Below are 72089 nucleotides of genomic sequence, written 5' to 3' on the forward strand. Positions count from 1 at the left end.
AGCCAACATCTCTTTCTCCTTAGCCAGAACATCTCTTTCTCCAGCTAGTTCCAGTCGCTCCTTGCCCCATTTATCCTGTTCTGTGCACCAAAGAGAGACTTTGGATCTCATGTCTTCCTGAGTGAGGTCCAGTTGTTTATGGACTTCCCCGTTCCTTTTTATCAAAGTCTCCTTTTCTTTTGCTAGTGCCTGTCTCTCCATCCCCCATTTCTCCTTCTCTGTACACCAAAGAGTAGCTTGGGTTTTCAGATCTTCCTGGATGAGGTCTAGTTGATTTTGGAGTTGCTCACTCTTAGTAGCCAAAGACTCTTTCTCCTTAGCCAGAACATCTCTTTCTCCAGCTAGTTCCAGTCGCTCCTTGCCCCATTTATCCTGTTCTGTGCACCAAAGAGAGACTTTGGATCTCATGTCTTCCTGAGTGAGGTCCAGTTGTTTATGGACTTCCCCGTTCCTTTTTATCAAAGTCTCCTTTTCTTTTGCTAGTGCCTGTATCTCCATCCCCCATTTCTCCTTCTCTGTACACCAAAGAGTAGCTTGGGTTTTCAGATCTTCCTGGATGAGGTCTAGTTGATTTTGGAGTTGCTCACTCTTAGTAGCCAAAGACTCTTTCTCCTTAGCCAGAACATCTCTTTCTTCAGCTAGTTCCAGTCGCTCCTTGCCCCATTTATCCTGTTCTGTGCACCAAAGAGAGACTTTGGATCTCATGTCTTCCTGAGTGAGGTCCAGTTGTTTATGGACTTCCCCGTTCCTTTTTATCAAAGTCTCCTTTTCTTTTGCTAGTGCCTGTCTCTCCTTCCCGAATTTCTCTTGCTCCTTGCACCAAAAAGTATCTTTGGTGTTCAGTTCTTCCTGGATGAGATCCAGTTTTTCTTCAAGATGCCCATTCATCTCAGCTAGAACAGCCCTTTCTCCAGCTATTGACTGTAGATCCTTCAGCCATGTCTTTCGCTCTGTGCCGGTGGTGATGTCCTGGGTGAGGTTTAGTTCATTTTGGAGATGCTCATTCTTCTTAGTCAACACCTCCTTTTCTCTAAGTAGTACCTGTCTCTCCTTCCTCCATTTCTCCTGTTCTGTGCACAAAATGGTATCTTTGGTTCTCAGTTCCTCTTGGATGAGGTCCAGTTGATTTTGGAGTTTCCCATTCTTCTCAGCCAGAGACTCATTTTCTTCAGCTAGTTGATACTTTTCCTTCTCCCATTTCTTCTGTTCTATACTCCATAGAGTATATTTGGTTACAATTTCTTCCTGGATCAGGTCCACTTGCTTTTGGAGTTTCCCATTCTTCTCAGCATAAGAGTCCCTTTCTTGAGCTAATTCAAGTCTCTGAGTCGCCCATTTCTCTGCCTCCTTGCACCAAAAAGTATCTTTGGTTGTCAGTTCTCTCTGAATGAGGTCTAGTTGGATCTGGAGTTCTGGAGTGGCTATGTCGTTAACCAGTCCCTGTCTCTCCTTCTCGAGTTTCTCCCGCCAAAGAGTATTGTTGTTTCTCCCTTCTTCCTGGATGAGGTGCATTTCATTTTGGAGTTTCTCATTCTCTTCAGCCATAGACTGATTTGCTTGAGCTAATTCAAGTCTCTCATTCCCCCATTTCTCTACCTCTGTGCACCAACGAGCAACTTTGGTTGTCAGTTCTTTCTGAATGCGATCAAGTTGGTTCTGCAGTTCCACATTCTTCTCAGTCAAAGACTCCTTTTCTCCAGCTAGTCCTTGTGTCTCCTTCCTCAAATCATCTAGCTCCGTGAACCAGAGAGACTCTTTGGTTCTCATATCTTCCTGGATGAGGTCCAGCTGCTGAGCCAAAGCCTGGTTTACTCCCGCTAGTTCCTGTATCTCATTACTCAATTTATCCTGCTCCATGCACCAAAGAGTATGTTTGGTTTTCAGTTCTCCCTGAGCGGCCTCAAGTTTATTCTCGAGTTGTCCATTGCTCTCAGCCAAAGCCACCTTTTCCCCAGCTAGACACTGTAGTTCTTTTGCCCATTTCTCTTGCTGTGTGCCCAATCCAGTGTCATTGGTTTCTCGTACATCCTGAACAAATTTCAAGTCATTCTTGAGATTCTGATTAATCTCAACTAGTCGATGTTTTTCCTTCTCCCAAAGAATACATTTGTTTTTAATTTCGTCTTGGGTGAGGTCTAGTTGGTTCTGCAGGTGCCTCATCTTCTCAGTCAAAGCTTCCTTTTCTCCAACTAGTTTCAGTCTCTCCTTTCCCCATGTATTCTGCTTGTTTTTCAGTTCTTCCTCTGTGATGTCTAGTTGGTTCTGAAGTTTCCCATTCTTCTCAGCTAAACACACTTTTTCTCCAACCAGTGCCTGTCTCTCCTTTCCCCATTTCTCCTGCTCCAAGCACCATGTTCTCAGTTCTTCTTCTGTGATTTGTAGTTGATTCTGAAGTTTCTCATTCTTCCCAGCCAAAGCCTCCTTATCCCCAGCTAGACCCTGCCTCTCCTTAACCCATTTTAACTGTTCTGTGCACCGAATTGTATCTTTGGTTTTCAGTTCCTTGTGGATGAACTCCAGTTGATTTTGGAGTTTCTCATTCTTCTCAGCCAGACACTCCTTTTCTCCTGCTAGACGCTGTAGATCTCTTGCCCATTTCTCTTGCTCTGTGCCCAAACCAGTGTCGTTGGTTGCTCGTACATCATTGATACATTTCAAGTCATTCTTGATATTCTGATTAATCTCAACTAGTCGATGTTTTTCCTTCTCCCAAAGAGTACATTTGTTTTTCATTTCTTCTTGGGAGAGGTCCAGTTGGTTCTGCAGATGCCTCATCTCCTCAGTCAAAGCCTGCTTTTCTCCAGCTAGTTTTAGTCTCTCCTTCCCCCATTTATCCTGCTTGTTTTTCAGTTCTTCCTCTGTGATGTCTAGTTGGTTCTGAAGTTTCCCATTCTTCTCAGCTAAACACACTTTTTCTCCAACCAGTGCCTGTCTCTCCTTTCCCCATTTCTCCTGCTCCAAGCACCATGTTCTCAGTTCTTCTTCTGTGATTTGTAGTTGATTCTGAAGTTTCCCATTCTTCTCAGCTAAACACACCTTTTCTCCAAACAGTGCCTGTCTCTCCTTCCCCCATTTCTCCTGCTCCAAGCACCATGTTCTCAGTTCTTCTTCTGTGATTTGTAGTTGATTCTGAAGTTTCCCATTCTTCTCAGCTAAACACACCTTTTCTCCAAACAGTGCCTGTCTCTCCTTTCCCCATTTCTCCTGCTCAAAGCACCAAAGACTGTATTTTGTTTTCAGTTCTTCTTCTATGATTTGTACTTGGTCCAGAAGTTTCACATTGTTCTCAGTTAAAGCCTCATTCTCTTCAACTAGTCCTCGTCTCTCTGTTCCCCATTTCTCCTCGTCCTTGTACCAAAGAGAGCATTTTATTCTCAATTCTTCTTCCATTAGCTCAAGTTGGTTCCCAAGTTTCCCGTTCCTCTCAGACACAGCCTCATTGTCTTCAATGAGTCCCTGTCTTTCCTTCCCCAATTTTTCCTGTTCCATACACCAAAGAGAGTGGATTATGTCCAATTCGTTTTGGAGTTGCGCGTTCTTCTCAGCCAGACCCAACTTCTCTCCAGCTAGTCCCTGTAGATGCTTCTCCCACTTCTCTTGGTCCATATCTCTTGCATCTTCTGAAGGAGGACTTCCAGTGCCTAGTACTGCCTGGATGAGGTCCACTAGGTTCCGGAGATGACTATTTTTCTGATTTAAAGCCTCATTGTTTTCTACTAATTCCTGTCTCTCCTTACCCAATTTCTCCTGCTCCTTACACCAAGCACTTTCTTTGTTTCTCAGTTCTTTCTGGGTGAGGTCCAATTTGGTCTGGAGTTCCCCATTCTTGTCAGCCAATGACTCCCTTTCTAAAACGAGTCTCTGTTTCTCCTCCTTCCATTTTGCCTCTTCTGTGCACCAAAGAGTATCTTTGGTTCTCGTTTCTTCTTGGCTGTGGGCCAGTTGTTTCTTCAGTTCCTCATTCTTCTCAGCCAAAGCCTCCTTTTCTTGAAGAAGTCCCTGTCTATCTGTCTCCCATTTTCCCTGTTCTGTGCGCCTAAGTGTGTCTTTGGTTCTCAGTTCTTCCTTGGTGAAGTCCAGATGGTTTTGGAGTTTCTCATTAATCTCAGCCAAAGCCTCTTTTTTTACAACAAGTCCCTGTCTCTCATCTTGGGTGACGTCCAGTTGGCTCTGGAGTTGCTGGATTTTCTCAGACAAGGCCTCTTTTTCTCCAGCTAGTCTCTGTGTCTCCTCTCCCCATATTTCCTGTTTGGTTCTCAGTTCCCCTTGGATGAGGTCGAGTTGATTTTGGAGTTTACAATTCTTCTCAGCCAGAGACTCCTTTTTTCCAACAAGTTGCTGGCATTTTTTTCGTACCGTTTCCAAAGCATTATCGTTGGTCTCAAATATTTCCTGAATTTGGTCCAATTCATATTTGAGACCCACATTCCTCTCAGCTAAAGCCTTATTTTCTTCAGCTAGTTCATGTTTCTGCTTTGCCCATTTCTCCTGTTCCATGTGTGAAATACTATCTTTGTTTCTGAGTTCTTCCAGCTGTTTCAGGAGTTGGCTATTACTCTTAGACAAAGCCTTCTTTTCCCCATCTATTTCCTGTCTCTCCTTTTCCAATTTCTCTACATCCATGCAAAGATGCTCTTTGGTCCTCAGTTCTTCCTGGGTGAGGTCCAGTTGCTTCTGGAGTTGCAGATTGTTATCAGCCAAAAACTCTTTATCCCTGATTACTTCTTGTATCTCCTTCCACCATTTCTCCTTCTCTGTACACCAAATAGAGTATTTTGTTCTCATGTCTTCCAGTGTAAGGTCCAATTGGTCCTGGAGTTGCCCTTTCTCCTTTGTCAAAGCCTCCTTTTCTCCAACTAGTCCCTGTCTCTCCTTCCACCATTTCTCTTGCTCTGTCTTCAGTTCTTCCTGGACGAGTTCCAGGTGACTTTTAAGTTGCCCATATTTCTGAGTCAGTGTCTCCTTTTCTAAAGCTAGTTCCTGTTTATCTTTATTTGTGAGGTCCAGATGGTTTTGAAGTTGCCGTTTCTTTTTAGTCAAATCGTCCCTTTCTAATGCTAGTGCCCGTGTTTGGCTTTCCCATTTCTCCTCCTCAGTGTCCAGCCGAGTTAAGAGTTTCTCATTCATCTCAGCTAGTGTATGTAGATCCTTTGCCCATTTCTCTCGCTCTGTGCCGGAAGCAGTGTCTGTGTTGTCTGGTACTTCCTTGATGCGGTTCAGTTCAATTCGGATATTCTCATTCTTCTGAGTCAATGCCTCCATTTTTCTAGCTAGTACCTGTCTCTCCTGCCTCCATTTCTCCTGCTCCATACACAAAATAGTATCTTTGGATGATAGTTCTTCCTGGACAAGTTCTAGTTCAATTTGAATTTCTCTATTCTTGTTTCCCAATCCCTCCCTTTCTGCAACTAGTCCCTGAAGATCCTTCAACAGTTTATCTTGCTCTGTCCACCAAAGATCATATTTGGTTCTCAGTTCTTCCTGGATGTGGTCCAATTGATTTTGGAGTTGTCCATTCTTCTCAACCAAAGACTCTTTTTCTTGAGTTAATTCAAGTCTCTCATTCCACCATTTCTCCTGCTCCATAAGCCAAAGAGTATCTTTGTTTTTCAGTTCTTCCTGGATGAGGCCCAGTTGGTTCTTTAGTTGTCCATTCTTCTCAGCCAGATCCTCATTTTCTCCAACTAGCCCCAGTCTCTCCTTCCCCCATTTATCCTGCTCTGTGTGCCAAAGAATGTATTTTGTTTCCATTTCTTTACCGCTGCAGTCTAGTTGATTTTGGAGGTTCTCATTTTTGTTAGCCAAAGCCTCATTTTCTTCAATAAGTCTATGTCTCTCCTTTCCAATCTTTTCCTGTTCAGTGCAAAGATAATCCTGGATTAGGCCCAGTTCTTTTTGGAGTTGCAAATTCTTCTCAACCAGAACCAACTTCTCTTTAGCCAATTCATGTAGATCCTTCTCCAATTTCTCTTGCTCAATTTCTCTTGCTTCCTCCGAAGGATGTTTTGTGTCTAGTATTTTCTGGATACTTTCCAATTGGCTCTGGAGATGCTTATTGTTCTCAGTTAGTTCTTGTATTTTCTTACCCCATTCCTCCTGCTCCATACACAACATACCTTCTTTGTTTTTCAATTCTATCTGGGTGAAATCCACTTGTTTCTGTAGATTCAAATTCTTCTCAGTCAAAGCCTCAATTTCTAAAGCTAGTTCCTGTCTCTCCATCCCCCATTTCTCCTGCTCTACCAGTTTTCCCTGAGCAAGCTCCAGTTTGTTCTGGACTTGTCGATTCCTCTCAACCAAAGCCTCAGTGTCTCTCTTCTCTTGCTCTGTGTCCAAAGCAGCATCTTTGGCTAGTACATTCTTGATATCTTCCAACTGATTATTGAGAACCTCCTTTTCTCTAATAAGTTGGTCTTTTTCCTTCTCCCATTTATCCTGCTCCATGCACCAAAAAGTATCTATAGTTTTCAGTTCTTCCTGGGTGAGGTCCAGTTGTTTCTGGTGATGGCTATTATTCTCAGCCAAAGCCTTGTTTTGTCTATCAATTTCCTGTCTCTCCTTTCTCAATTTCTCTACCTCCAGTTTCTCGAACTTAGCCAAAGATTCCTTTTCTCCTATTTGTCCCTGTATTTCCATCCCCAATTTCCCCTTCTCCGTTCTCAGTTCTTCAAGGCTGAGTTCCAATTGACGTTGGAGTTGCTCATATTTCTGTGAAAGAATCTCCTTTTCCCCAAATAGTTTGTGTAGATTATTTGCCCATTTCTCTTGCTCACTGCACAAAGAAGGATCTTTGGTGTCTAGTACACCCTGGATGAGGTTAAGATGGTCTTGAAATCGCCCCATTTTCTCTAACAAAACCTTCTTTTCTCCAGATAGTTTATGTAGATCATCCGCCGATTTATGTTGCTTTGTGCATGGAGGATCTTTGGTGTCCAGTACATTCTGTATATTACAAAGCTTCTCGGTCAAAGCCTCCATTTCTACAATTTGTTCCTGTCTTTCGTTCACCAGTTTCTCCTTCTCCATGCTCCAAATAGTATTTTTGGTTGTCAGTTCTTCCATGTTCAGGTACAGTTGTTCTTGCAGTTTCCCATTTGTCTCTGTCAAAGCCTCATTTCCTTCTGTTAGTCTCTGTCTCTCCTTCTCCCATTTCTCTTGATCTATGAACCAAAGAGTATCTTTCCTCCTCAGTTCTTCCTGAGAGAGGTCAAGATGTTTCTGGAATTTCTCTGCTAAAGCCTCCTTTTCTCGTACTAGTCCCTCTCTCTCCTTTCCCCATTTCTCCTCTTCGGTGCGCCAAAGTTGATCTTTGGTTCTCAGATCTTCATGGACAAGTTTGAGTTGCCCATATTTCTGTGCCAGATCTTCTTTTTCTCCAAATAGTTTCTGTAGATCACTTGCCCATTTATTTTGCTCTGTGTACGAAGGATCTTTGGTGTGCAGTACATTCGACATGAGCTTCGCTTGTTTCTGTAGATTTGAATTATTCTCAGTCAAAGCTTCCATTTCTATAGCTAGTTCCTGTCTCTCCTTTGCCCATTTCTCCTGTTCCATTAACCAAAGAGTGTCATTGGTATTCAGTTCTTGGATCAGGTCCAGTTGTTTCTGGAGTTGCCCTGCCAAAGCCTCCTTTTCTCCAACTAGTCCCTGTCTCTCCTTAGCCCATTTCTCCTGCTCCGTGCACCAAAGACTAGTCTTGGTTATCAGCTCTTCCTTTCTGAGATCCAGTTGTTTCTGGAGTTCCATCTTCTTCTTAGCCAAAGTCTCTTTTTCCCCAGCTACTTCGTTCATCTCCTTCTCCCATTTATCTACCTTTTTAGTTTTCAGTTCTTGCATGAAGGCCAGTTGGTTCTCCATTTGCTCATTCTTCTCAATGAGTGACTCCTTTTCATCAATTAATTCCTTCCTCTCCTTCTCCCATTTCTCTACCTCAATGCACCAAAATGTTGCCTTGGTTGCCAGCTCTTCCTTGGTGAGCTCAATTTCTTTATGGAGTGTTCCATTGACCTTAGCCAAAGTGTCCCTTTCCCCAGCTACCTTGTTTCTCTCCTTCTCCAATTTATCTGCCTCCATGCACCGAGTATCTTTAATTTTCAGCTCTTCTTGGAGTTTACCATTCGTCTCAGCCAAATCCTTATTTTCATCAACTAATACCTGTCTTTCCTTCCCCCATTGTTCCTGCTCTGTGCAAAGATTATTTTCGGTCCTCAATTGTTCCTGGATGAGTTCCAGTTCATTCTGGAGTTGCCTGTTCTTCACAGCCAGTTCATTTCTCTCATTCTCCCATTTCTCATGCTCCATGTCTTTAGTTCTCAGTTCTTCCCGAGTTCGGTCCAATTCGTTCCGGAGTTGCCAAATCTCCTTTTCTCCATGCAGTTCCTTCTCCCACTCCTCCTGCTCTGTGTACCTAAGATTACCCTCGGTTCCTACTACTTTCTGGATTTGGTCCAGTCGTTTCTCATTCTCCTTAGCCAAAGCCTCCTTGTGGTCCAGTTGATTCCTTAATTCCCTATTACTTGCAACTAAAGACTCATTTTTTGCAGCTAATTCCTGCCTGTCTTTGCGCCATATCTCGTGCTCTGTGAACCTATGAGTATCTTTTGTTCTCAGTTCTTCCTGGATGATGACCAGACGGTCCTGGAGTTGCCCATTCTTCTCAGCCAAATTCTGCTTTTCTCCTGATAGTTCCTTTCTCTCCATGTCCCATTTCTCCTTATTAATGCACCAACGTTTATCTATGGTTCTCATTTCGTCATGGGTGTGGTCCAGTTGACCCCTTAATTCCCTATCCCTTTCAACCAACAACTTCTTTTCTTGAACTAATTCCTGCCTGTCTTTCCCCCATTTCTCCTTCTCCGTGCACCAAAGAGCATCTTTTGTTCTGAGCTCTGTCTGGATATAGATTAGTTGATTTTGGAGTTGACCATTTTTCTCAGCCAGGGCCACATTTTCTCCAGCGAGTCCCTGTAGATCCTTTGCCCATTTCTTTTGCACTGTGCTTGAAGGAGCATCTTTTTCGCCTAGTACGTTTTCGATGAGGTACAGTTGGGTCTCGAGATGTTCAATCTTCTCAGCCAAAGCCTCCTTTTTTACAGCTAGTTCCTCTATTTCCTTCAACAATTTCTCCTTCTCCTCTGACCATTTCGTCTGCTCTGTGCACCAAAATATGTCTTTGCTTTTCAGTTCTTCATGGCTGTGGTGTAGTTTATTTTGTAGTTCCACATTTTCCCCATTAAAAACTACATTTTCTCCAGCTAGTCTCTGTAGTTCCTTCGCCAATTTCTCTTGCTCTGTGCACGAAGAAGGATCTTTGGTGCCTTTGTTTCTCAGTTCTAATTCAGACCTCTCTTTCACCCATTTATCTTGGTCCGTTATCATTTGGCTCTGGAGTTGCTCATTCTTCTTAGTCAAAACCTCTCTTTCTCCAGAAAATTCCTGTCTTTCATTCTGCCATTTATCCTTCTCTGTGGACCAAAGCACATGGTTGGTTCTCAGTTCTTTCTGGATGAGGTTCAATTGGTCCTGGAGTATCTCATTCTTCTTAGCCAAATCTTCCTTTTGTTGAGCTTGATCCTGGCTCTTATTTCCCGATATACAATCCTTGTTCAGTTGGTTCTGGAGGGTTTTTTCAGCTAGTTCCCTTTGCTCTTCCCCCCATTTCTTCAGTTCCAGGCAAAGAGAAACTTTGGTTTTCAGTTCTTCCTGGAGACACTCATTTGTCTCTGCCAAATATTTATTTTTTCCAGCTATGTCCTGCCTCTCCTTCTCCCATTTCCCCTTCTCCATGCTCCATGTTCTCACTTCTTCCTGGATCAAGTCCAGTTTCTGAACCAAAACCTCATTTTCTCCACCTAGTTCCTGTCTCTCCTTATGCCATTTATCTTGCTCAATTAACCAAATACTGTCTTTGGTTCTCAGTCCTTCCTGGGCGATGTACAGTTGGTTATGGAGTTGCTCATTTTTTCCAGCTATGTCTCGCCGCTCCTTCTCCCATTTATGTACTTCTATGGACCAAAGCGAATCCTTTGCTCTCAGTCCTTCCCGGGTGAGTTCCAGTTTGTTCTGGAGTTTCGGATTCTTAAACAAAGGCTCCTTTTCCCCAGGTACTTCCTTTCTGTCCTTTCCCCATTTTCCCTTCTCCATGCTCCATTTTCTCACTTCTTCGTGGATCAGGTCCAGTTGCTGAACCAAAACCTCCTTTTCCTCACCTAGATCTTGTCTTTCCTTACACCATTTCTCTTGCTCAGTTAACCAAATAGTATGTTTGGTTCTCAGTTCTTCCTGGGTGAGGTCCAGTTGGTTCTGGAGTTTTCCATTTATCTCAGCTAAAGATACCTTTTCTCCAGCAAGTTCCTGCCTCTCGCTACACAATTTCTCTTGCTCAACTAACCAATGAGTATGTTTTGATCGCAAATCTTCATTTGCTCTAGATAGTTCTTTTCTCTCCTTCACCCATATCTCCTGCTCTTTGAACCAAAGAGTTTCTTTGGTGCTCAGTTCTTTCTGGATAAGACTCAGTTGGTTCTGGAGTTGCCCATTCTTCTCACCGAAAGCTTGCATTTCTATAGCTAGTTGTCGTAGCTCTTTTCCCAATCGCTCCTCTTCTGAAAACCAAAGAGTATCTTTGGTTATCCGTTCTTCTTGGATACGGTCCAGTTGGTTCTGGAGTTGTCCATTATTCTCAGCCAAAGCCTTCATTTCTTCAGCTAGTTGCTGTAGCTTCTTCCCCCATTTTCCCTCTTCAATTAATCTAAGAGCATCTTTTTCCTGGGAGAGGTCCAGTTGGTTGAGTTTGGCATTCTTCTTAGCCAATATCTCCTTTTCTCCAATTAGTTTCTGTTTCTCGTTGTCCCATTTATCCTGCTCTGTGCGCCAAAAAGTACTGTTGGTACTTAGTTCTTGCTGGAGGAGATCCAGTTGATCCTGGAGTTGCATATTCTTCTCAACCAAATCCTCCTTTTCTCTAGATAGATCCTTTCTCTCCTTTCCCCACATGTCCTGCTCTCTGGACATAGTTTCTTTGGTTTTCAGTTCTTCCTGGATCTGGATAAGGTGCAGTTGGTTCTGGAGTTGTCTATTCTTCTCAGTCAAAGCCTCCCTTTCTACAGATATTCTCTGTAGTGCCTTTCCCAATTTCTTCTCTTCCAGTAACCAAAGATTACCTTTGGTTGTAAGTTCTTCATGGGTGAGGTAGAATTGGTCCTGGAGTTTTTCATGCTTCTCACCCAGAGCCTCCTTTTCTCTAGCTAGTTCTTGTCTCTCCTCCCTCCATTTCTCTTCCTCTGTGCACCAAAGCGCATCTTTGCTTTTCCGTTTGTTCTGGAATTGTTCATTATTCTTAACCAAGGCCTCATTTTCTCCAAGTAGTCCTTCTCTCTGCTTCTCCCATTTCTCCTTCTCTGTGAACCAAAGACTCTCTTTGGTTGTCATTTCGTCTTGGAATTGGCCCAGCTGGTACTGCAGTAGCCCATTCTCTCTGATGAGTGTGTCTTTTTGCGATCGGTCACTGATCATCTCTACTTGTAACTCCTGATACATTTGTTCCCTGATTCTCCCCTGGTCTTCCAACTGCTCACATTTCTCCTTCCAGGCATTGTCTTTCTCAGACAGGTCCTTCTTGCAGACATCTATCTTAATCCTTAAATTCTTTAATTCATAATCTATTTGTTTGCAATTTGACATAGACTTCTTTACAAGTTCTGTGATTGGTATGCCTCTCATATTGCCTGAAATTTGTATCTGGCTCTTCTTGCTTTGCCTTTTGTCAAATAGGCCTATTTGACAAAAAACATTATCTGTCATCGCCCTGCTAATCTTCTTATCCAATGCCTCCCTTTCTTCAGCAAATTGTTCCTTTTTCTTCTTCCCCAATTTCTCATCGATCATCCTCATGTGTTTCACCGGATACTCATCTTCCATACTTTTCCATAATTTGTCCAACTTTGTCCATTCCTCTTTCCAGTCTTTATCTTTTTCAGAGAGGCTCCTTTTACAGTCCTCTATCTGAATGGAGAGACCCTCTTTAAGTGTGGTGATCTCTTTTGCCAACTCCTCCAACAGCTTTTGGACAGGTCCTGTTTTTTTGTTGTTCTCTTTCATTGTGCTCTCCTCTACGTTTTCAATTTTATTCACAGCTGTCGTGAATACGTTGTTCAGTCCCATCATCTCTTCAATCAGTTGCCTTTTCTCCTCATGCCAGTTCTGCTGCTGTCGAAAAATCTTTTTTCTGAGGCGGTCCAATTCCTGTTTCATCAAGAAGCAATTTGATCTTGATGCCATTTCATGGTCCGAGTGGCTGTTCCCAAGCCTATCATCTTCTGGCTCTCTCATCTTGACTCTCTTATCGTCTACAGGGTGAAATGGTCAAACAGAAATATTGTTGAGTTCATCAGGTACAAATAACTCTGCCAAGTTTTATGCATAAATGTTATATGTATGTATGACATAACAGATGCAGCACAATGTGTTGGCCAAATATGGACTTTGTGCTGTCGTTTTCCAATATGGTTAGAGGATTGTGAGAATTACTCAAAAACTGAAATTAACAGTCATTCGTCGTCAAAGGACCTCTGACCTTTAGATATCCCAATAAGTCAATTATATGATTTGCTCGACAGGGATGTAGTGGGGTTTCTGATTACATACATGTAGGCTATATATACAGACATCTCCTTTAATTCCCCTCGACACTGAAACATATCCTAATTATGTCACCATCAACATCAGTATATACCTCCGAGCATACACACATTCGTATAAGCACGACCACAGTAGCCTACTTGCGTGCTCTGCTTGTGCAAGTAATTAAAAAAAAGGCCAGGGAGGAGGGCTTGTACAGTACAGTACAGTACAGTACAGTACAGTATACTTGGTGGAAGAAGTACTAAGATATTACTTAAGTAAAAGTAAAAGTAACCAATAAGAAAATGACTTAAGTAAAAGTATAAAAGTAGCTCTCATTAAATGTACTTAAGTATCAAAAGTATACCTGGTTTTAAAATGTACTTAAGTACTAAAAGTAAAAAAGTGGCTTTATTTCAACACTCAAAACTGGCCATTTATTATCAATGGCATTTAATGTTTGTGTTGGGACAATTAATGACGTAAAACTGGCCATTCATTATCAATGGCGTTCAATGTGTGTGTTAGCACAATGTTTGTGTTTACATACATGCACCCTCAGGGTGCATGCATGGCTCACACAAAATATGTTTCATAGTCAACAGTCCACAGTAATTTAGGGCTCGTTGAATGGGGAGAGCCATTGCAAAACAGACATTATAATTAGCCCTTCACTAATTAAGCCCCACCCACTCCACTCTGCGAGGGCAAGCTGTCCTTCTGTCACCCATTGTTGCATGTTAAATGATTTATCCATAAAAATAATCGATCATTTCAGTAGCAAGAACTTGAAAATGTCTTCTAAATCTAGTCAACAAAGCCTGCAGTAGGGCTAAACACTGGACAAATGTGGATGACATTATTGAGGGAGAAAGTTGAAACCGCTATCAACTTTAACGACCAGCGAGACGGGCGCTTCTGTCCAGCTTTTTCACCTTTTTCATGTGAACGAATGAGTTAGGCGATATAAACTTTATGCGGAAAATGCGGGATTGTGAAATCAAGCAAGCCTGCATATTTTGCACTGAAATATGTGTAGCGAGTAACGAAAGGTGTCCAATTTTAATGTAGCGGATTAAAAGTATGATTTTTTTCCTTGTAAAGAAAAAGTAAAAGTACAGAAAAAGTAAAATACTCAATAAAAGTACACATTCTCAAAACTTGTACAGACCCAGGGACAGACCCAGGGACACACATAGAGCTGTCTATTGGCCATATTCAGACTGCAGCCATCGTGCCAGCAAGGTTGATACCTAGGTGCTACTTCCCATATAGACGAATTCAGAGAGGGGTGCGATGGGCACGGACATTACTGAGGTGTAATCCATGGAGCAGGTGCTCCGTAGGCCAGGTGTAGCTAATCAGTGCTGCTGCACTTAATGGTACACCTCAGTAATGGCCACACCCAGGCCATCTTAAATACATCCCTTTATAAATCTATATTTTAAAACAGCTGTCATGCTGCACACAATTTACTACAATTTAAATTGCTGATATTTGCGACACTCATGTGGCCACCACCTTCACTTAATGCAGCCCGCAGGTTAATATCAACTGGCGGCCTAGGAGACACATTTGGCCCTGACCTTCACTTAATGCAGGGGTCTGCAACAGTCTTAATGTGACCCACAGGTTAATACTGGTGGCCACATGTGTCCGCCACCTTCACTTAATGCGGCCCGCAGGTTAATATCTGAATACTGATATATTATTGATTTCAGCTGTTACAATTCCAAACATGTCCAATTTATTTGCATTTAAGTTCATAAAGTTAACATATAAATGTATTTCAAATTAAATAAAAATGTAACTTTTCAGGATTCCAATTCAGAAATACCGGTAGCTAAAAATAGCTCAAAACATGTCGCAGTTTGAGCTTTGTTTGAGTTGACTATATGCATTGTGGCCCTCTGGAGTGAGTGTGACATGGGCGCGTTCGTAAATAGCGCACTGAGCCCACTGTGCAATGCAAACTAATAGGCGAGTGCGCTCCGGTGCGGTATTTCCGAACGTGCCCGACCGGGAATGTGGTCAGTTTGTTGATTGTGGTGGGCGGTGACGTCACAGTGTGCCTTATTTACGAACGACCACAGCTGTGACGCATTCACACCATAGAGTATTAAAAGGATAGAGACTAAACTAGCGCGAAGCTCCGCCCCCTCCACTATTCATGTCAGTGGAAGTTGCTCAGTGGCGTTTTGAAGCACCCGGAAGGCTGCCGGAAGTACCGTCTTTTCGCTGATTCAGCATTTCACTTCCGCATTTGGACACCAAATTTTGGTGTCCAAATGCGGAAGTGCACCCAGAGTGCACCTGGGCTTTACATTGGGCGCTCGGTTGCACGGGGTTTCCTCGTCAAGAATCCACGGGTCCGCCTGCAGTCCTTCCTCTTACCACTAGGGACCAGCGCTTCAACATTGGAGTGCCTAGCTGGCCCCTTGATTCACACCGCCGACACCGGACAACCCCAGCTTCAGGGTAGGGTTGCTCCGTACGGGCACTGAGTCGGCACACTCGGTGCGCAGCGCACTGGATTTTCGAACGACAATGCACCGAGTGCACTGAATAAACGACAAGAGAGCACACCAGTGCGTTCAGGGCGCATTTCCGAACCCACCCATAGTGGCCCTCTCCATCATCAAAGTTGCCAACCACTGCCCTCACACAAGACACAACAGAATAATTTTAATAATATGCCACATGCAGTTGAATGCAAGTTGCAAATATACAATCAATACACTTGTGGCCAACTTCCCCCAGGTGAAATGGTTTGCAGTTGATTGCAGTTGGTTGATTGAATTGATGGCAATAGCGCAGTAAAGATGAATCTAATATGATGTGTGTAGTTCTTTAACCTCTTAATTTTGATTTCAAAGTGCACCAGATTGAAGGATTTTCATCTCAAATTTACAATTTCTTTCTGGGTGCTGACCCCCCCCCCCCCCCCCCCCCCCCCCCCTTGTGGCAGTGCATGCTCACAGAAAATAATCTTGCTTAGGGCCACCTAAATATTAGAACCGGCACTGCCTCCAGGCTGCATGAACCGCGCTCGGGCGCTCAGTTTTCTGCCCCCTCAATGTCGTAACTCTGTCTAGGCTCTATACTCTAAGCTCTGGACTGGTGGTGTGGTGTGACTGACTTCCGCCTTCAAGAAAGTACTAGTGCAGGTCAGGCAGCCAGGCAGGCAGGGGTTGAGGGGAAGCTGCTTGCTTGTTTCAGTTCCAGGATCCAAACATGGACAGTCAGGGACGGAAAGTAGTGGTTTGTGACAATGGAACAGGGGTAAGTTTAACAACCGACTGCATTGCTACGATATATCTCACAGAGCCCGCTTCTTTTTGGGGATAATCAGTATCACACAAACAGGAAGTATTGTCGTTAGCAAGCCCGGCTAACCGCCGTTAGCATCGACTGACCGGGTTTAGTTAAAAGGAATGTGTGTGTCAGCTGTAGGGCTGTCACGATTATGACATCTTGCCTGACGATTGTCACTGAATACATTGCGATGAACTATCTATTTGTGTTTCTGTTGAACATTGGAGTACATTATGAATACAAAATACATTTCTATTTAGCTTTTAGGCTTTGAAGTTGGACAGGGCACATACGACAAATAACCTAAATATACAAAGACATGACTGACATAATTATTTAACTGTATTAAAAAAACAATGGTGGCAGTGGCACTCACTCAATTCAACGGGCTTTATTGGCATGAGAAAACATATGCTTACATAATTGCCAAAGAAAAAAGTGGAACAATCAAAGCAAAATGTATGTACAATTGAAAATCAGAATCTCCAATAAATCCATTTCTATTTGCCACAATCACTCGATGCAGTGATCTGCAGGAATACACACGAAGATTAGTCTTTAGGGTGGTTGTGTTCCATTTGATATCCTATCACAGCAGCTCACGAATCTTGCTGCTGTTTGCACATTCCACTTTTCATGACACACACACACACACACACACACACACAATAATCATAGCATGCAGCCCTAATAACATACAAGTGTAAGGTGCTGTACTAGCTGTTGTCTGTCTCATATGTCATTCTTCTCAATCACTTTGCCAGCTAGTTATTCTTATTGACAATACTACGAATTGGCTAACACGTGTGTGTGTGTGTGTGTGTGTGTGTGTGTGTGTGTGTGTGTGTGTGTGTGTGTGTGTGTGTGTGTGTGTGTGTGTCGTCAGCAGGCATTATAAACGATGACTTATCCTCAGACTGGCCTTGTGTTTGACTATAACATTTCAAGGGAATTAATTAAGTAATTGTCTGGACTATATTGCCTGATGCCTAAGTTAAGTTCTTAAAAGGATCCCTGGCTAATAAGACAAATATGCCTTAAAACATTATACTTGCCCTCTGTAATTTTAGTTATAGAGGGAAAGTATAATGTGTTGGCATATTTGTCTTATTAGCCAGGGATCCTTTTAACATTAAATAAAACCAATAAACAAAGTATATAAAACCAAGTTGAATTAGACATGGTGAAGTAAGTAAACAGTCTTTTACTTGTCAGTGAGGAAGTCAGAAACTATTCTTCCATGTAAGGAACGTTGCCACCTCTGCTGCAAGAGATTACAAGGTATTAGGCTTTGGTTAGCTGTTTGAATGTTGAAGATCTGCTTTTCCCCCCCATTATATTTGCATTAGTGTTTTCTCTATTCATTCACTGAGTTGTATGTGGTACATCTCCAAACAAGGAGCTCTGCTAATGTCAAATGAAAGTTCCCTGAAAGAACATTTAGAATGTTTCTTATAATTGATGTAGTCTTTGCAGTTAGATTAAAAGTGTACAGTGTACAAGTGTTTACATGCACAGAGACAGGAGGAAGCTGTGGGCACTGAGGGGAAACATTATGCAAGTTTCAAACATTTAGTTGATGCAGCATCCCACTCAACTGCCCGCCCAGTACACTCAACACTCTTAGAATAAATATTTTCGTCAAGAATATGAATGCAAGTAGAGATTTCCCAGCATGGGCGTGCTGTGCTCTGTATTGAAGCTTTTGTTATAAGTTACCCATTACTGATCATCTTCGTGGTGCCTTGTTGTGGCACATAAGGCCTTCACAGAGTGCTTGCACTTTTCATGGTCAGCTGCTGCAGTCCTCACTTCTGAAGGCATAAGTGAAGGCTCAGAACAATGTCAGTGTGGTAATTTTTGAGTGGTGCAACCACTCCAAGGAACAGCTTTGTCCGTGTTCACCTATGTGTTCACCTATGTGACTATGAGCATCATATAATGAGTACCAGTAGAGAGAGAGATTTATTTTATTATTGACTGTTCTCTCATATAAACTATAAAGTTAGTTTATATGAAATATTCCTAAATGCGTATCTGCCTGCTGAAATATGACATCAGAGGGGCGGGCGTTGATAAGAGTTGACTTTTTGGGTTATTTGTATATTTACCGTGGGCACACAGCAACACTATTTAACCGTGGCAGTGGCTCAGGGGTGGCCAATTGGAGAACTGCAAGGTTCCTAGTTTGATCCCAGGCTCCCCCAGAGTTGGTGTCGAAGTGTCCTTGAGCAAGACTTTGAACTCCTAATTGCTCCCGATGTGCAGGTTGTTGCTGGTGAATGTAATGATGTAGTGTAATGTAAAGCACCTTGGATAAAAGCGCTATCTCTAATTATTTTGAGGGATGTACAAATTTGTCCAAACTTGCCTTGTCCATTGACCTAGGGATGAGAGTGTAATGTTTTTTTCTTTTTAATCTGTAATGTCCCGGAGTGTAGTGTTGTCGTGCAAGGGATCCCAAACCTTTCAGGCCACGGCCCCCCAAAATGAGCATATGTGGAGTGGGGACCCTTCACCCTGACGAGCACAATATTTTGATGCGTGATAGCAATAGGATGTTGCTGTTTCGTTTTTGATACCTATTATAGTATGGTGAGAAGTGGTGCTGTGACCCATTATTTGCTGTTTATATTGCCTACTGTACGAGTGTACAGTGTCTTGTCTTGTGACCTAATCTGTTGACGTTCTTTTTTTTCTTAACCTATTTCTGTAGATTTTCCTTGGTTTTAATATATATTATTTAATATATAATATTTTAATTTTCTCGCATGCAGATGAATGTTGGATATCTGCATGCAACCCTAAATTATTATAATTATTTTAATCAACAGAATGTTTGTGGTATTCTAGTGTTACTTACGTTACGTCATATTTTGTCAATTCCTAGTTTGTCAAGTGTGGCTATGCAGGCTCCAACTTCCCAGAGCACATCTTCCCTGCATTGGTTGGCAGGCCAATCATTCGCTCCACAGCCAAAGTTGGCAACATCGAAATCAAGGTAAGCCTACCTATCCTTCTTCATTTATTTGATATATTTTGTAGCGAAAAGGCCTTGTGCACATCTACAAGGACAGGTGCGTCGGAGCCGGCAACCAAATGTGAATCTACCTGCACTCGCACCTCATTGAATATGAATAACTAAAGTCTGTCACAGTGTCACTCCACAATTCCATTTGAGTGGAAGTGATGTGTTCAATTGTAAGCTGTTCTTAATTATGCCTATTACATGCCTATTAATCTGCCCTCCTGCACTCATCTCTCACCCTACAAAAATCTATAGAATAACAGGAAAATGGTAAGTGACAACATGTTTGTGTTTAAAATGTTGGTGTGTGCATACACAAGAGGAATGATTTTGCTTCTCAAAGAGAACACGTGTTGTGTAAATTGTCTTGTGTCAACGTAATCTGCCTTTTTCTTAACATATTCTAACATTTGGGTACGGTGTAGCAATTACTTCTTTAGTCTTTAGCTGCCCACACCTTTTGAGTTGAGTATTAGTATATTTTCTTTTGCAGGGATTAATTTGTGATCTCGTAATTATCGGATAGGCTCTGACTGGAATCATTAACCCATTAAGGCCCAGGCTACACGTATATGGATCTTTTGCTAAAAAAAAATGTGCGTTTAGGCCTTTCAGCCACACGCAAACAGCGTTTTCGGCCACTCAAACGGAGGTTTTTGGAAACGGATAAATAAGTGAATATTTTCGAACATACCGGTATCCGGATCTGTGTAGTCATGCGAAACAGAGTTTTTGAGAAACAATTATGTCACAGCTTATTAGCGCATTTTTACTATAATTAGGTGAGAAATGCAGCTTGTTCCTGCATGGAAACTACACGGACTATCTATCCAATTGTTCATGTTTATGTATCACTGTTAACAACTTTAAAACTTATATGTTGCATCAACTGCAGCGAGCAAAGGCTCTGCTCTGCTGCATCCAATAATAAATATATCAGCCTACTCGTCCAGTGCGGACTGGTGATTTAATTTGTATTGGTGCAGAGTGCGAAGCTTGAACAATATATAGGTGTGCAGCATAGCCATGTGAAACTATGGTCATGGGGGGAGAGAGATGGGCTGCAGAGAGAGAGAGAGAGAGAGAGAGGTGTGAATGGTGAGAAGAAAGTATACAGTGGGTCGCTGTGTGCATATGGCTCTCTCCTGTTGCGCCTGCATGCCGACAGTGTGCGCGTGTGAACTTTTATTAGCCGACATTATAACGTGACATTTATTATACACCTCGAAAATATAGCCACTCTACAAGCTCACAAGTGGTTGTGGACACTTCTATAGGTCTGACTCTGCTATTTTCTGTGCCAGAGCAATGGTAAAGTGTCAATAATTTATAGCCTACAATTGAAACCTGCTACTGCAGTGATTTTATCCTGTGTTCAATGCGTTTCTGCGTTTGTGTGTGGACTCGGATATCTCTGTCGTATGGTCAGGAATCTTTTTCTAAAACGGAGGAAGAAAATATCAGTTTAGCAAAAGATCCATATACGTGTAGCCTGGGCCTAAGATAGACTGGATTTCACTTTCATGCTGAAGTCCGTTATTCAATAACCCAATATACTGAAACTGAACCAGTTACAACCAATGGCCTAATGAGAAGAAGGGGTAGGGTACAAAATAATTGCGTACTCTAATCTCCCTCCTTTGCACATGTGCAAAATAGAAATACAGTATGTTTCCGTTTGGTACACATTTGTAGTTTTGCATCTCAGAGTTTGGTTTCTCTATAACAATTTATGCTAGATGCAGATGTGTTAATAATGCATCATTATTATTGACTAATTTCAGTCAGAAAATATAACATGATACTTTTGACTTTTAAACAACTCTTGCCTCTGTGGTATGGCATGGAATTTGTCTTGTTTCTGCTTTTAATGAGTGTTGTTAATGTTCACTCTGTTAGATCTTAATCAACTAAAGTTTATTTGTATAGCCTTTAATCACTGTTTACGAGTTTAAACAGGCTTTACAGGCCCAAAGTTAACACAACTTCCCTTGTCCCCAGGAAAAACATTTAGGGTGAAATTATAAATGAAAGAAAAGTAAGAAACCTCAGGAGGGATCACAAAAGGAGTCTCTCCTTTCCAGAAAAATTCAAAGGAATTGTTTTTTTTTACATTTTTGACGATGGGTTCTCAAATTGTCCTGACTAGTCTGAGCAGGTATCTGAGTGAAGTGCAAAATTAAGAAACCGTAGCATCAGGACAGATTCTGAGGTGGCTCCACGTCTGACGATCTCTTGATCTTATTACCAGGACCTGATGGTCGGGGATGAGGCCAGCGAGCTGCGCTCCATGCTAGAGGTGAACTACCCCATGGAGAACGGCATTGTCAGGAACTGGGATGACATGAAGCACTTGTGGGACTACACCTTCGGTCCTGGGAAACTCAACATCGAGTCACCCAACTGTAAGATCCTGCTCACTGAGCCACCCATGAACCCCACCAAAAACAGGGAAAAGATCATTGAGGTTTGTGTTAATATTTATGTTATAACTTTAATTTGACATGGTCTGGATGAATAGTGGAGATGGATGTCAATTGAGGTATAAGTTTGTTTTTGCTTAAACATTAAAAATGCCATTGACATGGACAGAGTTTAATGTTTGTTTTGTCTGATAATTACGTCATAAAAAAAAAAAATATATATATATATATATATAGCGCCCCTCACTTCACACGGCCGTCATTCTTTTCAACAGAAACACCTTTTAAGGCACTTACCATCTCTTACGCCATACAGGGTGTCTGACTGTAAGACAAAAGATAAGAGGATTGATGACTCAACACGATATGCTTTAACATCCGCTTCCACTTTCTATGCATTGTAGTTCACAGCATACTGAACTCTGCATGGAACTGTTTACCCAGAAAAATGATTCCACTCACGACACACGTTGTTTTTGGCTGCCACTCAGAAAGTAGCAAGAAATCATATTATGTGAACTATCAAGCGTGACTCGCTTCCCAGCCTAGCGTAGCTTTCTTGTATGAATGATGGCCTGATACTACCTTTTTATAGGGTCTAGAAGATCATGAAACCTATAATCAGGTAGTCTTTTAGAGCTTATGTCTATTAAGGAGATATAGGAGATATATCTATCTACAAATGCATCATGTCTCTGTCTGTGTGTACGGCTGGAATGCACGTAACTCGAGAACCGTTCACCCCACTTACTTCGACACACACATTGCGTCAATGGAATAATTGACGCAGAGAGACAGATACAGTAATGTCCATATATGGGCATAAAATAGTAATGTATATGATTCAGGGACGATTTATTAAGTTTATTAAGTAGAATTAGCAGCAAAACCTAAATCAGCTAATCATAATTGTAATCTACATTGGTTTCCTCTAGCTTGACTGCTAAAAAAAATCACTGTGTTGCTGTTTGATTTACACAACATATTAACTGCAGGTGTTTACAGTTTAACTTTGATTAATATGATTTACAAATAATTTCAGAATGTGTCATCTGCCTTTCGTAATACTTTTCTAATATAAAGTCTCTTCAAATTCATAAATCCACACAGCAATGCCATATGTCTCGCATCTCTGCTATCATGGGTGCTTCCTTTTTAAAGTGCCTCAGTCCCCACTAGCACTTCTGCTGCTGCTTAGTTCAGTGCCAAGGAACCACGATTCACTTTGACTAATGCAGTGTGGAAGCAGCCATCTCACTGGTGGGAGGTCACGTTTGAATGATTCATACTGTACCAGTCCTATCAACATTTGCACTATTAAAGAGTCTGCAGTAACTCTTGCATATAAATATTAACTTATATTAAAGGGATATTTCACTTTCAAAAAACCTTTTGGTCATTTCATCATGTACTCTGGCTTATGTGAACACCTCAGACAGTTTTTAAGTTGCTTGATTCAGTATTTATTTAGATATTTGATATGCATTTGAATTGCCCCGCCCCCTTCCTATACAAACCCATTGTAACTTCCAATATTTTATATTCTCTTTTTTTTATCCATATTTTGAAAATTCCTCTAATCTGGTGTACAGGTGATGATGTGCACATTACATGCATAATAGAATTACAAATTCTTTCTTTCTTTATAATGGGAGAATTGGCACTCAAAGCCTAAACTGGTGACCACCAGGTGGCGCTGAGTTGTGAACCATATTTATTTTTCTTCCAATGTGTCAGGTGATGTTTGAAACCTACCAATTCCAAGGCGTGTACATTGCCATCCAGGCAGTCCTTACTCTCTACGCTCAAGGTATGTTCACTAACTCATTGTGCACCTTTAGACATGCTACTTGTAATGGGACATTACTTTAGAATTATTGTTTTCCTAATCACATTTTTGTAAAAGTAGAGAAGGTTATTGCAGATAAGAGATACATATTTTACATAAAAACTATAACTAAAACAATAACCACAATTTATTGCCTTTAACCTTGTCCCTTTGGGCAGTTGACAGCAAAACAAAGCATATTGTCGCTTGCTTCTTATTTATTTAAAATAAATTAATGCCCTATTTTTTACTTTTGTGTGTGACAAAGGTAGCTCAAATAGCCGATCTGCAAACTAAAATCTTCGCCTTTAAAACCCCAAAATAGGGACACCAGGTTGAAAGTGCATGGCCAGTGAGTTTTATGAATATTTCATCAATGAAAAGCAAGCAACAAGAGCTTGTGACTAAATAATTAGTGGATGTTTCAATTCCAGTGTCGCAGGCAGTGTAACCTTTAACCCTGATGGTGCTTCTCCAGTTTAACCGCATTCCCAGTTGAACAGATGGGGCATCTATTTGAGATTTCTGCTCAATAGTACAATGATTTGTTCTATAGCGGTCTGTATAAGATAAAGGGTTTCAGTGTTTTGGTATTATACTAAACGGTAAACACAGCTGTGTAATGGTTTGGAAGAGGAACACAGATATGATTCTCTTCAATTCACGAGCCTTTAATCAGGAGAATGAATTGGTGGTTTCAGTTATGTATGGGCAAACTGCCCTTGAGCAACACAGCAAACCACTAGATGTGCAGCTGTGCAGCTGTGCTCTACTCTGACTCTAATTGTATTTCGCTCACAGAAAATAGCCAATCTCACAACTGTAAATTAAGCATTCTTTGCAAGTGAGAACATCCTGGTGACATGTTTGCATGCATGTTTATCTCAGATTGATATACATGAAGGAACCCATTTAGACCCGAGTTAAAAACATTCACTTTGAAAGAATATACCGGTATTCAAAGATTTGTGCCACATTTTTACGATTAAAAAAAAATAGCAGACCTACAAGCTCGTAGAGCGCCACTCGGTGGTGTGCTATGAGCTTGTAGATCTGCTATTTTTCAATAGCTAAATTGTTTAAAACACCAAAAGGGGTTCCCGCCCAAAATGGGTTAAATGATTGCTTAAGCTGTATGGAAAGTGGTGAACCTTGGGCTCCAGATTCCATGCTCCCCCTCCCCCTGGGTTAGTGTCGGAACTGTCCTTGAGCAAGTCACTGAACTGTTCCTGATGAGCAGGTTGTTTCCTTGCATCGATTCCTCCAACGGCATGTGTGTGAAGTATTGTACCTTGGATAAAGGTGCTGAATACATGCACCATTCATGTTTCTGTTCTGACATAATTTTGTTGTCTTTAGGTCTACTAACTGGTGTTGTGGTGGACTCCGGAGATGGCGTCACCCACATCTGCCCCGTGTACGAGGGCTTCTCTCTGCCTCACTTGACACGACGCCTAGACATCGCAGGAAGGGACATCACTCGCTACCTCATCAAGGTACTGATAGTCTGATACCCCTCACAGTCTCAACATATCTTGCCAACATCTCTTGTTTCAGCCACATAAATCCAGGAACATAAATGCAGGAAGCCCATTGACACACATTGTACTCTACATACTGGGACTCATGGTACAATAATAATTGCACTTGCACTGCCTTTGATCATTAACGGTTAAGAACAATAAGGCATGGCTTCAGCCTACACATTTTTGTTTCTGTTCTACTGATTCTATCAAATATATGCATTGTACTTCTTGATTTGCTTTCAATTAACGGAACCGACCTACTACTACTAACTACAGTATAACATTTGTTGTCAAAGTACTTTTCACAACTGCATTCCTGTTGTGCATTGTGCGTTAGTTGCTGCTGTTGCGAGGCTACGCGTTCAACCACTCGGCAGACTTCGAGACGGTGCGTATGATGAAGGAGAAGCTCTGCTACGTGGGCTACAACATTGAGCAGGAGCAGAAGTTGGCACTGGAGACCACGGTGCTGGTAGAGTCCTACACGGTCAGTATTCTCATCCTACAGCGGTCACAGTGAGGGGGGGGGGGGGTACTTGCCGTGTGTTTGGAATGTATTGGAGTTATCCAGCGTATGCATTACATTAGACCAGAGCAGAAGTAGAGTTAGGGTTATATCCAGTGTTGGGGAAGTTACTTTTAAAAAGTAAGGAATTATAGTTATCGTAGTAGTTTGGTATTCTATACACAAAGCCCAATTAAGTTTGGAAGGTGACGGATGGGAAGGAACCTCAATACGTCCCACGCCCCTCTCACTGCTTTACCTCTAACCGTAACATAATTTCCTGTGTGGGCCAGAGTCCTAGCCTCACATGCTGACGTGGCGTTTTCGGGATTTCCTCTACGGAGTGCAAACTGGAGCCATCAGTGGAGCCTTTATGCTGTCTGCCACATACTGTCCCATTGGTCTGTATGAAAGACGCACTGTCAGGCCCCTGCCTCCAACACAGAAACACTTAATGCAGCTGACCGTGTCAAAATACATTGTCTGCTTCTAGATGGCCACAGAACAGCCCTTGTGGTTGCAGTCGAAGAAAACATGTCATCCTTAGGTCCTAGTTTAAATATACATAGAAATTAAAACATTGGCACTGCATAGAAAACTGGCTGCAGTGCTGAAGCAAAGAGAACGATTATTAATGGAGGTTGTGTGTTGCTTTTAATCTTGAAGGCCTATCCATCTGTAAGCAGGCCTATATCTGAAACCACAAGGCAGTGCAAAGCATTTCCAGAAAGATTGGTTGATTGAAATATTTATTAACAGTTTGCAGAATTACAGTACATTTCAAGCACCCAATAAAGCCCAATAAAACCCAATAAAGCGTTACACTTGTTTACAAGAGGGTCCACCTTGTTCAATTCATCAAAACATTTAGAGACGTACAAATATACACTTCTATATAGCCAAAGAACAGAACAGGGATTCATCATAAAGGAGGTAAAAAGGGAAACTTTAATTTGACTTGGAACACGGTTTGTCTTGTAGACTATGTCCATCGATTGACCAACCCTTTGTCAAGTACATACCACAACGTAATGATGCAGTTGGTGTGTCCATCACTGTGTTGTTAACATGCAAATCATAGAGCCTTCAGCCAATACTTGAAGCTGCGTTGTCGTCGTCATTTAACTACGAGAGAGGGGGAAACGGAGTAGTGGCGGTATTATTTATTGAACTGAAATGGACTATTTTAGCATCCGGTCGTATGCAGTGCTGAAGTAAAGTGGACAGTTGATGGTTATGATGTGCCATTTTCCCAAATGACTTGGGTTTATCACGTTAACCCTATTTTATACTAGCCGATCCACAAGCTGTGGAAGCCGTGACATGGTGCACAATTAAATATTTAGAAGAATGGAATGGAATGGAATAATCTTTCAAACGTTTAACACATATGTATTCAGATGTGGGGTCTGCAGACAAATACATATAGATTTGGGTGTCTGTCCTTCCTTGACATGAAAATGTTCATATAGATGCATCCTACCACTGAAATGTAGTTTTATTCGACCAGGCCTCCACAGGTTTCACCTGCATTGATCAAAATAGTTCATTTGTGTTAACCTAAGAATCTTTGGATGTGTGTGGGTGTTTGGGGCTGTGTGTGCGCGTGCGTGTGTGCTCAGCTTCCTGACGGCAGAGTGATTAAACTTGGTGGGGAGAGGTTCGAAGCTCCTGAGGCTCTGTTCCAGCCCCATCTCATCAACGTGGAGGGGGTGGGCGTGGCTGAGCTGCTCTTCAACACCATCCATGCGGCAGACATTGATACCAGGTAGGCTATGAGGGGTCAAATATATTTATACCAGCTACAGTATGCTGAGGGACGCTCTATGGATGAGTATCAGGTATGCTATGAGGCGTCTTAGTCGACAAAATTAAAAGTGCTATGAATGCTGGAAGGAAAGACTAGTATTTCAAAAACACTGTTTGAATTTTGAAGTAAATTTATTTTATTTGAACCCACTTTTGTATTTTATGAAATGGATATACTTTATTGTATTTGGAATTAAACCTTCCATCGAGGAGACACTTCCCTCTTCCTTATTGTGTGTAAAGTTAACACCAGCCTTTGTCTGTGGCCAGGTCTGAGTTCTACAAACACATAGTGCTGTCCGGAGGTTCCACCATGTACCCTGGTCTGCCATCTCGACTGGAAAGGGAGCTCAAACAGCTCTACCTGGAGCGTGTCCTGAAGGGAGATGTCGACAAACTTTCAGTAGGCTCAGGGATCCTCATACATTACACATTTAAATTGAATCTGTTCAGTATTTATTTAATTCTGGATTTTAGGTTTGTTTCCACTAATTTCCCCCTGCACATTTTTCATCACATGTTCCTGTTTTGTGTGTAAAATTGGCCGCTGAGGCAGAGAGAGGCCTTCCAAGAATCCGAATTTTGAACCAGCTCACCCACAATTCATGTCTTTAAGTTCAGTTCTAACCGCGAGGCATGGTCAAAGCATTTCCGGGGGTCCCCAGCCAAAAAGGTTGAGAACCCCTGTTCTATGGTGTAGTAGCTGTATTAGCCACTAGATGGCTTGTTGCTTACAATTGAATCAGTGATTTAACAGCTAGTATGTGGTGTCAATATGACCACATCTTTTCATTGTCAAATGGACTAACAAATATCTAATTGTTCTGAAAGGCCAATCCATATGAGGCTGTGTACATTTTTGTATTTATCTATTTAGCACAGTATAAAAATGAATGCAATAAAAATACAAATATAGAAAATGGAAGGTTCTAGGATGAGGCAAAAAGCCCAAGGGGCGTATACGAGGCCTCTACCTATGTAAGACACAAATAAAACATCCAGAACATGATTGTAAACAAGAAAGAAATAAGAATCAAAATATATGATTGCAAAAAATAAAAGAAATACAACATGATTAGAATACTGTGAGACATGATTAGAGAAAAGAAAAGATAATACAAAAATATTTATACTGTAAGACATGATAAAAGAAAAGATGAAGTATCTGATGGAGAACTGACACAGAACCTTATACATGACACAGAACCATATATATATATATATAAAAATAAAGCAATAATATATTTGCTTCTTGGATACGGGGAGAGAGTCTAAAGGCCTATTCATAGTCTGGATTTTCGGTGGTGAGGTGACCACCGCTCCGGTGGTGAGCTGACCACCGGAGCTGAAATAACGTTGAGCGGTGGTGAGTAAAAACAGAGAGAAGGGCTGGAGCGGTGGCGGTGGTTTGCTCTTCACCGCGGCTCGTGACGTGATGTTGTAGTTCGGTGGTCACCCCACCACCGAAAATCCAGACTATGTATGAGCCTTAACGTTTCTTATCTCCTCCTCTAATGCTGTGCTTACTCTCTCCTTATCTGCAGAAATTCAAGATTCGGATTGAAGACCCCCCACGACGTAAGCACATGGTTTTCCTGGGCGGGGCTGTGCTGGCCGACATCATGAAAGACAAGGACAACTTCTGGCTGACACGAGAGGAGTACCAGGAGAAGGGGATTCGTGTGCTGGAAAAGCTGGGGGTGACTGTTAGATAAAGCCCCCCGTCCCCCCGCACCCCTCCCAAATGCAGAGACACACACCCCTGCCATTCTTCATCCTGCCCTGCCTCCCATCTATGTCTCCATTCACAATTCCAAACTCTCTGTCTTGATAATCATTTAGACATCGCTCAACGGCACTATGGTTGGCGGACATTCATCTGTACCTCACTCTATTCTTAGATTCTACCCAGCTGTGTGTAGAGGAATGAGGGGGCACAGCTGAGCGTAAATCAGGATTGCGGGTGGAATAGTTTAGATAGATAGTGGTGGGCTTGGGAGGGAAGATTTAAATGCTACGACCACCAGTCCTCAGGAGTGCATATTGCAGATGTGCTGCCGATTTAATTATTACATTTCTTGAACACGAAAGAATGGTATTGCAGTTTAGTACTACAATATATATGCCAACTGTTGTGTTATGACTCATGAAGTAAAAAGATATATAATTAAAGATCAAATCATCATGTAGGGCAATAAAACTGTTAAAACTTAAAATATTTTTTCTACAAGCAAAGAAAATAACGGTATATTGTGAAGAAAAGTATTGCAGTATTGTATAACAGTGTTTTACACTGTTTTTTTTTCTTCTTGCCCTTTTTTTTTTTAAATGCACCTTGCATGGGAAATGTTTCTGTCTGGCCTTCTAATTTGTCTAAAATGTCATCCTGGGATTTTCACTGTGAAGTCAATAATTATGATTACCAGTGATGTGTTTATACATACTGTAGTGACAGTCGCTGTGTAGCCTATCATTGACCTATAATCTGGTTTTGACAGGCAGATTTTTTGAATTCCCCCTACTGCCCTAGGTTTTCTTTGTTGGGCTCCTTGCTTGCACCTTTTTTTTTTTGTATTTCTGTTATGGATGGGTACATGCTTGTCTCACCGCAGAGTTTGGAAATGTTTCAACTCAAAGATGCAATTCAAACTTTGAGGGAAGATGCTCTAGAATTTTCTTGATTTTGTGATTCTTTTTTTTGTTAATGAAGGGTATGTGTTAACTCGACCAAGAAAACCTATTACGGGTTAAGGTTGAAGATGTTTAATGTTTTGGTTTAGGGTGCCTTTTTTGAATAATGGAAGGAGAGTACTCCACTGCATTGAGTTTCAAATATATGAACCATGGATCATGGACTTGATTAACAGAACACTTGCCATTCCCTCACAATTCACCTTTAGTTAAGCCCCGCCCTCTCCCACTTAGACACTCCCACTTGTACGCCTTCCAGCTGGGCTCATTCATTCCAATGTAAATATGGATTTTACACGTGGTTCATTTTTGGAACCAGACCTTCAAAATCTCTTCCAAATCCGTCAACAAGGCCTGCCATATGCAATGGAAAAATATGTGCGTGACGTTTCTTTTTTTAAATAATGTTTTATCATATAGGAAAACTATTTGTGGAGAGGTATGTCTGGCCCATGTTATGCTTCGCTGTGATTGGACCATAGCAGTTTGTGGAGGGGCTTAGCTATAGGCCATGAGTTAATTCCAATGAGATTCTAGTGGCAACCGCCTACCCCTTTGTTCCTAATAATTGGCTGATGTGTTGTTGATTTTCTGTTTTAAAGGAGACCAGGTTATGCCTTTCTGTGAGCGACTGTTATTCATGTCTTACTGTCTTGTATGTCTGTTTTTGTAGTGCATTGTTCTATGCACCCTGAGAAAAGAGTTGTCAACAAATCAAGCATCGCCACAGCCATTGGATGCACATTAGGTTTCTGCCCGTAATAACTGATTTAGGGACAGCTGTTCCGCTCAAAACCTACTCTTGGGGAGGTTGATTTTGATGGCCCTAGGTCAGATGTTAAAGAAACAACCCCCATGTTTCAAATCTTTAGACTAAAAGGATCTCTTAACACTTGTTTGTTTGGAAAGTGAAGGAGTTGATTGCATGGTGCTAGGATTAGTGTCATCACAGATGCTCTTACAGAATGTAATTGACCATATTGACGGATGGACATTTTGCTCTTAAAATCGAATGCTCTGATGTCATAAATGGCTGCCGTGTGAATGTGGTCAATGATGCGGTCAATCTTTTTTTTTCTCTGTGTTTGGAACATGCCACTTTTTCTTTCTCGTTCTCATGGATTTTCACTCACTGGCTCTAGTGAAGGTGAATTTGAGGTTTTGGAATTACAAATGTTTGGTGTTACTGAAATAATTGTGATAATGTTGTGTCATGGAGACCATGTAAGCTGGTATTTTCTGTTTTTTGGCTCATGTATTTTGGAGTGTGTGTGTGTGTGTTCCTCTCGACAAGATGGTCATCCAGTGCCAAGTACAGATATTATAGCTTGATCTTATTTGTGGTTGTCCTTTTGTTTTGGTTTTTCATATAGCATACCTGCCGACTGCTGATTTAAATAAAGCAAAGTGATTTATAAATATCTCGTATTCCAGTCTGTGATATTCAATCACAGGTAAGTTATACAGATACATCTCCACATACAAAACATTTCATTAACTTCAGGGGTGTGTCCATCTTTGAGGTTTAACAGAGCTGCTATAAAAACTGACCACTTGGGACTGTTCGAAAGACAGAGTTTAGAAAGATTCATTCACATGTGGTCAGTGGTGTAAAGTCACTTGCGCTATATTTGAAAACATTTATTTAATAGTTAATTTATAGATTTTGTTTATTACAAAACATTGCTCCACTTCAGCCCTACACTTTGGCTTTTTTATATTTATATTTATCTACAAGCTCACAATTTGCGTCACATAAAATATTTTCTATGCATTTTGAAAACTTGTGTAAATCACATTCTGCGTGATAAGAACTTTTACTTTTGGTATATTTTGATGCCAGTACAGTATACTTCTATATTGCAATATTGATACTTTTACTCAGGGTAAATAATTGAGTACTTTGCATGTGGTTATTCACTGACTGGGACATAATCCAACGCAGTGCAATATTCATAGTAATAAAAGTTAAAGAATAGTGAATAGAGCAGTGGAACCTTTTTAATATCAATAACCCCCAAGTTGATACTGCGTTAGGCCATGGCACTCTATTTTTTGTTGTTGTTGCCTTATTGCCTTTATTTCAGATAGGTTGACAGGAAGTTAACCAATGCAGAGAAAGAGACATTTTAAATTAAATTTATATTTAAAAAAATGAAAGTATAATTTTTAAAGTAAGTAGTATTTGGAAAGTAGGCTACAGTAGGTGCTAGGTGCAACTCAGTGAACTGCCTGGAAACTAAACCCAACTTGCCAAGAAATTTGAGGGCATTTAAACAGCAGGCAAAAAGGTTCCTTGTAACGAGGTCAAATTCTCAGATTTTCTTTAGGGGTTGTCGTGATGTATTTCGTATGGTTTTGCTTTTCTATATGGTGACTACTGGTCTGTCATTTGGTCTAGAGTCCCTTCACTGTCTGCATAGGAGCGAAATAGATGTAACCCCTTGTTTAAATTGAGCTGAATCTGGGTTGCATGTGGTTGATGAACTCCCTCTGGTTGTGATTATTTGTTGACATTAAGAAAGTATTTTGACATGGGTGTACAAGCTATAGAGATAGAGGGCTTACACCAAGGCCTAATCTATTTTCTCAAATGTGCAGTAACAAGAAGCTGAAGCAGGGCATGCCTATGAAATGGAAAGAACAAAGGCAGAATTAAAAACAAGTTTAAAGAAGGGTCTGAGGTCAATATTGACTGAAAAGGCCCTTAAAACAAGGCTCCAGACTTCCCAAAATAAACTGGTCGGGCTACTACTTGGCCTCACTCCCAGAACCCACCTCACCCCTGACCACCCCTGGCCAAAAGTACCAGCATGTGAGTATATATACTCACGTGTGTATATATACGTGTATATACTCACATGCTGAACTCAGGGTTCTTTTGGCCACGACTCTGTTCCCCTGGTGATACTTCGCCACCTACTGGTGATATACTGGTACTGGTTTTACACTTCTGCAATAATGAACCAATAACCAATAAATAACCAATTTTAAATATTTAGGCACATAATTGACTACAAGCTAAATGCACCACAATGCGACAATTAAATTGTGAGTCGTAATCTGTAGTCTAGATCTGCTATTATAATAATAATTTGATACAAATTTTGTATTGAAAACTTGGGGAATGGGATATTCTGCATGAGTATACTTTCGCCTACATTTTGATAGCCTATTAAAGGCCAATTCATAGATGATAAGGTGACCACCGAAAACTACATCATGACATGCCGTGGTGATAATCTGATTTTAATTAAATGTGAATAATTTATACCAGTGGTTCATACCAAGGCCCATTAATTATTCAGCATTTGAGCCACAGAGCATTAATAACAAACAATAGTCAACTCATGAGAGTGTAAAATTTCATTTCATTTTACACTTTTAAAACTCCATCTATTAGCTGGGGACCACCTGCACCGTGCACCCCCTCAAGGACCACTGGTGTTCCACGGACCACTGGTTGAAAACCACTTCTTTATACAGTACTGTACAATCTGAATGCTCTGACTGTACTGATAACCACTGGACTACAATACCCACCAGCCAGAAGTCTTGTTGGTATTTCCTGGTAGGACAGGCAGCCATATTTGATTCGATTATGCTGTTCTGGCTGCGACGCGACAGCTAGTTTAGCTAGTTCCTGACCAAAACTAAAAAACTACATAAAGAACACGATAGCTTTTCTTGATTACACAACGAGCTTTAAAGGTTATTCTACGAGGAAAATAGCTGTCTCTAAAAAATTGTTGCCGTTTATCGTGTGTAGTCAACGATGAATCCCGAATAGTAAGTGGCACATTTATTGTATGTGACGATGACAGGTTGAGGAGCTGTCAGCTTAGCTCAGCTAGCATTTTGGTAGCCTTTAGCCAGTTGAGCTAGCATCAGTTTACTGTAAAATGAACATCAGCTGCTTTGTCTCCTGTGCTAGCTAGCTGGGTAGGGCTGTGACTGTGTACACTGTACACTGTCATGACAGTGAGTGAGCGTCATATATCTTATTTGACCAGCATGTGTTATTATTATAATGAATTAAGTGGCACTGGCTATATTTTGGTATCAAACTATCTGGCTAAGGACGTGTCAGGGTTTCTTATTTACCATGTCACCCAGCGAAGAGCTAAAATCAGTAGTACAACTTTTCAGCCAACATCAAAGTTAACAGTCGTACATAGTTTAGTGGTCCCCTACATTGAATGCCACTGTTTCATTTTGATATATATTAATTAAGAAAACGTAATAACTTATTTGAACTTGAAGGTAGTGTGTTACAGACTGAGAGTGTAGGTTGGTTACACTTTAGCTCTGTTCCATAGCTCTAATGCCGTCGCAACGGCAGTAAGGCTATAGATCAGAGCTATAGTTACACTTGAGCATTGTACCTGTCAAGACTAGAGTGTGTGTGTGTGTGTGTGTGTGTGTGTGTGTGTGTGTGTGCGCGCGCGCATACATGCATACAGAGAAACGAGTTATGTGAAGCTGCTTATAAAAATCAAATTAGTGACTATAGTGCTTATGATATAGCAGAAGTACTGCAGAATATCTGTGTAACACCAACCTGAGGTATTTACTCCCATCTTTACAGTGACTATTTATTCAAACTGCTCCTGATTGGCGATTCTGGTGTTGGAAAGTCTTGTCTCCTTCTCCGGTTTGCAGTAAGTACTAGTATGTAATGTAAGCAATAAGCATCATGGTAGAAATGTCACTATTGCATAATGCGCTATAAGGTTACATCAACAACAGATAGTTGATAACCCTCCCTGTACATATCATATCTACCATGTCAGACAGATAGTACTCAAGTACTCAAGATTATTATCTACCACTTCACATAATAAGTCAGGGGTTGACAGGGACACTTGCCGGTCAGGGAAACTATAGGTCATGTTCTACTTTACCTCTCTGATATTTCACATATGCGGACCTATTTGGACAATTCTTGCTGGTTTTAAATACTTATGGATGAATAGATAAGCACCCTTCTTCCATAGATTGAGCATATCTTGGTTGGGGGTCCCGATGACACTTGTTACCAGACGGATATTGAACAGTGATGGTGGATTTGGCTAATAATACTGTAATTGGAGTAATCTCAAGATAAAGCTATGTGGCAATATTTTAGTGATTACATATCCAGGAGTGTCTGAATTTATCAAGGTATTGAAAAACCATTGATTATGGTATATCATAATACCTTGATACCGCCCAGGCCTACCACTGAACTATGTTTCTTTTTCTCTCCTCTGTAGGATGACACGTATACAGAAAGCTATATTAGTACAATTGGTGTGGACTTCAAGATCAGGACCATAGAGTTAGATGGAAAGACCATCAAACTTCAGATAGTAAGTACACAGTGAAATGGTCCTATAGTTAAATCAAAGAAAACCAGACGTATATTTACAAAATAAGTTGATTCTGGAAATTTCTTGTCATTTCTTGTAATTGTTCTATTTGTAATTTTGCGATTGCATTTTCTGCATTTGAACTTTTGTTTCACAGTGGGATACGGCTGGTCAGGAACGCTTCAGGACGATCACATCTAGTTACTACAGAGGAGCTCATGGCATTATTGTAGTTTATGATGTCACAGATCAGGTCAGCGCTTCTTCCTCTGTCCTCGTTCCCTGATTGTAACTTCTTACTCAAAAATGTGGATGTAATTTGTCTTAGATTCTGATCCTGTTTGACTTGTACACTAGAAACCCATTCCCTATTTGTAATAATGCATTCATTTAATTGAACTAACCTTCAGACATCAACCAGTAATCTTTCTAGGTTTCTTTTTTTACATTTATAATTAATACAAGCATAAAACTGAGTGCTTCAGTATATAACTTTAGTTAGACGTCTATTTTGAAGATGAAGTTCTTAAAAGAAAAACAAACCTATAGTTGCTGTGACTTCAAGTGAATATCCCCTTAATCCCCTGAAGCGAGTGGTGCAACAGCACCCCCTATTGGTACTCTAAACATCAGGACATAGGGACAAAGGTTAGGACATAGGGACATTGCTGTTAAATGTTTGGTTGAAAGCACGTTCAATACAACTGTACAGATGATTGTCTTACCACTTTTTTATTTACTCAGGAGTCGTTCAACAATGTGAAACAGTGGCTACAGGAGATCGACCGTTACGCCAGCGAGAATGTCAACAAGCTGTTAGTAGGAAACAAGTGTGACCTTACAACAAAGAAAGTTGTGGATTATACTACAGCTAAGGTAAGTGGGCACCACATCAGTGGGTTGGTTAATATTTCACTAGTTTCCTGTACACTTTCTCTGTAGATTCACTCCATTGCCTCACAGTGGCCTGCCATTTTCGCTGTGCGACACCGGAACACGACAAAGTATAACTCTGGCTTTAAAACATTTCGATCAGCATCCCCTCCTTCCTCTCTTTAATAAGGAATTTGCTGACAACTTGGGGATCCCCTTTTTGGAGACCAGCGCCAAAAGCGCCACCAATGTGGAGCAAGCCTTCATGACCATGGCGGCTGAGATCAAGAAGAGAATGGGGCCCGGAGCCACGGCCGGCGCGTCAGAGAAGTCCAACATCAAGATCCAGAGCAAGCCGGTCAACACTTCTTCCGGCGGCTGCTGCTGAGGCAACCCCACACTCCACGCCCCCCACCCGCCCAACAACCGATCTCAAACGTTATACATGATCCACAAGGATAGAGAAACCAACAGTAAGAAAGGAAAAGAGAAAGTGAGAGAATGAAACACAGAAGAACTGAGGGAAGACTTTTGAGTGGGTCCAGTTGTAATTGTGTGTGCAGCCACCCCCCCCCCCCCCCCCCCACCCCCCCACCCCCCCAAAAAAAAGACTGTTCCAGACAGGATCAGCAATAGTGAGCCCATCTACATTCACAGAACCCACTGGGCTATTTTTGTGCATACTTTACTGAAACACACACACATACTGGAAACAAGGCTCAAAATGTATACAGCAATTTTTAACAGCCTAGTGTGATGTTAACTAATCAAGAGAAATCTCAAGTATACAGCTTTTCTTCATTTTCTCTTCCTTCAGGTTTAGTAGATGAGTCACTTTTCTAAACATGGTTGTCTTTTTCTTTATTTTGCTGTGTGTAACAGCATGACTTCAGCCTGAATCTCCTCAGATGAATTAGTTAAGGACTTCAAATGAAGCACATGCTTAACCAGCATCATGCATGTTAGCAGAACCGATTACATGCTCTCTTAATGCATCTGGAATGCAGTCGTTAAGCGAGTGAATATTGCACACTGTAAGACCGCGAAAAACTTCACAAATGTCCTTTTATGTCATGTGGTCCAATTTCACAATGGTACCCCCCATTGCCCCTTAAAAAATGATCAATTGCCAGTGCCTTGTTGGCAGGACTTTTAAATATTATGCCTTTTGGTGCACTGTGTTGTTGGCATATCCCCTATATGCCCACAATATTGAATATCTCTTATGTCTCATAGGATTGACCTTGTATGATAGTATTAGTCATCATTTCTGTATATATTAGGTTACGCGTGTGCTCTGCTGGCATAAATGATACGACGTAAGCATGTGCTACATTAGGAGGCGCGATGTCGGTCATGTGTATTCCTCTGTGAATATTTCTCAACCAACAGCACAGCAGGGAAAAAAATTATCGCCATCCATGCTATCAGAATAATCTAGAAACTGTATATATTTATACATAAATGTAAGAACTTATTTGCAAATTCTGTAGAGAAGTGACACGAATGACATGATATATAGCTGGAATTCGTAACCTTGGCACATGAATTGTGGCTGCAGACATGACATTTTTGTGGCACAATGTCTACTATTAAACAATGAAGGAGATCTTTGATAACCATTAGTTGTATTGGCATTCTTTTCGGCTTTGCACATTTTGCTTTACAGTCTTCAGTATGGCCCTTGTTTTCACAAAGCCACCTTTTTTGTGTTCTACGTCCATAAGCTGTGAGGAATGATGATCTTTGCCCTAGATTCTCATGCCTCCGGTAAAGGGTGCTATTGCACAAAACTAGTTACACTGGGCCTTTGACCTTTTATACAACGTGGCCATCTAGACTGTAATGTAACTCTAATTGTTTAATCAGCCTGATAAGCTGCATAGCATCTTTTATGGCTGTATGCTACCCTCAAACTGTAATTCACAGTAGAGCAGTTAAAGTGTAGCAAAAAAGAAAACAAAAAATCACACCTGTGTGAAGTGAGGGGTGCTCTTATCATCGTACATCATACATTATCTCATTCCGGCCAATCAGAATTTGCGTCCTCACATTCGTCTTCAATATTTGTGTTATGCAAAACATTGACATTTCTGAGTGGCAAACACTCAAAATTGTCTTTTTTTAATCTAAAGGGCAGTAGACTTCCTTCTATGCCAAGCTGCTTCTTTTCACCTGACGGGGGAGTCTCCCCGGCCGGACGGAGCGCGTGGAAGGAACATGTTATTCTGACCAGTTGCTTTCCCCTCCATTGGGTGCCCCGGCTAGCCAGGGGGAGGTAGTTCAGAGACCAGGATTACTGCATGTTTTTTGTGAGGATACCTACCCTAGGGGACACGGGGAGAACATGCAAACTCCACACAGAAAGGCCCTTTCGCCAACCCCACCTCAGGTATGGTCACTGATGGAGGAGAGAACTCGCCCACAGCGTCCCCAGCGGGAATCGAACCCAGGACCTTCTAGCTGTGAGGCAACAGCACTACCGTGCCCCCAGTGTCCATTCATTTTCAATGGCATTTAATGTTTGTGTTAGGACTAAATTTGTGTTACACACACCAAAAGCTATCGCCAAAAATACATTTGATAAGCTATCTGCCAGTAGAGGTCAGCATTGACTTCCTCAGTCCTGATGCAGGCTGTGTGTGGCAGTATATGATTAAACGTTCCCTTCAAGACCATGCAGAATGTTTTGAATTTTTATTCATTTTTTTACAAGAAATGAAAGCTCTTAGTTTGGGAGAGTCTTTTCGCTGTGTTGTAGGGCCTTGAAGTTATGTTTATTAAGCATAGTTTCTGTGAGGTTTAGGTTAAGGCCAGTCTTAAATGTAACTACCTGGAATCCCCAATGGCAGTTGTAAGGAGTTACATTGGTGTGGACTGGCCTTAAAATGGTTTGTTGCGACTAGTTGCATTGGTGCGGTCTGGCCTTTAGGGTTAGGCATAGTGTTTGTGAGGTTAGGGTTAGGTTTAGGCATTGTTTTAGACTTTTAGTGAAGTGAAATGTTAGTGTTTAGACACATAATTTGCATAGGGTTGGTAGGTTTTGTCAACCCACGGGTCCCCCAGGCAGCCGGCCGTCGTTTCATCCTCCCGTCAGTGATGGAAGAAGAAAGCGCCGGCCGGCCGTCGGGAGCCCCCTCAAACTGCCTCAAAACCGTACGTCCTATGCGAAAAATATATCAACACCACACCAACCTGGACATAAGGAATATACACAAGACTTTAGGCCAAAACTTCCTATTTACCGTGCTCTGACTGTAACCAACATATGAAAGTTTTCTTTCACATTCTGCACTGCAGCACATGTGATGCTGCTGATGAATGAGCTTGTAGTAGGTATATATTTGGCCAAAGTAACTATAGAACCGTGCCAGAACCGTCCCAAATAGTCCAAATTACTGACAAATAACGGATTTCCGCACACGCGGGTGATACGGTCCCTTTCATTCAAAGAACCCATGGCTGATAAAGCCTAATTACGCCACTGTTTAGACGCAATCAAGGCAAACTAAAGAGGGAGTCCCCTCTTTAGTTTGCCATTTTGTTCCATAGTATGGATAATCAACTAAAGTTCACCTGGTTGGTCGACATACAGTATGAGCACTGTCTGTGACCTCAATTGTAGAATCTGTTATACCTTCACTACTAGATCAGCCTGAGGTTGTGGCGTGTCGGCTTGTTTTAACATCTGGCCCTGTCAGCAGCCATGTGTAGATGCAGGGTGCTTGCTGCTAGAAATCGGCCCCAGCCTAACCCAACAGAGACCAACAGATTAGGCCTGGGCAAAATAAAGAACTCACTTTTGCACCCATCCACCCTTTTACTAGCCCTCTCTAATTATGTCAAGCTTAGGAAAAAAAAGGAAAAAACATTAAAAGGGCAGTGTGAGGTTGCGTAACTGCGTTGGCCTTTTGTTTAATGGCAGCAGCCTTCTCTCTCAAGGCATAACCCCAATTTGCTTAAGTGAAAACAAAACACATTGAGTCAGTGGGCACTAGGCAGGGGACAGCGAGTTAGATGTTGTGAGTTTTTTGAGGAGTGGGAGGTGGTGATGATGTCGCAATGGGGGGGGGGACAGGCCTGTTTGCTGGCTTTATTTGTTCTTGGTTGCCGGGCAATGGCAGGGGGAAAGCATCTGTGACAGCTGTAGAAGCTGTAGCCTTTCCCCCGCTCTGCTGAAGAAGCCCTAGAGGTGGGAGGCAGGGGGGAATTGCGGGAGCAAGAAGAGAAAGGGGGTTTATTAGTCCATGTGTGAAGTTCACCCAGACAATAGTGTGCAGCACACTTCACAAATAGGCACGTTGATTTGACTGGTGTAAGATGGACACAGATCCTACAGAAACCGGTTCAGTCTCAGGACTCATGGGGACTGTAACTCTTTGTCCTGGGAATATGCTACACATATGTTATGTGTATTTTGCACATTGTCAAATAACCTGAGGGGTGTCAGTGGGTGCAATGAGCCTGGTTAACGACGACGGGTCCCATTTAGCCTGGTGCACAATAGCCAAGTGTGCAGCAGCAGCTAGCGCACACAGTTGAATCACTGTGGACTGCACACAGCAGAATGAACCGCCTGCTTAAACTGCAGCAATTGGCAGTACTGCAGTGGTCCATTTTACCTACAACTCAACTATGAGCTACTACATTTTTCAAAGCTGTGTATTTGCATAGTAAATTACTATTATTACTACTACATTGTTCTGTATCTGTTCAAGGGTAATATACTGTACGTTTGTCTTCAAGTTTATTTAATTCTACAAAGCAACATACTTTTACTGCTAATAACACTTTCTTGTGTAATTTGCTGCAGCAGAATATTACCTTTTTGATGATGTACTCTGCTTCCTTCACTCCAAACATGAATTGAACCTAACCCCTTTTTACAAACTATTTTTGAACTAAATTGACACCTGTTTTCTTCAGTGAGGTTATCTAGGGCAAAACTAGCACAAACAAAAGACATCTCATTATGTGTGGTTGGCAATGACTTTACAGTTAGAATAGCAGGGGAAGCCCTTTTTACTGCTGACTCAAGTGTTTATGTAATCTACATTTTTATACATTCCCCCAGAGTATTTACTCAGCTCATAAACAATGGCAATTCCTTACTGCCCCAAAAGAGGATGCTGTTTTCAGTTTAAGGATGTCCATGGCAGCCTTTTAGTTTTAGTTTACTTTGTTAGCACCATGCAATATTACCTTCTCTCTTTGATTTCATCATAATGAGTTTTGAATGTTTGCAAGACAGGATTTTACAGGTCTGTAAAGCCTGGAATAAGGAAAAAGAAAGAATTTGTTTAGCTGTTTCAAAATACTACTACATGGAAAATAGATAACAATGTGAATGTATAGGATATCATATCACATTAATGTGTAGGGTATGTAAAGGAGAGTCCATTTAAAATACAGCAGATTATTGGTTGCCCGAGTAACCAATGTTGGAACAGTGTTGAGTCAGTTGAGTCTATTAGGTCTTCGAGTCTTACTTGTGTGGTTCGGACTCAGATGTTTCCTATTATTTCCTCTTTAGTACCGATATTACTGATCTGACTATCATGATTCTATCATTGACTGGCCTATCTCTCTCTCTCGCTCTCCCTCTCTCTCTCTCTCTCTCTCTCTCTCTCTCTCTCTCTCTCTCTCTCTCTCACCTCCTTTCTAAGGAGTTAGAGAAAAAGGTACCTTTTTTTTCTTCTGCTTTCAGAAATCCACAAATCCGCCCTCATAGGCAGAATCAAAGTTCTGTGTGACTGCGCCCTAACAATATGTTTTAGTGAGTGAAAACAGGAGAGTCCTGATCACTCCGGTCAACTAAAAGTGATTAACCTCATTGGTCATAAAAGGAAATATCTCAACCTTTCAGCGTTGAAATAACCAATTTATCCACATGGCGACTGGCGTACAGCAGCTTGACCTGTAGGAGCCTACTTAACTCGTCATAACAAGAATGTTGAGGTTTGAAGGAAACTGTTGTCTGTGGCAATAGAAAATTCAGTTTGATAAAACATTTAACTTACTGTAGTAAAAATAAGCACAAAAATCGTAAACTATATACTACGTTAATTTGGGTGTAATTGTATAACGTCTAGGGGAAGCTTCATGTAATGATATGACATGATGATGATACATCTCTGCTCTGGTTCTCGGGTTTCTCAAACCTGTCGACAGGACATCACACAGAGACTGGAATCTGGATATGCTCATTTCATTTGATCTGTGTCAACAAACTTGATAATGAAAGGGCTGTGCCCTGGTGCACCAATACACTGGATGGATAAACACATTTCAAATGAAACAAATCAACCACCTGAACTGAGCATGGTCACTGTCAGTCACTGCTGGGCGAGCGCTGGCTCTTTCTTTGGCATGGGGGGTCAGATCAACATGGAATTAATTCTGTACTGGCCATATAAGGAACATGTCTTGACTGTACAGGGTTTGATGAGGTCAGATCAACATATGGAATGTCAGAACAGGTCAGCTTCATACAGTATAAGATCTACTAAGGGAGGTAGCGGGGACATTCTCTTGAGTGTACAGGGTTTGATGAGGGCCCAGGTAGGGCCAGGCCTTAATTTCCGGGCCTGTTGAGAACTCTAGTTTTCACCGGCTGCTGGGCACGGCTGCACTAATAACTTTGGGGCAGGCCCATCTAGAGTTTGAATGGACAGGTGGGCCTGTTGAGAACTGTAGTTTTTTCCGGCTGCACTAACTAGTAGAAATGCACTCTGTCGAGCTGCCAACTTGCGCTTTGCACACAAGTTGTCAATGAATGGCCTACTTGTGCATGAGCAGAGCGTGCAAATGACCTCAACCAAGTTATGGAAACATCTGAGTTGTCTATATAAATCCCATTCCAGATATCCACTAACGGGTTCTAAATGTGTCCTATAAGTTTGAAACTCAAATTGGTTACGTCATCCACATATGTACATAATGCGATATGCCCCTGCACGACATCGCCCTTTATTAGCCAATTGATCACACCTGATCAATGTCTATAATCCACATAACTCGAGAACCGTTCGCCTCACCGACTTGAACACACGCGTTCCACACCACCACAAGGAGTGCAGCGCCCGGCCTTGTCGGCCGGTCAGACCCACGGTTGTCCAGAAACGCCACAAAAGGCCTCTGCCCAGGCTCTGGACAGGGCCCCTTCCCAGGCTGGTCTGTTCTGACATCACGATGATGGTCTGACATCTGCATAGACTCCATATTTGGGCATGCATGACAAAGAACTCCATATATGGGCATAAAAGGGACACAGACGTAATAACTGGCTGGGGCCAATTGATCACACCTGATCACCCCCAACGGGCACTGTTCTAGTTTTTAATAAAGGGATTTGCAATAGGCCTACTGTATTGAATGCTGTTCCAAGTGTACACCAGGCAGGAGATACAAATGAGAAGGGAAAATACAGTACAGTGATGGATGGATGCCCAGTGTGGATGAGCCAATCTTTGAAACATATCCAGTGAACTCCTTATCCCAGTCCGGCCATCTTGACTTCTTGTGCTCTTGAAAGCGTAAGAAAGGGGTCTGCAAAAAGTGAATTGTCAATCTTGGTGGTCCTTCTCTGGAGAGGAGCTTGATTGATTGATTGATTGAAATCTTTATTAACAGTTTGCAGAATTACAGTACATTTCAAGCACAAACTCAATACAAAGACTGTTAACTGTGAGTGGACGACCCAATTAAGCCTTACACTTGTTTACAACAGGGTCCACATTGTTCAATTCATCAAAACATTTAGAGACAAACAAATAGACACTTCTATGTAGTTAAAGAACAGAACAGGAATTCATCATATAGGAAGCGAAAAGGGAAAAAAATATATATACAGTGAGGGGAACAGGGGGATAAAAGAAAAGAAAACGAAAGACAGAGTGTAGGGCGCCTGCACACAACACCATGCGTTGATGCCATGTGTGCATATGTGCAGGCACCCAACACCACGTCCATACAAAAACATAGTACAATCCATAGTACAAAGACAGAGTGTAGGGCGCCTGCACACAACACCATGCGTTGATGCCATGTGTGCATATGTGCAGGCACCCAACACCACGTCCATACAAAAACATAGTACTGTGTTGATATCCATGACAACAGCGTAAATGAAAATAATACTGCGTGTCAGTCATGTCTTATTATGAAACAGAACAGGCACCAAACTGTCTTGTAAAGTCCCCATGTCTGGTCTAAATCACAATCAGAGTCAGACCTCTTTAGCATAGCCAATCAGATACAATTCATACACAACTATGTACGTTATTTGTGGTGGGAGAGTGGGGAGGGAGTGTTCAATGCTCTGTGTTGGCCTTCATCTTTCAGATTTTCCTTTTTATTCTATTTATTCTTTGCTCAGGAGGTACAGTGGCCGTCTTGGAATCGGAACGTTCCTGGTTCAATGCTATGGGCTACGATGAAGTCTGAAGAGGTGAGTTTTCAGACTACAGCGGAAGATTGGGAGTCAGTTCTGATGCAATGGGAAGTTCATTCCAAAGTTATTTGATACAGAGGGGTGGACTTCCCGCTAGGCCTTGGTCCTGTCGCACCTCCAACAGTGCCCATGGTGGACTGCATGGCCGGGGTGTCCTCCTCCCTGAGCCAGGCCTAAACCTGACCACATACCAAAATCACACTCGTCTGAAGTGAGGAGCGCATGTTGATCTTCTCATGTCCGTCTAAAATGAAATAAACGTATTACAAGATGTATTTATATCAGTGAGATGACGTCTATCTGTCATTACTGCCCTAAATAAACAATAAAGTTCATAGACTTGGCTGGCTGGCAAAGGATTACATCATAACTACCCTGAACAAACATTAAAGTCCATAGATTTGGCTGGCAAACTAATACATCATAATTGTCTTAAATAAACATTAAAGTCCATAGACTTGGCTGGCGAAAAATTACAGCATGATTGATAGCCCTAAACAAATATTAAAGGTCCATAGATTTTGTTGCCAAATTACCTAATTTCAGAAAGCCATGCGTGATTGGAGGGGCTAGCACCCCTAAAAAAAGACTTTGTCAGGGTCTTCAGCTAGGGACCACCGTTCATGGATGATTTGGGCAAACAAATCTCTGCACTTCTCTGTCTGGGTTATTATACAGCCATAATAAAATATGGAGGTCCCTGAAAGTAAAGCTTATAGGGATGGAACATAAGGCTGAGGGAATTAAGTAACATAGGTCTGAGAGAACAAACTGTAGAAATGCTCCCATGAAGAACAGGACGCAAGGGCCCAAATTTCTGTAACTAATAATAACTGTAAGAATATATGGTAAAGTTGAAAAGGCATATAGAAAGATCCTGAACCCCCTCTTCAGCCAGACAAGAAGTGGTCTATGTTTATTGAATGTCTGTAGTTGACTTGAGGTTTTGAGGTGGACATATTGATGATATACTGTAACTCATAGGCAGTGTGCTGGCATAGATAGAATACAAAATAGGTGTGTCGGAAAGGCGTGCGCACCCCGACACATTCAGCCATGCAGCCACAGATGGGATGTGCCATATCTTTTATGTCCTATGTTCATCTGAAAGGGATCAGCTGCTATAGTGTTGGAAAGTCCACTGCTTTTTATTCTGACCATCTGGTAGCAATTATGTCACGCTCTGCCTGACTCGGGGCTAACCAGCACATTACGAAACAGATGCCTCAGAGTGGCACATCACTCTTTCCAGCATATAAGCGTCCCAGCACACAAACATGTGCACACGCAAGCATCAGCATGTGTCTAAAACGCACACACTTTTAGACACAGGTGTGTGTGTGTGTGTGTGTGTGTGTGTGTGTGTGTGTGTGTGTGTGTGTGTGTGTGTGTGTGTGTGTGTGCGTGTGCGTGTGCGTGTGTGACATGATTGATTGATTGATTGAATACTTTATTCATCATGTAAACAGCACAATTATAGTTATAGAATATATGACATCAAAGCTAAAGGGATAACACAAAAATGTCTTGTTTCCATTGTGGATTAACACGATAATAATACACATCATCAACAAATACAAACACTGTAGGTCTCCTGATTTCCAAGGACAATTTTGAAAGACACCAGTGTTACACATCCTTTAGTTTAATGGATGGTGGCAGAGCAGTAGAAAGTCTACACTGCTGATGATGTCATATCCTTTGTGTATGATGTGCTTATGAACGTTTTATGAAAGCTTTGCTTTGCATCTGAGGCAGCACCAAGAAGCCGAGCGGCTCATGATCCATCCTGTTTGCTTTCTGGGAGAAGAAGACAGACACCAGCTATATAGCCTATACCGTTCAGTGCCACCAGTTATCCATGCAGTTATCTTCTCCCAATGATTTTGCATACATCTATTAGTTATCTATTGTTGCCTAATGACCCCCCCCCCCTCCTGGGGGTCAAAACATATAAAAATGTGAAAACATAACATTATACTATTACAATCTAATCCAACAGTCCAGTCAAATTAAATGATTGCACAAATAACAATTAGGCTATACATACTTTGCAATTTACTTGCCAAGATATCTCTTGATATATTTTTGGAAGTAGGATAAATTAGTTATGGATTTGGCATGGGAAAACTAAGAGTTTATTTCACACTGTGAAATAAAAGAAACAATAATAAATGTACAGTTATAAGTATTCAGAATAATGAATCTCTCTCTCTCTGGCAATTACCATGTCCAGTGTTGAATATCTTGAATACTTTGCATAGTTGTGGTTGTTCGCTCTCACAGTTAACTATACTGAGTGGTGTAGGCCTACTGTATAGTGAGAGAGCACTGTAGCCTATTTTGCCAGACCGACTGTATGCAAATAGCCTAATTATAGCCTTCTATAAATTGAACGTTTGTGATCAGGGAACATTTAAGGAAATAAGAATATTAGCTTATTATTCGCTATATTCAGTGCAAAAGTGGGTTATGGTGGCTTGGGTTGATTTGGTATAGCCTATATCTAGTTATCTACAGCTGATCACTGTATTTATTTGTAGATCGCATATTTTCGTATTGTGGATTGTAAATGAAGAGGAGGCGGGTCTTGTCGAGGCGGAGCAGCAGATCCAGTCCCAGTGAAACTCTCCAGGATCCACCCGACGTCATATCGGTGGTTGCTGCTGCTCGTCGAGCCGAGCGGTGACACAGTCATCTCTGTCCTCTCCTCGGCCTCTTCTTCAGTTCACTCGCTCGCCATTTGTATGTGTGCGTGCGCGTGCAGATCTGCGAGACGACTGCGACTACACTACACTACACTACCTCTCTGCTCTCTCGCTCTCTCTCTCTGGCTGAGGGGGAATAATGGAAGAAACGTGGGGGAGAGAAGAAACGTGAACATTTGGAATAATCGATGTCCCTCTTCAGTCCGTCTGCTGCCGACGGCGTCTCGGTGACACCGATGCGGGATTGTAAGATCGAAGTACATGTGGTAAGTTATGGCTCCTATATATCAACGCTATACATGCAAGAACATGACTTATTTCACGTGCCCCTCTGGCGTCGAAAACACACACACACACACACACACACACACACACACACACGGGCATGCATAGAAAATAAGACAGTAGCCTATACACGTAGGCTATGTGTTTGTTTGTTTTTTGTCGCAGATTTTCGCCGATTGGGCTGATCAGATCAGAGTCAAAGTCAGTTGTCGAGTTGTTCCACTGCAGCGCGCCGTCGTGACATTGTTACAACATTGTAACGAGTCATTCTGCTAAGTGGCGCGCCGCTCGCGTTTATTATAGACAGAATGAATAACATTTCAACATTGTCCAGGCAGTCAGTTGTTTCCCATAACCGTTTGGTTTGAGTACTTGGTGGCAGGTGGCGGTTAGTAGTGGGACATGATGGCGCCCCCCGCCCCCATCACATTCACAGCCTTAATGTTGTTGGAGCATTCTGCTGCTCTGGAGGTCGGGGCAGCTGTTGTGACAGGTTTAGACAGGGGTCACTCACTATGCTATAGCAGCGCTCGTTCTCAAAGTGGGGTCCAGGGACCATCTGGTTTCATTGAGGGGGTTCCAAATGGACCCTTACAGGTAGGCCTATATGTAGCCAACTCTCTGAGAGAACCAAATGGACCCGGGTCCATTTGCACACTCAGAGTTATGGGGGTCCTGGCAGGTCCTGAAAGGGGGAGTGGAGCAGCACGTATTGCAGGCCGTCGCTGCATGCAAGAATATTTCAGACCTTTAAAGTTGGAGTGGGCGGGGCCTCTCAGCAATGTAACTGAGAGCTGACGTACGTGTGTGTGTGTGTGTGTGTGTGTGTGTGTGTGTGTGTGTGTGTGTGTGAGAGAGAGAGAGGGGGGTGTTCGTAGTACAATTGCTACTTTGTGAGTATTATTATGTAAGGCCAGGGGATGTCTTATAATGTCTCACACACGTTCTTAAACTTCTTACAGTGATCCCTCATCATGATAGGACCATTACTTTTGTGGTCTTTACGATGTTCATAAAGTCTTGCATGCAACAAGGTCCTGTCTCTCTCCGAGAAGTAGAATATGATTGTTTTTGTATTTATAATTATTAGTTTTAAAATGAGCTAAAACATGTTCTAATCCGGCATTCTGGTTTATATTAAATATGTTTTCATGAGAGTATACAAACAACCAGGATTCATGTATGCTTTTGGGATATTTGCTGTACAGTAAAAAGAATAAGGTTAGCATGGCTGACCAATTAAAATGTAATGTAAAACGTTTGTAATTAATTTTATATAAAAAATGGTGAGCATGGTTGTAGATATTGAAGTGACTCATGTACACAGACCACAGCACGGTATAACACCAGTTACACCAATACACTGAAGTGTTGTGAAGACAACAATCTCCTCTGCAGAGAGAGAGATTAGGTGCACACAGTGGCACCAAACAGACAACATTCCATTTCAGTGACTAAAGTCCACCGTAGCTTCCTTGACTCTCTTCACAAACTGGCCCAGTTTCCAGTAAACACTACAGTGTTCCTTTTTCTTTTTTCTTTCTGAAAGAGAGAGCAGAAGTTTACCTAAATATTTCAGCCAGTTGGCTGCAGAAGGGGTCCCTTCTGCAACTGTTTAAAAATAGCTCAACATTTGACTTAAACAAGGCCCAATAATTTAAACCTACCGACTTGCGAAGTCTTGGGGCTGCCAGTGCTCTTGGTTGTTGGTTTCTAATATAGAACCTGAATTTTGACACTCAAAATCCTGCATCTGCATATTAGACATATTGCTAACTTAAGGAATACACCATTGTAGTTTAATCTGGAGGTAGTTTTGTGGGACATCAAGGCAAAATCTGAGATGATAACTGAGGGACATGGAATATTGTCCAGGCATGTGTTCTCCTGAGTCTGACCGTGCTTTTTCGGAGACTTGGTTAAACACACATGAACATGTCTGGCTTTCTTACGGATATGCAGAATTAACTGAAGCAAGGTACAGAATCCAGAGAGGCATTCCTGGGAATTGGCATTGCAGGAATGAAATGCCCCAAAACCTCTACGCTAGACATGCTTCCTTTACTCCACTCACACTGAAGCCTTGCTGAATGTTCTAGGCAGCTGCTTTTTCAAACAGCCACTCTTCCCCCACAAAAGACTGGTATAATGATACCCTGACCTTTCAGTATCAACGCCATTGGAGGCAAAGTGCTGAGGGGAGAATGCACACATTAAGAAGTGCTGTCTGTGTGTTTCTTGTGAATTACTGCATCCTGAAGATCCAGAGAGTTCAGGCAGGGACGTGCACCTCCAGAGATGGGCAGAAGGACGCATGCACTCGTCCAGAGGAGTTGTCTGTGTAATTTGAGCGCCAACAAGCTGTGGGCCAGCTGAGTGTAGTATAGTGGCTGGCAGTGTTGCCAGATTTTGTGAGAGAAATAAGCAACCAGGTCTAGTAAAACAAGCCCCAAAAGAAGCGACTTGAAACCTATACTATATGGTCCGGGGCTCTCTCCCTGGCACAAAACTTTTTCAGATGGAGGTTAGGGACAAATACATGGGCCTATTCATTTCGGAGTCCATGACATAAAAAATATTTTAGAACCACTACACTTTATAAACAAGTAAAAAAAAATCAGACCAGTCTGAAGTGAGTGGTGGTGTACTGTACTCGTGCTGTAGTACTGTACTCTACAAGCGGCAAGCCCTCCTCCCTGGCCTGTGTGTGTGTCTTAGGCTATGCAACAGTGACACTTGGTGGTCAACAAACGCTATTTCGGTACTCGGACAGACAGACAGAAAGACAGACAGGGACACACATAGCGGTCGAGATCGTGGATTTCACAATATCACGCCAGACCATCATTGCCATCCCCAGTTCCTGCTTACTGATGCCTGTGTCCCTAGCGATGACAGGGAACGACAGTCTTCTACCTCTGGTCTGCTTTGAGGCAGGACTCCAGAGAAGAAGGGAAGATATAACCTCATTGTCAGCTCTGTAGCAGTGGCAAACTGTGTTCTTCTGGATCGGACTAGTGAAGAAACACGGGGAAGGTTGCCGTATATTAGATTAGTTGATGGGTGGGTAAGTGCCATCCAACCGTTTCTCTAGTTTCTTTGAAAGTGTCCATGTCTCGGAGCCATAGAGTAGAATCGGCTCAACGGACGTCCTAAATATTTTTACTTTTAACATCTTACTAAGCTGGGATGACCAGATCTTATGCATGTCATTGCAGGCTGACCAGGCCATACCCTTCCTAGTTTGAAAGTCCTTTTGTGAAGAAGATATATATGAACCCAAATACCTGTTTCAGAGGAGTGTTTTTAAGTGTTTTTATAATGAGGTTATTGTTGGATTTGCATATATTTACGTATTCAGTTTTCGTCTTGTTGAGATAAAGACCGACACAGTTGGAGGCCTGCTCAAGAGACTGAAAAAGAGCCTGAGCGTATTCCAATGAGTGACTGATAAGCGCGATGTCATCAGTCAGTGTCGGTGAGGTATTTAGCAGGATGACGAGAGCTTCTCCTAGGGTGTAGTTGGTAGCCCTTATCATTGATAGTATCAACTGACATACGAAGAACATAATCAACAACAATAATAAATAGAAACGGGGCAAGTGTGTCGCCTTGGAGAATGCCAGCAAGGATGGAGAATGATGGTGTTTCTCTGTCAGGGGTAAGGATGGTCGCTGAGGTATTTGTATATAGAACTTTTATGGCATTGATCATTTTGTCGGGGATACCCTATAATTTAAGAATTTCAAACATTTTGACAAAAGCCTTTGAGAAATCAACAAAGACTAGTGCGAGATCGATGTTGCAGAGCTGTGATTCCTCAATAACCCTACGTAAGCATAGGATTTGACTCAAAGTGGATCTACCACGTCTAAATCCGCTTATAATAAGCAGACATGGCAACACTGATAGTGGTTGGCTGAGCAGTAGTGCTCAGTGAAGGGCTGAAAAGAAAGCTTGCAGTGGTGTTGTAACACGACACCGTTTCTTATTGTTTGCTCAAAGGAAAGGTATGTGGCTTCTGAGTCCACTGCACCACTCCCTCCCCCAGCACTCCCATGGCCCACTCAGTGTCTTCCTCATTAATCTCTCACTCAGCGCCTGATTTTGTATGTTGTCAAAGTCCCATTAGGGCTGTAAGAGAACCATCAACTAATAAAGACCACCCCTCACTTCACACGGGTGTGATTTCTTATTGTATTAATCAATACACATTTAATAATTTAGACGTTAAATTACAGTGAAATAACATAATAAAGGACAAGATTATGTTAAATGCTCACCACACGTCACTTGAACACAGGTATCTTGAGATATCAACTGATGTTATTGATTATTCAGCAAGAAAAAAAAATGGATCAAATACAATCATTCACATTTTGATTAAGTTGTGAATAGCACTCTATAAGCAAGCATTCACACATATTTATTCCCACCCCTATATATTCCTATTTAGTTTTTCCCCAGTCTGTCCAAATCCATTGCTACATCGATCTCTCTGTCTCTCTACCTGGCCATGGCTCTTTTCTATTTCTTTGTTTCTCCTCTCCTTTCCGTTGATTTCAGCATTGGTCAGTCTGTACTACAATTCTGTGCATCTCTCTCCCCATGTCACCCCTGAGTCTTGAGTCAGTGTCAGCAGATGGCAACCTCGAAGGGCCCCCACATACAAAGACTGGGAGGAGGGAGCGTTTTAGCATGAGCACAAAATACAACTGGCGACTTGTTGGGGCCTTGTGGTTAGCGTACCCGTCCCATAATCAAAACCGGTTTGCTCCACACAACAGCAAGTGCATACGTCCCTCAGCTGTCATGCGCTTACGGGACATGTCCTTGAGTAATGCCTCATTTATGCTCTGTCGTACAGCAGTGTCACTCGCTCAAAAGAGACGATCTTCAAGTTCACAATGTGCAGCAGATGTGATGTCGCACAATGAAGTATAAATCAGGATTAGGACTTAAAATGTAAAGAATTTTCAGCACTACCCAAATGGATGGTTGGCCGTATGTGGAGCGCACACAGCACACGCAGTCAACCACGTGGATCTGCCTCTCACCTCTCCTTTCATCTTCATACTGCAGCATCAGCTGCAGCCGCACTGGCTGCAGGAGAACCTACCCCCCATTCTACTTTATTCCACCCTGGATTCCCAGCTGACCACATTCGTCATAGTAACAAGCCAGTGCAGCAGTGCGTTCTCTGCACATGTGTATGTGCAAGCATGCACCTGTACAGATGTGTTTCATATTGATTATTTTTTTCAAGAGTTGCTCACAAACTGTTCTCTCACTTTGTTTTGATGTCATCCAGATAAAACATTTACAGGGGAATCCTTTCCTTCTTTTTGTGTGTGTGGTGATGGCAACTCACCGCAGAACCACCTGAAAGAGGCGAGGCTTTTAGAGATTGCTCAATTGGCGTGCTGCTGGGGTAGAGTTACACACAGAGCTGAAACCATGCACTCTAGGAGAGGTGTGTTCCGTCTTAGATGACAGTTTGGAGCAGCTCAAAGGCTGTGTTCCCTGTCTACCACAGGTTTCGTTTTTATTATCTTGGCCATTGGCTGCATACTTTTCTTTTTGTCAGTTGTAAGACAGTTGTGAAAGAACTGTGATTGACTTGCTGAGGGCTGCTGTCCATGGTACGAAGATGATATAAATATACAGCATGAAATGTATTCAGTTAAAAAAAATGTTCTTCTAAAAGTTAGACAGATGGACTTGTGAATGGAAAGTTGCTGGAGCAAATCCCCATTCTCCAAATAACTACACCTTGAACCTTTTTGAAAGTCTTTGAACAAGGTTGCTTAAATGCTAAGACTTTCTGTGGCAGTACACAAGTCTAGACGTCTGTGGTTGTACTGGGGAGCTACCTGGTGTGGACTGTAACTGTACAAATAAAAATAAATGTGCAGCAGATAATTACTGTCTGAAGCCATTCATGAATTGGCATTCCTAAACTAAATGTATATACCGATATATTTTCCATGTTGACAGCATGAGTGTAGATCAGAATTTATTTTGGGTGGTTTTCCTACATGTTTCCAGTCTATGTAGGGCATTGGTTCCCAAAGTGGGGTCCAGGGACCCCCAGGGGTCCTTGATGGAGTTCCATGGGGTCCCCAGCTAAATCATAGTTTGGAACCAAATGGACCCTTATGGGTCTGTAACTTTGAGAATGTACAAATGGGTCCATTTGGTTCCATTTGTAGTTTTGTACACTTTCAGAGTTAAATTAACATTGATTTTACAATATAAATTGGGGGTCCCAGAGATAGAAATGCCATTAAATGGGGGTCTGTTGACTAATTCATGACAAACTGGGGGTCCTTGAAATTAAATGGGTTGAGAATCACTTCTTGAGCCGTCCCTGGCATATCTTTTCAAATGGGGGTCTGCGGGCTAATTAGTGTCTATTTGGGGTTGGCTGCCTGAACGGGGGGGGTTGGGGGGGGGAGGGGGGTCTGGCTTGTGGGTGATAATAACTTAAGGACAGAAGCTTGGCCATTTCCTGTCCTGTTGACACGTGTGGCCTTGTGTTGTGAGGGAGTCAGGAGGGTCAGCTGACTCCTGCTCACATGGGAACCAATCAGCTGACACCACCTCCCCCCGAACCTGTCCTCCTGGTGCACTCTCTTACAAAAGTCCAGGATTCTAAATTGAGTAAAAGTAGAAAGCTACTTAAAGTACAAAAAGTTGAGAGTATTCATTATGCAGAATGTCCCAAATGTATAAAAATACATTAAAAAAAGCAGATCTGAGAGTTTTGTAATAATAATCAAAGTCTACAAAGTAATTGTATTGTAGTAAAAGTATAATATTTGCCTCTGAGATGTAGTGGAGTAGAAGCAAAAGTACTGAAAATGGAAATACTCCAGTAATATATATAAAAAACCCTCAGAATTAGAATTACAGTAGGCCTACTTGAGTAAACTTAGTTATGTTACAACTCTGCCCCCCACACACACCACCATCAACTCTAAATTCAAATGTCTGTTAAGGTGCTGTACTTGCCACCACCAAGTGGTAAATTACATTTAAACTGAAATCCAATGAGTTCCTTTTGTTCGCTTTTCAACTTTTCAACTTTTGTCTTTCCCAGGAAAGATTTGCTAAGCATATTAGCTCAGAGATTCACATTAACAGAGTTACACATTTTCACATTTGGGAGCAGCCCAGTGACACTGCAATTTGTGGTTGAATAGCTTCATTAGAGCAAATGTTGAACTTGTGCCTTGCCCAAGGGCACATCTAAATTTGTTGAGTTGTTGTCACTTCTTTTACTGAACATTTTTGCTACCAGTGAATTTGTTGCTAATGTGGAACTGTGGAACACAGTAATGATCTATATTTCCCCCTCCTGTTTCTGCTCCACAGATATATGTTGGGTAACGGGGTGAAGCGGAAACTGAACGAGGACGAGGATGGACTGGAGGAGGGCATCGTGGGCATGCCAGGGGCCGGCACGGTGGCGGTGGTCGGAGGGGGCCTGTCGCGGGCGTCGTACGCCCTGCAGCGTCAGACCGTCCTCAACATATCGCTGATGAAGCTGTACGGCCCACGGGCTGGCCCGGATCCAGGCCTCCAGCGACGCGTCCTCATCAACAACATGGTCCGCCACATACATGAGGAGTTCAAAGAGGAAGGAGGTGGAGGCGTGCGCGCCCTCTTCTTCGCCGTGCAGCCCGCCGCACCACGCTCTGCCTCCACTGCCGGCCGCGAGGTCAACGGCGACAACGAAGGATATCGCCAGGCACCCCTCACTCCTCCTCCCTCCTTCAGCATCCTCTCCTCCCTGGACTCCTGCCTTACTCCCGCCTCACTCCTTGAGGAGGACTCCCCGCTGTTCTTTGCCCTGCCTCCATCCTCGCCCCACCCCATGCACCATTACTCCGCACGTCCACCGCCCCCCGCCCCCCTTCCCTCGCCCCCAAAAGACAGCTTCTCCACGGCTCTGGAGGAGATCGAAGAGCTGTGCCCCGTCGCTGTGACAGCGTCGTCGTTGTCCTCCCCTTCGCTCTCTCCCCCCTACAACTCCTCCGAGACCCCCTCATCGCCTCAGACCGATCAGGCTCTGTCGGAGGATGTGAGCATGAAGGAGGTTGGACTGAACTCACATGCGGAGGAGGAGAGAACAATGGAGAAACATGCTCCTTCTCTTCCTCCTCCCAGTACCACGGACACGCCCTCCTCCCCAGCGGGCTTTCTGACTGACTTTGCCCTCGACGACATTCTGTTCACCGACATAGATACGTCCATGTACGACTTCAGCTCCGGCACCGCCCCCTCGGTCACCTCTGCGTCCAAGATGGCTCCCGTGGGGATGGCGGATGACTTGGTGAAGAGCATCTCCAGCTACGGCGGCCCCGGCGGGAGTTCCCAGAACCAGCCTTTTAAAATGGACCTGGCCGAGCTAGACCACATTATGGAAGTGTTGGTGGGCTCCTGAGGGACAAATGGAACCACCTCAGAGGGACATAAGTTATAGCTCACCAATTGGGTTGTTTTGTACAGTTTTCTACGTGTGTCCGAGAATTGTAAGAAAAGCTAAACATTGTCGGAGACGTTTCTACTCTGTGCATGCTTTTCCAGATGAGAGAAAATGTGAGATGAAGTTTTGACAAAAATAATTTATGCATCCGAGTGCCTTCGTCCATGTTCGACCATCAAGCGATCACATTTTTGCTGTTTTTTTTAGCCAGCACACAGAACTACACATTTTCGCTGAAATGTTTCTGGCATACAATGAATGGACTCGGTTTACAATCACATTTCTTCACTACATTCACAGGTTTGCATAGTCTCACCCAAAATGTTTGCAGTAACACATCAGTTACAATGAACATGCAAAAGTTTCAAATCCATCTAAGGTTGATGCATTTTCACAACTCATCGACTTTGTTACTTAATGCCACTACTGCTGGTACAATGTACTGCTACTATTGGATATAATGTATTTTCAGAAAGATTTTTCAACATTATGCTTTAATAGGTTTCAAAGCCCCAGAGGCCAGGAAACATACATGTGTATGCTAACTGCCCATATTATGCAGGTAAGAAAAAACACCAAACTAGCTGTTTCCAATAGCAGCATTATGACTAGTTTCATCTCCTGTTGCTGGCTTACTTTCGCTGTGTGACCCAGATGGAATTGGTCAAGTGTGAAATGGAAGTGTATCTTTATGAGAACATTTGCACATGCACCAAACACAGAAACAAAACAATACTTTGAATCCTCTATTTCTGATTAAGTTATTTATTTTCTCTTGGCTCTCGTGTACAAATATTTATTATGTAACATTGACTAATATTTTGTTTGTACAGAACATAAATGCATATGGGGGGTTTCAAGGTGTACCATGCAATGAGTGATGCATTGCATATTCTGTAAAATATTTTAGCATTTCAGCTATGTCAATGACCTTATTCCAGCCTATAGTGTGTGTGTGTGTGTGTGTGTGTGTGTGTGTGTGTGTGTGTGTGTGTGTGTGTGTTTGTGTGTGTGTGTGTGTGTGTGTGTGTGTGAGAGAGAGTATGAGAGAAAGGTTTGTTTTGTCGTATTATCCACATTAATTGATTTTCAGCAATAAGTAGTTTCAGTTTTAGAACTGAGAATGATAATGGTGTGGAAAGTATGATAAGATGTATTTTACTAACTACTCGCTAACTACTCGCTGACTAAGATCACTCTGCCACCGCAGTTTTTATTTTTATTTTGTTGTCTAGCTTTTGGTATATGTGTTCTTACACTCCCATTGAAATTCCCATTGACAATGAATGGACAATTATACGTCATAGTGTCTGAGCAAATAGACATAGTGTCTATTTTACGTCATGATGATGTACGATGATAAGAGCGCCCCTCACTTCACACAGGTGTGATTTTTTTACTTTCAAAGAAAGTGGGCAATCAGCACTTTACGTGCCTAATTTATGCTCCCATCGTACGATGGTATCGCGCTCCGAAAACAGCGGATCTACAAGCTCACGCTTCGCGACACCGTCGTTCAACAGAGTAAGGCCTCAGTAGAGGAAAGTCCCTGCCCAGCAAAGGTGCAGTAGGTCTATGTCGTTTCAGACAGGGTTTGAACTGCCAATGCCATCTCTGGGTACTGGAGTGTTAAACATATCATTACTGTCTGTCAGAAAACTCTTATCTCCATATTCTAACTTTATTTATTTCTTCGCCCTATTTGACCGTATTACATCGTCACACGAAAGCATCAAAAGTAGCAGATCCACAAGCTTGAAAGGCTGCATGAAGCTATGTGTTTGGAGCTTGTATGTATCTGCTGTTTTTGCTATTTTTGAATTTGAATCCTGAAAAGTAACAGTTTTGGACATATGAGGTTAACCGTTTTCCACCCAGCAGAGGCGATATCCAAAGATTTTTTTTCCTGCTGTAGACTGACTGAAAGGAGAATACAGAGCCAACCATTTCTAATCAAAACACGTGTCTGCTTCTCTTGCTGGCTTACAGTAAATGCCACTGTTATTTATTTGTTTTTCTGTTTTGTTTGTTTTGTTTTTCTGTTATGATATCTTGCTTCCCATGTTTGACCATACAGACAAAGGTCAAGTAGGTCAAAGATAGTCTATAGGCTCTTTTTATTTCTTCCATTGGACATTAATTAATGTGTGTCCAGTGGTTAAATGGTCAGTCAGGTGCTCTGATATTGTAAATTGTGCTTCATTGCTTGCTGACCTTGAATCTGTGCCTTGTCTTATGCAATATATTACATTTTCCTGAAAGATATTTAATGAAATGTCTATAATATGGATTAAATTCTGATGGGATTACAGTTTTATAATTTTATTTTCTACAATAAATGAAAATGGAGACATGTTGTGTCCTCCTCATCTCTATTCTTTCTTCTGTAACTAAATGAAAGGTTCATACAAATAGGAATCTTCGGCATAATAACACTAGATGTTATGAATTTGGACTTGGAATGAGTTAGTTTAATTGATGTATGTGATCTATGTGTAGCATTACGCGAAAGGGACCCGGGACTCCCACTCGCCAGACCAACGCGCAACCCATCGTGCCAATAGGCTGGACCCGATTTATTCAACCAGGCAATATATCCTTTTTTTCATTTTTTTTTCAACGGCGTGCTATAGTATGCCGTACGATATGGGCTATAGCCCATGGTCCAAAATGATGAGAAACGAGCATAACGTTTTTTTTCAAAATGTCAAAAAACATGGGCTATAACCCATCGATTTTTTCATTATTTTCAAATCCTCAAAAATGATGAAAAACGGCGTGCTATAGTATGCCGTACGATATGGGCTATAGCCCATGGTCCAAAATTATGAGAAACGAGGATAACTAATTGTAGTAGTGGTTAAGATGTTGGCTTTCCACGTGGGAGACCAGGGTTCGATTCCCGGCTGTTACACTATCATACAAAAGAAGACCTCAACAGTGCTAAGAAAGATCTGATTAATATGATGCTGTGTTATTTAAACTTTACTAACTGAAGGCTAACGAACAAAAGATCACTTCAAAATTACCAGGAGACTTTGCCTGAGAGTGTCTGACTGATGGTGCAGTGGTCTAATCATCAGGGTTTCAGTACAGACATTCCATGTTCAAGGCCTGTTCCTCCTACAGCTCAATGCTGCAGTAATTTGAACTTTTCAAGGCTAGAATAAAAAATAGAAACTCAAAAGCACCCGGAGACATCTGCTGAATGCCCAAAGGTGCCGTGGCATAATGGTGTGGAGCGCTTGGCCCGTTGCCTCTGCTACAGTCAGTTGGCCGGTTCAAGTCCCATGTCATGACATCAAGGTGCTGGAGGACCATCGGGAGTTCTTCCTACAGCTCAATGCTGCAGTAATTTGAACTTTTCAAGGCTAGAATAAAAAATAAAAACTCAAAAGCACCCGGAGACATCTGCTGAATGCCCAAAGGTGCCGTGGCGTAATGGTGTGGAGAGCTTGGCCCGTTGCCTCTGCTACAGTCAGTTGGCCGGTTCAAGTCCCATGTCATGACATCAAGGTGCTGGAGGACCATCGGGAGTTCTTCCTACAGCTCAATGCTGCAGTAATTTGAACTTTTCAAGGCTAGAATAAAAACTCAAAATCACCCGGAGACATCTGCTGAATGCCCAAAGGTGCCGTGGCGTAATGGTGTGGAGAGCATGGCCCGTTGCCTCTGCTACAGTCAGTTGGCCGGTTCAAGTCCCATGTCATGACATCAAGGTGCTGGAGGACCATCGGGAGTTCCTCCTACAGCTCAATGCTGCAGTAATTTGAACTTTTCAAGGCTAGAATAAAAAATAAAAACTCAAAAGCACCCGGAGACATCTGCTGAATGCCCAAAGGTGCCGTGGCGTAATGGTGTGGAGCGCTTTGCCCGTTGCCTCTGCTACAGTCAGTTGGCCGGTTCAAGTCCCATGTCATGACATCAAGGTGCTGGAGGACCATCGGGAGTTCTTCCTACAGCTCAATGCTGCAGTAATTTGAATTTTTCAAGGCTAGAATAAAAAATAAAAACTCAAAAGCACCCGGAGACATCTGCTGAATGCCCAAAGGTGCCGTGGCGTAATGGTGTGGAGAGCTTGGCCCGTTGCCTCTGCTACAGTCAGTTGGCCGGTTCAAGTCCCATGTCATGACATCAAGGTGCTGGAGGACCATCGGGAGTTCTTCCTACAGCTCAATGCTGCAGTAATTTGAACTTTTCAAGGCTAGAATAAAAAATAAAAACTCAAAAGCACCCGGAGACATCTGCTGAATGCCCAAAGGTGCCGTGGCGTAATGGTGTGGAGAGCTTGGCCCGTTGCCTCTGCTACAGTCAGTTGGCCGGTTCAAGTCCCATGTCATGACATCAAGGTGCTTGGTCGAGTTCCATCTTCGTCCTTTTTTTGTTCCAAGTGTTTCAACAATGTTGCAACTTCCGGGCCACCGATTGGCCGGTGCCCGGATCGTGCAGGCTACCATTGGCTGGTTCCAACTGGGGTTCCAACCCAGGAGCCAATGGGGGCATGGTCCCGCCCCTACCTCTCAGTAATTCCAAAACAGCACGGCGGCGGCCATCTTGTTACAGTGTGCGGTGGATGGAGGTATTCATAATTTTAATAAATCGTACAAGGTGTTTGGAAAATATTTAAAGGCAGCGGGGCTTTCTCCAGGGGCCAATAAGGGAACGATTTTAATTTGGAACATTTCTGTCCATTTTTGGCTTAGTTATGGACATGTAGTATCTGTTAGCATGTTAGCTAGCTGCTGGATGATGATGATGATGATGGGTTCTTAATATTATGTGTGAATATTTCATATTTTTTTATTCAATCGTACAAGGCGTTTGGAAAATATTTAAAGGCGGCAGGGCTTTCTCCAGGGGCCAATAAGGGAACGATTTTAATTTGGAACATTTCTGTCCATTTTTGGCTTAGTTATGGACATGTAGTATCTGTTAGCATGTTAGCTAGCTGCTGGATGATGATGATGATGATGGGTTCTTCTTATTATGTGTGAATATTTCATATTTTTTTATTAAATCGTACAAGGCGTTTGGAAATTAGTGAAAGGCACCGTGGCTTCAACCAGGTCTCACCAAGGAATCGACTTTAATTTGGAACATTTTTGGTTCATTTTGGCATAGACATGGACATTGCAGCATATGTTAGCATTAGCTGCAATGGGTTCTTCTCATTATTGCGAACGCAGTGATTGCGAACCCAGTGAGCACTTACTATGAGACCTAGCAGATCATGTCTGTCTGTCTGTCTGTCTGTGTGTGTGTCTGTCCCGCTATCCAAATATGGAGTGTGTTGCATCAGCAATCACTCAGCTCCATATATGGCCACAAAAGAGGCCAGGTCCACTCAGCTCCATATATGGGCACAAAATGTGAAAATATGAGCCAGATTGTAGATTGGCTATTTTAGTATTTTTCTTGTTTTATTTATTTAACTGTCTAGGCCTATTCACATGCAATGAACTCAAGTGTCACAAAGCAAAGCAACACGAAAAGCGATGGTAATAGTACTATTAGCCAGCTTCTGCTGACCTATATGGGGTGCGAGGCCCTGCATTGCTCAATAACCTGCTTTGATGACACTTTTGTCCTTTTGTATGTTTAAATCAAATGTCAAATTATAGTTCAAAGACACCAAGAAGATAGTCTGTGATTACAATATCAATTTAAAATGTATTACCCATTTCTTGTTTCCTGTTTTCCACTTCATGATAAATGCTTTTATGTGATGTATTCCCATGCTTTTGTTCTTGCTTAATGTAAGTCGCTCTGGATTAAGAGCGTCTGCTAAATGCCTAAATTGTAAAATTGTAAATTGTCCCCTTGCGCGCAGGGTCCGGCCCATTCCTCTCTGTTATGTCATATGACGAGCATTTAACTTTTAATATCACAATTATTGTAGCTAATCTTTAACTGAATCTGGAAGTATTCCTTTATTAAATGATTCTTCATAGTCTGGAATTGTAACTGATCAATTTTCTTTTGTGACTTTCGCCTTTATTTTATATGGAGGGACAGTCAGTGGTGTAAACTTTATTTATATAGGACATTTCATACATAAAATGCAACTCTGTCACATTCTGTCTCTCCCTCAGTCTCCACACTGGCCTCCCATATCCCATTCCAGCACACCCAGTTCCATTTACACACCTGTCAACTACCTAATCAGCCCAGCAGTGAACACTTCTCCAATCAACCTGCTCACTATAAAACTGGACTCAGTACAAACACTCATTGTCAGTTCATAACCTGTGTCACAGATGTCCTGCCTGTTCATGTGTTGACTTTGATGTCATTCTGATTCATGCCTGATTCCTACCTGCATTCCCCTGTGTAAGATATCTCGTAATTCTTTATTAAATACTTTATTATTATACTCTAGTTTGTTGTGACTTTGCTCCTGGGTTCAACTCTGTCTGCATCCTTGACAACTAAAGTACTTCACATATTAAACTTTATTTATATAGCACATGTCATACATAAAATGCAACTCAAAGTACTTCACATGAAAATAAAATAAAAAATAACAAGCAGCGGAATGCCAGAAACAAAAAGTAGGTCAATCTACAATTAGCAAATAAAAATAGCAATACAAAACTAAAACATTAAAAATGGTAAGGAAATTTGTATTGGATAATACATTTTAAATTGATATTATTAGATATTCAACTTTATTGACATTTATAATTAAATTGGTGTCTTTACACTGTAGAATCCATTGTTGTTTGTTTCTGTTGCTTAACTCTGTTGCTTTAACTACATATAAGTGTCTATTTGTTTGTCTCTAAATGTTTTGATGAATTGAACAATGCCCTTTGTTCAATTCATGCCATACTATAGCACGCCGTTTTTCATCATTTTTGAGGATTTGAAGAAAATTCAAAATTTCAGAAAACATGGGTTATAGCCCATCGTTTTTTGAATTTTTGAAAAAAATGTTATCCTCATTTTTCATCATTTTTGAACATGGGCTATAGCCCCTACCGTACGGCATACTATAGCACGCCGTTTTTCATAAATTTTGAGGATTTGAAGAAAATTCAAAATTTCAAAAAACATGGGTTATAGCCCATCGTTTTTTGAATTTTTGAAAAAATGTTATCCTCATTTTTCATCATTTTTGAACATGGGCTATAGCCCCTACCGTACGGCATACTATAGCACGCCGTTTTTCATCATTTTTGAGGATTTGAAGAAAATTCAAAATTTCAAAAAACATGGGTTATAGCCCATCGTTTTTTGAATTTTTGAAAAAAAAATTATCCTCATTTTTCATCATTTTTTAACATGGGCTATAGCCCCTACCGTACGGCATACTATAGCACGCCGTTTTTCATCATTTTTGAGGATTTGAAGAAAATTCAAAATTTCAAAAAACATGGGTTATAGCCCATCGTTTTTTGAATTTTTGAAAAAAATGTTATCCTCATTTTTCATCATTTTTGAACATGGGCTATAGCCCCTACCGTACGGCATACTATAGCACGCCGTTTTTCATCAATTTTGAGGATTTGAAGAAAATTCAAAATTTCAAAAAACATGGGTTATAGCCCATCGTTTTTTGAATTTTTGAAAAAAAGTGTTATCCTCATTTTTCATCATTTTTGAACATGGGCTATAGCCCCTACCGTACGGCATACTATAGCACGCCGTTTTTCATCATTTTTGAGGATTTGAGGAAAATTCAAAAATTCAAAAAACATGGGTTATAGCCCATCGTTTTTTGAATTTTTGAAAAAAATGTTATCTTCATTTTTCATCATTTTTGAACATGGGCTATAGCCCCTACCGTACGGCATACTATAGCACGCCGTTTTTCATCATTTTTGAGGATTTGAAGAAAATTCAAAATTTCAAAAAACATGGGTTATAGCCCATCGTTTTTTGAATTTTTGAAAAAAATGTTATCCTCATTTTTCATCATTTTTTAACATGGGCTATAGCCCCTACCGTACGGCATACTATAGCACGCCGTTTTTCATCAATTTTGAGGATTTGAAGAAAATTCAAAATTTCAAAAAACATGGGTTATAGCCCATCGTTTTTTGAATTTTTGAAAAAAATGTTATCCTCATTTTTCATCATTTTTGAACATGGGCTATAGCCCCTACCGTACGGCATACTATAGCACGCCGTTTTTCATCATTTTTGAGGATTTTAAGGAATTTCAAAAATTCAAAAAACATGGGTTATAGCCCATCGTTTTTTGAATTTTTGAAAAAAATGTTATCCTCATTTTTCATCATTTTTGAACATGGGCTATAGCTCCTACCGTACGGCATACTATAGCACGCCGTTTTTCATCATTTTTGAGGATTTGAAGAAAATTCAAAATTTCAAAAAACATGGGTTATAGCCCATCGTTTTTTGATTTTTTGAAAAAAATGTTATCCTCATTTTTCATCATTTTTGAACATGGGCTATAGCCCCTACCGTACGGCATACTATAGCACGCCGTTTTTCATCATTTTTGAGGATTTGAAGAAAATTCAAAATTTCAGAAAACATGGGTTATAGCCCATCGTTTTTTGAATTTTTGAAAAAAATGTTATCCTCATTTTTCATCATTTTTGAACATGGGCTATAGCCCCTACCGTACGGCATACTATAGCACGCCGTTTTTCATCATTTTTGAGGATTTTAAGAAATTTCAAAAATTCAAAAAACATGGGTTATAGCCCATCGTTTTTTGAATTTTTGAAAAAAATGTTATCCTCATTTTTCATCATTTTTGAACATGGGCTATAGCTCCTACCGTACGGCATACTATAGCACGCCGTTTTTCATCATTTTTGAGGATTTGAAGAAAATTCAAAATTTCAAATTTTTTTTGAAATTTTTGAAAAATATGTTATCCTCATTTTTTATCATTTTTGAACATGGGCTATAGCTCCTACCGTACGGCATACTATAGCACGCCGTTTTTCATCATTTTTGAGGATTTGAAGAAAATTCAAAATTTCAAAAAACATGGGTTATAGCCCATCGTTTTTTGAATTTTTGAAAAAATGTTATCCTCATTTTTCATCATTTTTGAACATGGGCTATAGCCCCTACCGTACGGCATACTATAGCACGCCGTTTTTCATCATTTTTGAGGATTTGAAGAAAATTCAAAATTTCAAAAAACATGGGTTATAGCCCATCGTTTTTTGAATTTTTGAAAAAAATGTTATCCTCATTTTTCATCATTTTTGAACATGGGCTATAGCCCCTACCGTACGGCATACTATAGCACGCCGTTTTTCATCATTTTTGAGGATTTGAAGAAAATTCAAAATTTCAAAAAATTTTCAACATTTTTGAAAAATATGTTATCCTCATTTTTTATCATTTTTGAACATGGGCTATAGCTCCTACCGTACGGCATACTATAGCACGCCGTTTTTCATCATTTTTGAGGATTTGAAGAAAATTCAAAATTTCAAAAAACATGGGTTATAGCCCATCGTTTTTTGAATTTTTGAAAAAAATGTTATCCTCATTTTTCATCATTTTTGAACATGGGCTATAGCTCCTACCGTACGGCATACTATAGCACGCCGTTTTTCATCATTTTTGAGGATTTGAAGAAAATTCAAAATTTCAAAAAACATGGGTTATAGCCCATCGTTTTTTGAATTTTTGAAAAAAATGTTATCCTCATTTTTCATCATTTTTGAACATGGGCTATAGCCCCTACCGTACGGCATACTATAGCACGCCGTTTTTCATCATTTTTGAGGATTTGAAGAAAATTCAAAATTTCAGAAAACATGGGTTATAGCCCATCGTTTTTTGAATTTTTGAAAAAAATGTTATCCTCATTTTTCATCATTTTTGAACATGGGCTATAGCCCCTACCGTACGGCATACTATAGCACGCCGTTTTTCATCATTTTTGAGGATTTGAAGAAAATTCAAAATTTCAAAAAACATGGGTTATAGCCCATCGTTTTTTGAATTTTTGAAAAAAATGTTATCCTCATTTTTCATCATTTTTGAACATGGGCTATAGCCCCTACCGTACGGCATACTATAGCACGCCGTTTTTCATCAATTTTGAGGATTTGAAGAAAATTCAAAATTTCAAAAAACATGGGTTATAGCCCATCGTTTTTTGAATTTTTGAAAAAAATGTTATCCTCATTTTTCATCATTTTTGAACATGGGCTATAGCCCCTACCGTATGGCATACTATAGCACGCCGTTTTTCATCATTTTTGAGGATTTTAAGGAATTTCAAAATTTCAAAAAACATGGGTTATAGCCCATCGTTTTTTGATTTTTTGAAAAAAATGTTATCCTCATTTTTCATCATTTTTGAACATGGGCTATAGCCCCTACCGTACGGCATACTATAGCACGCCGTTTTTCATCATTTTTGAGGATTTGAAGAAAATTCAAAATTTCAGAAAACATGGGTTATAGCCCATCGTTTTTTGAATTTTTGAAAAAAATGTTATCCTCATTTTTCATCATTTTTGAACATGGGCTATAGCCCCTACCGTACGGCATACTATAGCACGCCGTTTTTCATCAATTTTGAGGATTTGAAGAAAATTCAAAATTTCAAAAAACATGGGTTATAGCCCATCGTTTTTTGAATTTTTGAAAAAATGTTATCCTCATTTTTCATCATTTTTGAACATGGGCTATAGCCCCTACCGTACGGCATACTATAGCACGCCGTTTTTCATCATTTTTGAGGATTTGAAGAAAATTCAAAATTTCAAAAAACATGGGTTATAGCCCATCGTTTTTTGAATTTTTGAAAAAAATGTTATCTTCATTTTTCATCATTTTTGAACATGGGCTATAGCCCCTACCGTACGGCATACTATAGCACGCCGTTTTTCATCATTTTTGAGGATTTGAAGAAAATTCAAAATTTCAAAAAACATGGGTTATAGCCCATCGTTTTTTGAATTTATGAAAAAAATGTTATCCTCATTTTTCATCATTTTTGAACATGGGCTATAGCCCCTACCGTACGGCATACTATAGCACGCCGTTTTTCATCATTTTTGAGGATTTTAAGAAATTTCAAAAATTCAAAAAACATGGGTTATAGCCCATCGTTTTTTTAATTTTTGAAAAAAATGTTATCCTCATTTTTCATCATTTTTGAACATGGGCTATAGCTCCTACCGTACGGCATACTATAGCACGCCGTTTTTCATCATTTTTGAGGATTTGAAGAAAATTCAAAATTTCAAAAAACATGGGTTATAGCCCATCGTTTTTTGATTTTTTGAAAAAAATGTTATCCTCATTTTTCATCATTTTTGAACATGGGCTATAGCCCCTACCGTACGGCATACTATAGCACGCCGTTTTTCATCATTTTTGAGGATTTGAAGAAAATTCAAAATTTCAGAAAACATGGGTTATAGCCCATCGTTTTTTGAATTTTTGAAAAAAATGTTATCCTCATTTTTCATCATTTTTGAACATGGGCTATAGCCCCTACCGTACGGCATACTATAGCACGCCGTTTTTCATCAATTTTGAGGATTTGAAGAAAATTCAAAATTTCAAAAAACATGGGTTATAGCCCATCGTTTTTTGAATTTTTGAAAAAAAATTATCCTCATTTTTCATCATTTTTGAACATGGGCTATAGCCCCTACCGTACGGCATACTATAGCACGCCGTTTTTCATCATTTTTGAGGATTTGAAGAAAATTCAAAATTTCAGAAAACATGGGTTATAGCCCATCGTTTTTTGAATTTTTGAAAAAAATGTTATCCTCATTTTTCATCATTTTTGAACATGGGCTATAGCCCCTACCGTACGGCATACTATAGCACGCCGTTTTTCATCATTTTTGAGGATTTGAAGAAAATTCAAAATTTCAAAAAACATGGGTTATAGCCCATCGTTTTTTGAATTTTTGAAAAAAATGTTATCCTCATTTTTCATCATTTTTGAACATGGGCTATAGCCCCTACCGTACGGCATACTATAGCACGCCGTTTTTCATCAATTTTGAGGATTTGAAGAAAATTCAAAATTTCAAAAAACATGGGTTATAGCCCATCGTTTTTTGAATTTTTGAAAAAAATGTTATCCTCATTTTTCATCATTTTTGAACATGGGCTATAGCCCCTACCGTACGGCATACTATAGCACGCCGTTTTTCATCATTTTTGAGGATTTTAAGGAATTTCAAAATTTCAAAAAACATGGGTTATAGCCCATCGTTTTTTGATTTTTTGAAAAAAATGTTATCCTCATTTTTCATCATTTTTGAACATGGGCTATAGCCCCTACCGTACGGCATACTATAGCACGCCGTTTTTCATCATTTTTGAGGATTTGAAGAAAATTCAAAATTTCAGAAAACATGGGTTATAGCCCATCGTTTTTTGAATTTTTGAAAAAAATGTTATCCTCATTTTTCATCATTTTTGAACATGGGCTATAGCCCCTACCGTACGGCATACTATAGCACGCCGTTTTTCATCAATTTTTAGGATTTGAAGAAAATTCAAAATTTCAAAAAACATGGGTTATAGCCCATCGTTTTTTGAATTTTTGAAAAAATGTTATCCTCATTTTTCATCATTTTTGAACATGGGCTATAGCCCCTACCGTACGGCATACTATAGCACGCCGTTTTTCATCATTTTTGAGGATTTGAAGAAAATTCAAAATTTCAAAAAACATGGGTTATAGCCCATCGTTTTTTGATTTTTTGAAAAAAATGTTATCCTCATTTTTCATCATTTTTGAACATGGGCTATAGCCCCTACCGTACGGCATACTATAGCACGCCGTTTTTCATCATTTTTGAGGATTTGAAGAAAATTCAAAATTTCAGAAAACATGGGTTATAGCCCATCGTTTTTTGAATTTTTGAAAAAAATGTTATCCTCATTTTTCATCATTTTTGAACATGGGCTATAGCCCCTACCGTACGGCATACTATAGCACGCCGTTTTTCATCAATTTTGAGGATTTGAAGAAAATTCAAAATTTCAAAAAACATGGGTTATAGCCCATCGTTTTTTGAATTTTTGAAAAAATGTTATCCTCATTTTTCATCATTTTTGAACATGGGCTATAGCCCCTACCGTACGGCATACTATAGCACGCCGTTTTTCATCATTTTTGAGGATTTGAAGAAAATTCAAAATTTCAAAAAACATGGGTTATAGCCCATCGTTTTTTGAATTTTTGAAAAAAATGTTATCTTCATTTTTCATCATTTTTGAACATGGGCTATAGCCCCTACCGTACGGCATACTATAGCACGCCGTTTTTCATCATTTTTGAGGATTTGAAGAAAATTCAAAATTTCAAAAAACATGGGTTATAGCCCATCGTTTTTTGAATTTTTGAAAAAAATGTTATCCTCATTTTTCATCATTTTTGAACATGGGCTATAGCCCCTACCGTACGGCATACTATAGCACGCCGTTTTTCATCAATTTTGAGGATTTGAAGAAAATTCAAAATTTCAAAAAACATGGGTTATAGCCCATCGTTTTTTGAATTTTTGAAAAAAATGTTATCCTCATTTTTCATCATTTTTGAACATGGGCTATAGCCCCTACCGTACGGCATACTATAGCACGCCGTTTTTCATCATTTTTGAGGATTTTAAGAAATTTCAAAAATTCAAAAAACATGGGTTATAGCCCATCGTTTTTTGAATTTTTGAAAAAAATGTTATCCTCATTTTTCATCATTTTTGAACATGGGCTATAGCTCCTACCGTACGGCATACTATAGCACGCCGTTTTTCATCATTTTTGAGGATTTGAAGAAAATTCAAAATTTCAAAAAAATTTTGAAATTTTTGAAAAATATGTTATCCTCATTTTTTATCATTTTTGAACATGGGCTATAGCTCCTACCGTACGGCATACTATAGCACGCCGTTTTTCATCATTTTTGAGGATTTGAAGAAAATTCAAAATTTCAAAAAACATGGGTTATAGCCCATCGTTTTTTGAATTTTTGAAAAAATGTTATCCTCATTTTTCATCATTTTTGAACATGGGCTATAGCCCCTACCGTACGGCATACTATAGCACGCCGTTTTTCATCATTTTTGAGGATTTTAAGAAATTTCAAAAATTCAAAAAACATGGGTTATAGCCCATCGTTTTTTGAATTTTTGAAAAAAATGTTATCCTCATTTTTCATCATTTTTGAACATGGGCTATAGCTCCTACCGTACGGCATACTATAGCACGCCGTTTTTCATCATTTTTGAGGATTTGAAGAAAATTCAAAATTTAAAAAAAAATTCAACATTTTTGAAAAATATGTTATCCTCATTTTTTATCATTTTTGAACATGGGCTATAGCTCCTACCGTACGGCATACTATAGCACGCCGTTTTTCATCATTTTTGAGGATTTGAAGAAAATTCAAATTTTCAAAAACATGGGTTATAGCCCATCGTTTTTTGAATTTTTGAAAAAAATGTTATCCTCATTTTTCATCATTTTTGAACATGGGCTATAGCCCCTACCGTACGGCATACTATAGCACGCAGTTTTTCATCATTTTTGAGGATTTGAAGAAAATTCAAAATTTCAAAAAACATGGGTTATAGCCCATCGTTTTTTGAATTTTTGAAAAAAAATTATCCTCATTTTTCATCATTTTTGAACATGGGCTATAGCCCCTACCGTACGGCATACTATAGCACGCCGTTTTTCATCATTTTTGAGGATTTGAAGAAAATTCAAAATTTCAGAAAACATGGGTTATAGCCCATCGTTTTTTGAATTTTTGAAAAAAATGTTATCCTCATTTTTCATCATTTTTGAACATGGGCTATAGCCCCTACCGTACGGCATACTATAGCACGCCGTTTTTCATCATTTTTGAGGATTTGAAGAAAATTCAAAATTTCAAAAAACATGGGTTATAGCCCATTGTTTTTGAATTTTTGAAAAAAATGTTATCCTCATTTTTCATCATTTTTGAACATGGGCTATAGCCCCTACCGTACGGCATACTATAGCACGCCGTTTTTCATCATTTTTGAGGATTTGAAGAAAATTCAAAATTTCAAAAAACATGGGTTATAGCCCATCGTTTTTTGAATTTTTGAAAAAAAGTGTTATCCTCATTTTTCATCATTTTTGAACATGGGCTATAGCCCCTACCGTACGGCATACTATAGCACGCCGTTTTTCATCATTTTTGAGGATTTGAAGAAAATTCAAAATTTCAAAAAACATGGGTTATAGCCCATCGTTTTTTGAATTTTTGAAAAAAATGTTATCCTCATTTTTCATCATTTTTGAACATGGGCTATAGCCCCTACCGTACGGCATACTATAGCACGCCGTTTTTCATCATTTTTGAGGATTTGAAGAAAATTCAAAATTTCAAAAAACATGGGTTATAGCGCATCGTTTTTTGAATTTTTGAAAAAAATGTTATCCTCATTTTTCATCATTTTTGAACATGGGCTATAGCCCCTACCGTACGGCATACTATAGCACGCCGTTTTTCATCATTTTTGAGGATTTGAAGAAAATTCAAAATTTCAAAAAACATGGGTTATAGCGCATCGTTTTTTGAATTTTTGAAAAAAATGTTATCCTCATTTTTCATCATTTTTGAACATGGGCTATAGCCCCTACCGTACGGCATACTATAGCACGCCGTTTTTCATCATTTTTGAGGATTTGAAGAAAATTCAAAATTTCAAAAAACATGGGTTATAGCCCATCGTTTTTTGAATTTTTGAAAAAAATGTTATCCTCATTTTTCATCATTTTTGAACATGGGCTATAGCCCCTACTGTACGGCATACTATAGCACGCCGTTTTTCATCATTTTTGAGGATTTGAAGAAAATTCTAAATTTCAAAAAACATGGGTTATAGCCCATTGTTTTTTGAATTTTTGAAAAAAAAGTTATCCTCATTTTTCATCATTTTTGAACATGGGCTATAGCTCCTACCGTACGGCATACTATAGCACGCCGTTTTTCATCATTTTTGAGGATTTGAAGAAAAATCAAAATTTCAAAAAACATGGGTTATAGCCCATTGTTTTTTGAATTTTTGAAAAAAAGATTATCCTCATTTTTCATCATTTTTGAACATGGGCTATAGCCCCTACCGTACGGCATACTATAGCACGCCGTTTTTCATCATTTTTGAGGATTTGAAGAAAATTCAAAATTTCAAAAAACATGGGTTATAGCCCATTGTTTTTGAATTTTTGAAAA

General features: G+C 40.8%; 3 protein-coding genes across 3 annotated transcripts; all 3 read left to right on the top strand.

Moving 5' to 3' along the window:
* The first annotated feature begins 15772 nt into the window (after window positions 1-15772).
* LOC308313200 (actin-related protein 2-B-like) lies at window positions 15773-31167 on the top strand. The gene is made up of 9 exons (XM_080760182.1): window positions 15773-15903; window positions 18827-18937; window positions 21216-21431; window positions 23125-23197; window positions 24575-24711; window positions 25079-25228; window positions 26869-27014; window positions 27326-27458; window positions 28600-31167. Exons 1-9 carry the CDS (start codon window positions 15856-15858, stop codon window positions 28768-28770), a joined length of 1185 nt encoding a protein of 394 aa, XP_080616308.1. The 5' UTR covers window positions 15773-15855; the 3' UTR covers window positions 28771-31167.
* Window positions 31168-33355: 2188 nt separating this feature from the next.
* On the top strand, window positions 33356-37592 carry LOC308313204 (ras-related protein ORAB-1). Its single transcript, XM_080760187.1, has 6 exons — window positions 33356-33535; window positions 34335-34407; window positions 35002-35097; window positions 35255-35350; window positions 35842-35973; window positions 36161-37592. The coding sequence occupies exons 1-6, from the start codon at window positions 33522-33524 to the stop codon at window positions 36356-36358; spliced, it is 609 nt and encodes a 202-aa protein (XP_080616313.1). The 5' UTR covers window positions 33356-33521; the 3' UTR covers window positions 36359-37592.
* A 9501-nt stretch (window positions 37593-47093) lies between these two features.
* On the top strand, window positions 47094-58284 carry LOC308313201 (SERTA domain-containing protein 2-like). The gene is made up of 2 exons (XM_080760183.1): window positions 47094-47396; window positions 54793-58284. Exon 2 carries the CDS (start codon window positions 54797-54799, stop codon window positions 55862-55864), a length of 1068 nt encoding a protein of 355 aa, XP_080616309.1. The 5' UTR covers window positions 47094-47396; window positions 54793-54796; the 3' UTR covers window positions 55865-58284.
* Window positions 58285-72089: the final 13805 nt, after the last annotated feature.

Source organism: Protomyctophum bolini (assembly GCF_963924005.1).
Source record: "Protomyctophum bolini genome assembly, chromosome: 3".
Classification (NCBI taxonomy): Eukaryota; Metazoa; Chordata; class Actinopteri; order Myctophiformes; family Myctophidae; genus Protomyctophum; species Protomyctophum bolini.

Excerpts from the sequence above, each read along its gene's own strand:
- LOC308313200 (XM_080760182.1), top strand. The coding sequence starts at position 15,856 with ATGGACAGTCAGGGACGGAAAGTAGTGGTTTGTGACAATGGAACAGGG. Across the intron at positions 18,938-21,215 it reads TTGGCAACATCGAAATCAAG|GACCTGATGGTCGGGGATGA; the intron begins GTAAGCCTACCT and ends TCTTATTACCAG. Across the intron at positions 23,198-24,574 it reads CCTTACTCTCTACGCTCAAG|GTCTACTAACTGGTGTTGTG; the intron begins GTATGTTCACTA and ends TGTTGTCTTTAG.
- LOC308313204 (XM_080760187.1), top strand. Across the intron at positions 34,408-35,001 it reads GTCTCCTTCTCCGGTTTGCA|GATGACACGTATACAGAAAG; the intron begins GTAAGTACTAGT and ends TCTCCTCTGTAG. Across the intron at positions 35,974-36,160 it reads TGGATTATACTACAGCTAAG|GAATTTGCTGACAACTTGGG; the intron begins GTAAGTGGGCAC and ends CTCTTTAATAAG.
- LOC308313201 (XM_080760183.1), top strand. The coding sequence starts at position 54,797 with ATGTTGGGTAACGGGGTGAAGCGGAAACTGAACGAGGACGAGGATGGA.